This window comes from Crotalus tigris, unplaced genomic scaffold (genome assembly GCF_016545835.1).
Source record: "Crotalus tigris isolate CLP2741 ecotype Arizona unplaced genomic scaffold, ASM1654583v1 scf7180000017568.13789103, whole genome shotgun sequence".
NCBI classification, from domain to species: domain Eukaryota; kingdom Metazoa; phylum Chordata; class Lepidosauria; order Squamata; family Viperidae; genus Crotalus; species Crotalus tigris.
The window spans coordinates 1,434,336-1,506,424 of record NW_024096479.1 but is presented as its reverse complement, the minus strand read 5'-3'; the positions used below and the strand labels follow the sequence as shown (position 1 = coordinate 1,506,424).

Genomic DNA, 72,089 nt, shown 5'->3' with positions numbered 1-72,089 from the left:
TGATGCTTTAGTCCCTTGGACATAGAGATGAAATCATATTGACTCATATGGCATTTATATATGTGCATAATTGCAGATCTCAGTTGTTAATTCATCCTTGTCACGCTTATTTGGATATGATGTCCTTAATTAACGTCATTAAAATATAATAAATCATACCTGTGCAAGAGGTAGTGCAGGATGAAATGGATGAACACTGGTTAACACCTAAAAATAGTAAATCAATGGCACTTGATCATTTTTAAGATTAAAAAACCAATGTACATAAACATTTGAATTGCATAGTAAAAATTAGGAGCATAGTAGTTTAAATAAATTATCAGTCATTGCAAAGTACCCCCCTATAACTTTGCATATCATGAATTCTTTGAACATTATTTATGTTATCAATTCTGTTAATGTTGTGAATGTAAATAATATTTGCGAAGTTTTGACTGCAGCCAAGGATGTGTACATTAAGGTCAGAACTAGAATTAAAACACATTGTGCAGAGAAGCCAAGAAAAGGCATGTAACGTTGCAAGATGCTGCAATGCAAGTACAAAAGAGTGGGTTATGTGTCATGATATTATCATTGTGGCATTGTTGTGGTTAGGAATGCTGCCCTAAGAGCACAGGTGCATGGAAGGCATGTTGCTGGTACAGTAGGATAATTTTAAAAAATGTCTCTGTTTACCTCCAGTATATTCTGCTTGTATAAATTGCGTCCTACAATTTCCCAGCTCTTTTCTATCTCTCTTTTTTTAGGAAGAATAATAGTCTTTTATTATGTAAAGTATACGTGGTAATGTTTTAAAAATCCCCCTTTTAGAATACTTAGTTAACTCAAGTAATTTAGGGTTATCACAACAAACCATGTTGAGAATAGCTAGACTAAGAACTGTTACTTCACATTGCTTCGGAGTTTACAAATTTTTGTTGTTAAAGTTTTATTAGTTTATAATATACAATGCAATGAAAATACAAAAGTAAATAGCTGAAAAGATGGGGAAGGGAAAAGGGAGTAGAGAAGTGAGGTGAGGGAGAAAAAAAAAGAAAAAAAGGCATTGACTTCCAACTTTTTACTTTTACAAAATAATATAAGCTAGCCATTTCAATAACATCAGGAATTGCCTCGCTCCTTTCTCATTGAGAATCCTGTGTACCTGGAGTTATACCCAGCGTGTACTACAGACTTCTGCTACGGAGAAAATCTTGGTGAAAGTAACAAGGCCAAATGAAAGAGGCATGGAAGTGAATGGAGTTATCTCAATTTTCCTCTCAAAGTTTAGGAATGCAAGGAAGTTGGAGGGTAACATGGAGAAAGCAGCAGGCTACAACTCTGTTTCAAATGAGAATAGCTTGACTACAGCAAGATTAGAAATCAATAATTGCTGAAACCGGATATTCTAGCTCCCTACTCAGCTGGTACATGAGTCTTAACTTTTTCATGCTATTTTTCCCCTTATCTATCTCAGCTGTGTTACCTTATCTTTTAACAGATTTGATTAAAAGCAAAATATTGGATCTATTGGAGTCATAATTATAATGCTAAAGCATAAATGAAGGATCAATGGCCTCTTTTATATTTTGTTTTTCCCAAAGAAATCATTGATAGGTCTTGCAAAACCTTAAGCATTGGTTCCAAATCATTATGTATTTTTATAATTATTGCTACTTATAGATATGAATTATGGTGCCTGCCATAGTGAAATGAGACTTGACTTTTCATAGGGGTTTGGACATAATGATATTGTATACATGGAATGACTCACTCTATTCAGCAATTTCCAAGACTGAATAGTTTAAAATATAATTTAAAAAATCTAAAATGCTAATAGTAGTATAGAAATAATATAATAAATAAAGATTTGGCTTATTATTAATTTCCAAGATTTTACAGAAATGAACCTAAACTAACTAACAGAACTATCACAATCCTAAGGCCACTTCTTTAGCCAGCCCACAGGGGTCACTGTCCCATTCTGTGTGAACTGCAACTCCCAGCATTCCAAGAGAGCATATTCAATGAGATTTTGAATTCTATGTAAAATGATCTGGTGATGGTCCTCCACACACATAACTAGAATACTTCAGAATGATCAGTGGGTCAAAAATAGATATAAAGTAATGCAAGCTAACATTATATGATATAAGCACAAGGTTGGAAGCAGAACAGTGAATAGCTTAAAAACCAACCAAACAATATACTAGAAATCTTGTAGTGCACATAGGCCTTTCATAAACAAGGAATTCCAACTGAGAAAAGTTTGTCTCTTGTTAAAATACATCTGACAAAGTTGCCAATCATGTTCTGGGGTTGTTTATAATATAATATCTATAATAAAGTTAAAATGATTGTTATATCTCTGTTAAAGACATTACTATACTATACACTGGTAAACTAAATAACAGCACAAGAAATATCAACAGATAAATTTTAAGTTTGGCCCTATAGCTAGAGAGTGATTCAGTTTTTCACAGGATAAATGTCTATTCTTTACTATTCCTTCAGGATCATTGCATCTAAATATTTCTTATACAGTCTTTAAACTCAATAAAATCACAACCAAAGGAAATTACTGTCAACAGAATCTGCCGTATCACTTACCATGCAAAGCTTCAAAGCAGCAACATAAAAGACAGAAAGTCACAATGCCTATTTTCATATTCACGAACCTAGATGCTGAAATTAATTTTTTGTATTGTCAGGAAACAAAATTTTATCCTGGAGAAAAGACAGTGCTTCTCTCTTTTTTCAGATTCTCAGTAGTAGAAAAGATCACTGTTTTTGTTAAAATTACTCTGTTCCACATACGTATAGAAATACCGATACGTCACCATGAAATGTGTGATCTGTCTGAAGAGTTGGTTTTCCCCGGTTCAGATCTTGTTTATTTCACTGAAATTATAGTCCTTTTCCTGTCTCAGTTTACTTCAGTGAATCAGAATTTGAAACTAGTTCCAGTTTAATCTGAGCCAACAGAAAACCCCATGACAATATTTATTATGCATATTTTTTTTCTTCACAGTGATGCTATAGTTAGAAAATAGAGACTGGGCTGAGAGAGTCCTATTAATTAGAGAGTCCTATTAATTAGAGGTCAGGGGTCGGCAAATTATTCATTCACTTCAACATTTAGTGTTTTCTTTTGCTAAATTTCTTTGGAAATCCATAGAAGGTTTTTTTATAATTTTATACAATATTTAAGATTTGAATTAGAAAGAGCAAAAAAGACGTCAGCACTATGCAACAAAGTGAACTTCCATTACTTGCGTCAGCTTCTGTCCACCTAGCAGTTCGAAAGCATGCAAATGCAAGTAGATAAATATGTACCACTTCATATGGGAAGATAGGTGTTCTGTGCACCTCAGTGTATAGTCATGACCACGGAATCGTCTTCAGACAATATTGGCTCCCTTGGCTAAGAAATGGAAATGGGCACCAACCCCTAGAGTCAGACACAACTGGACTTTTACCTTTAGAAAGAACAGAAAACTATTTCTTCTTCTTTTTGATATACTTCAATAAATTGGAAGTTTCCATGGATTTCTATAAGGAGCCCTGGTTATCTATTCCAGAAAACATTTTAAAATTTGTTTTTCTTGGGGTAAATCAGGAAGTTTCCTATCATGATAGCAATGTTGACCTTTTTTTCCAAGAGTTATCAGGTTTCCTTTATACCAAAGAGAATTGGCTTGCAGTATAATGGAAATAAAGCCTATCAACATCCTAAAGTCAGCAGATGAGTTCCTCATACAAGAAGTTTAGAAGAAAATAAGGTCCAAATACAAACCAGGTCTAGGTATAAATAGTCATAGGGAATGAGGCAAGTTTTCTGACAGTTGATAATCAGAACATACAAAGTCAAGACAATTTTTTAAGTACTGGGTCAGTTCCACAAACCAGTTTAATATCATAGGCTTCAAACTCATTCCTATAAATCAGATGGACTGCATTGATTCAATTAAAACTGATGGTCTACTCTGGAGTCATATGATTTGTGAATCAATCACTTTCCCTCAGCCCTGAACATTTGTGTCCTTCAGCCCTCTTTGGGTTTTGACCCACAATTGCTGTTGGCCTCTGGATTTAGATAGTCAGGAGTCAATTCTAGGCTTGCTATCTGGTCTCATTGTTGCAGTTGGTCTCCAAGGACTCTATGGATAAGGCTTCAGTGGGAGACACGGTATGCCAGAGATGATTCTCCTGACCTTTTTGGGGAAACAAATCCCTTTCTGCAGGAGCAAGAACAACTGAAAAGAGGTTTGGAGGTATGGTTGCTCATCTTCTAAATTTCTCATTGTCAGTTCTGCTTAGGTTCTTTAATGATCCTCTCCTTTGGTTGTAATTTGAAGCCTCCTTGTGAATTAACACAGTTATCACTACCTTCTTCAAATTTTATATATATATAAATACACATGCACACACGCACACCTTGGAAAAAGCACATTATTTGGGCCCATTTCAGCCAGATTTCAAGTCAAGTCATAGCATGGAGATGAATTTATTGCACGTGACTTATGGCAGAGCTGGAGTTGTGGCAGAACTTGGACAGGGTGGTCCAACTGATGGTCTTTGATTTCTCAACAGCTTTTGATACTATTGATTATATTATCCTTCTGGATCAACTACAAAGAGATTGAGATCAAAGACATAGTGTTGTGGTTTTTCTCTTTCTTTCTCCCTGCCTCTTACTTATGGGGCACCATGATGTTCAACATTCTCATCCTTCCTGTTTGATATCTATCTGAATCTGCAGAGACAGGTCTTCCTGTGACACATAATCAGGTATCATTACTATGCAGATGATATTTGCATATCTCAACCCTTGATCAACCAAATGATGCTAATGAAGTCTTATCCTCAGGTCTGAGATCTTTATAGAAAGCAATAAGTTTCATCTCAATTCTTAGAAAATCAAGAAGCTAAGGGTATACAGTTCTTCTGGTGCCAGATATTTCCTGTTTTTATTTCTGAATAGAATTAATTTTTTTCCAGACAAAACTGGCATGAAATTCATAAATCCTCCTAGACTCACTACTGCTACTTGAAGTGTTGGTGGCAGTTATGGCAGACAGAAAGGTTTTTGCACAGATTTGTCTGATGCACCAATTGCCTCATTTTCTGGGCTAGAAGTCTCTTTTCAGAGTTATACACCCACAGTCACCCCACATGTAAAATATTGCAATGTGGTTTTTCGTACAAAGAACAAAGCAGTCTGTTCTTAAAGACCATTTGAAAGCTACAGCTGGTCCAAATGTAGATGTATGAGTAGTTGTGAGTGTGCTTTGGTATGCCCATATAACACTTCTGCCATGCGAGCTGCATTGAATTTTCAGATGTAATTCAAGCTGTTTGTTGCCACCTACTACAAATACTGTAATCCATTTATCTGAGGGATCACCTTTCCCCCATTATTATGTTCATCCCCTAAGATCCAGCACAGTGGGTACATTTCATATCCCATCTATTAAGCAATGGCATCTAATTGGTCGTAGAAAGCAAGCTTTCTCTGTCACTATATCTTCCTGTTACAACAACATCCACCACTAAGACCATCCCACTCCAGAGATTCCCTGCCATTGTTTAAATAATTCAATTAAAACTTCTTGTGTAAAGTCATGTGTCCAACAAATTGGAGAACTTCTGAGGACTCAGAAAACTGGGGTAAATTTGGGACAATTTCCCCAAAAAGGATATTGAGAAACTGCAGCATTTTGGAGACTCTTTCAAGGCTGTTTAGCAGAATTTGGCAGAATCATTAACTGAGGAAAGGGAAAAGAATACCAAAAGGATGCAGATACCCTAATAATATAATGTTCCATTCTCTACAAATTCTTGGAGTGGTTAGGAGAGAGTGTAATACAGTTCTGAGCCAGCCTCAGAACAAATCTAATTCTCTATTCAAATAGCTACTTAAATAGCCAGACACAATAGGGAAGTTGAAACAGTGATGAAATCAAAAGATGCAGAAAGAAGTTGAGCCAGATCCTAGCCTGACTTTCCTTAATTTCAAATAAAAGAAAAAAAGGGGGGGGGAGAAAGTGCTCACAAAGACACAGAGAGATTTTGAGAGGAACCAGCTCAAAAGATAAAGAAAGAATTTCTAATTTAAAGATACAATTTCTTCTGAAAGATGTGGGGATCAAAAGCTATGTTTTAAAAAGACAATGGCTTGATCTAACAGGAAGACATGGAGAGTGGATACTATGGAATCTGTTCCTGCATTTGAAATATAAAACATAAAATAAAATAATTTTTAAAAATAGTCAGTGGCATGGCACAACAGTATGTTTGTTTTTTCTGTTGTCTGCTGGCTAGGATTATATAGCCGTTCAGGCTTCCAAAATAAAACAGGCATCCAACAAGCAAGTGACAAAATGGGTAATGTGACTTTGAATTGCAAACTCTGCCCCTTATATTCTTGCTTGCAATGTTGGGTTGCAAAAGGTTACTGTGACATCATGATGCATCCTTTGTGATTTTATTGTCACAATGGTTAGAGCATTCAGAAGTAGCACTGCAGACCTTGTGTTAACATTCTTTGCTAGTTTACTATTTTCAGCCTTCCCATTAGAATCCTAAACCCTGCTTTAATGATTCCATTCTTTAACGTTAATGCAACTCATTTCCTCAGATTCATAAACAATCCTGAAAAAATCAAGCTATTCTGTAGAATAGCAAAGAGAGGCTGTAATTTCAGGAGGCCTGAAATACCTGTTCCAGACCATTTTTGAAACTACAGGATCTTCTCTATTGCTATGAATAAATAGGATTTTTTTAAACTCATGGCATTGCTTAAAATCCCACGATGGCATCCAGTACTTAAAATTTTGCCACCAAGTTAGTTCTAATAGAACTGATCAATTACAGCTGAAAATGTTGTAATTACAAATTGTCAAATTTTCATAAGTTCAACTTAGGGACTAGTATTTTGATTATTACTATTATTTTTAAATCAGCTCTTAATATTAGGCCCCCATGTTGTTAACACAAACAAGGAAGCAAGGACAATATGGATTTCAGGAAGGTATCTAGATTTACTATCAATCTGAGGTAAAAACAGAGTCTTAGAAATTATAAGAAATTCCTGAACCCTAAATCTCCTGGAAATGTCTTTTTCCATAGCTTTCAGCAGCTGGATTAAGATGTCTTTGTTGAAATATAAATTCAAATGTCTCATCTTTCGCTTCCCCAAAATCTCTCATATCTAGCTGTCTTCTTTCCACCTCATACAGTAGTCCCCCCCCCTTTCTTAATTTATCTTTAAATTGATGCTTTTTACTGACTTTCTTGTCCAGATCGTCTCAAATTTCCCTGGAGAAAAAGCATGACCAGTTGTATTCTTCCCTTTCACAAAAAAGAGACTTGATTTGGAAAACAGAAAAGAAAAAAAAAGAGTCAAGTAGCTCCTTAACTCTGTTGTTCTGCTTAAAACCATACCTTAGCTAGCACTTGGAATTAAAACAAAAGAGTACAGAGAAGAGCAACAAAGATGATTAGGGGACTGGAGGCTAAAACATACAAGGAAGGGTTGCTGGAATTAGGTATGTCTAGTTTAATGAAGAGAAGGATGAGGGGGGGGGGGACATGATAGCAGTGTTCCAATATCTCAGGGGCTGCCACAAAGAAGAGGTTGTCAAGCTATTCTCCAAGACACCTGAAGGCAGGACAAAAAGCAATGGATGGAAACTAATCAAGGAGAGAAGCAATCTAAAACTAAGGAGAAACTTCCTGACAATTAGAACAATTAACCAGTGGAACAACCTACCTCCAGAAGCGGTGAATGCTCCACCACTGGAAGTTTTTAAGAAGAGACTGGACAGCCATTTGTCCGAAATGGTATAGGCCAGGATTACCTGCCTGAGCAGGGAATTGGACTTAATGACCTCCAAGGTCCCTTCCAACTTTATTATTATTATTATTTGGGGGAAAAGTTGGGATGTAATGTTTATTTAGACCCCTACTATAAAATTGGACTTTGGGTATGTTCAATGAAGGTCTTTCTCAACTTGAGCACCATCTGTATGCCTTACTTTTGAATCTTGGACATCTCAGCAGTGGACATTTTTTTTATGTGGGATTTTTAATATGTGTAATTTAGTCTTCAGTTATCTAACTCAGGAAGTGTGTGTGGGGGGGTATTTTCAGCAGTTTCCATCTCAATTTACATATAGGTATGTATGTATGTGAATATGTGTGTGTTCTGGCTCTGTGTGTGTTCTGGCTCTGCTCTGCTCATTATATGTCTGTAGTATTGGCAACCATAAATGGCAAGTAGAAAAACTGGGCAATGCATAGAATTACATTAATGTTTCTAACCTATTTTCAATGTAATATTTATTTGGGAAATGAGTCTTGTAAAATTTGGAGTTGTCATCCATTTCAATCAGTGCTTACTTCTGACTAATTTCCCTTCACATTACTAATTACCTTTGTAGAGCAGGTGCCATTTCTAAAAGCACACTACTACTTTCATTGTTTACCTCAGTCATCGGTTCTCTTTGATGGCTGTTCCATTGGATTTGCTTTTCTTTGCTTGACAATCATCCATGTAAAATTTTAAGCTGATGCTGAAAACAATGCCTGTGCTTTATTTGTTCTCTAGAAAACTGGTCACCCTATATAACACTATTTTATGAGAGGGCCTTTAACATGCACTTAAAATCCTGGGCAGTGTGTCCCTGGGAGGAAGAGAGAAGTAACAAGGTTGAAATGGCAATCAGAATAGTAACCTGCCACTGGAGGAAAAAAGGTATGCCAGGCACCATTGTGGTTTGCAGCTGCTTGAATAGAATGAAATGCTGAAGACCATCTGCTCTGAAAGACATCTTGGGTCAACATAGCAGTTTTGAATCAAAACTTGAAAATCTGGCCATTGGGTGCATTTACAATGGGGGAAGGGAGAGGAGGAGGAGGAGGAGGAGGAGGAGGAGATGATGATGATAATCTGTTCCTGTACTCAGGAACCATGGATTGACCCTTCCTGGCAATGAGCCAAGCAGAAAGGGAGGCTCTGCCCTAAGTAGTTTTTCCCATTATTATGCCACAAGGCCTCTCATGTAAAACTGCAACTATTCCAGAGTGCACAGGGACAGCATTTTTAGATTGGCCATCAAGGGGACTCCAAAGGGTCCAGCAAGTCTGCTGTGGGTCTGTCTCTCTCATCTGGTCACTGGGCTCCATACCTTCAGGGCTATTTCAGCTGTGGCTAAGAGACTAAACATCTCAGTTATGCAGTCAATTTAATTTTGTTGTTGCTGTTTAAAGTTGAGAATATTGATCTCATGTAAGATTGAATGCAAGTCTTCCAGGAGGATCAATATTCCTTCTAGTAAGAGAAAACAAAGCTCTCAGCAATATGAATATTTTGATCGCTGGTACTCTCCTCTCCACAGAGGATGGTGGTTCTTTCTTGGTTTTCCTGATAGTAGGAAACCATAGGTAAGCAGGGGAAGGACAGATGGAACTCACTAAATATTTCCAGTTCCCGAAAGTAACCTGTGTTATATTTTGTGAGAACAGCAACAATGTTGGCCTTTTTACTAAGGTAAAAGGTAGTTTCTGGGTGCTGCATGCTTTATATTGCCATCTTTTCCTCTTGTTTCAAAGATGGGAGAACACCATAGTACTGCTCTTGTGTGGATGAACCTCTAGTGATGTGCAAACCAGCTTACAGTATTAAGCTTAAACAGGATGCAAGAAGATAATTCTGTTATTCATACATTCTTCTGAACCTTGTAATCTTCAACTGCATATTGAATGGTTGGAACTTCCAAGCATCCTCTATAGAAGCATTTTCATAATAAAAGGGGTTGTAATTTCCTCCTTACCTTCCTCCCCCCCCCCACTCCTACCATCTGGATTCCTTGGATCGCCTGATGTGAGGAGTAGTATCATACATTAGAAAAGTGATTCACTTAACAATTGTGGCAAGAAAGGTCATAAAATGGGGGGGGGGATTAACACAATTGTCAAAGTCTGAAATATCTTACCTGTTTCAGTAGTCTCAGCCATTAACTTTCACAGTTTTAATTCTAATTTAACTTCTCCATATTTAAGAGGACCCTAAGGGGGCATGTGTCGGATCTGCCATCTTTGGCTTGGCGCCTTGCTGACATCCTGCTATCAAAGGCTAGGAAGGAGGGGAAAACAAATGGGCAATAAACCTGTCTGGGTATGTGATGAGAAATGGGGGGGGGGAATGACAGCTTGACCAAAAACAGAGAAGCTCAGAACCAGTTTGTGCCAGCATGGCCATGCACCCTGAGGAAGAATGTGGATTGCCCCAAACATCTCAGCACTCGCAAAACACCTAGGCGAAACTTCATTGGCTGAAGATGGACTGTCATGGGGGGAGGGCTGGGATGAGGGGAAACATTTTGCATCTTTTTCAAATGGGAAATTAGCCTGCCTTTGCTGCAGCCAGCAACCTTTAATAAAAGAACCAATTACTTCAACCAAATGGAGTTGAGGGTCTTTCTTTCCTAAGGGACCTACTTGGGGCAGGTCTGACAGCATGCATAAGTGCACTGGTGTGCCCATCATTCCTATCACATTTTTATTTTCTTTTTTTAAAATATATTTTATTGTTTTTTTAACATAAACACCTTAATATTTGTTAAACAGTATGTTGTCTGGGCTTATATTTACAAAGTAATCACTAACAATCCGTTTTTATATTCCAAAGTCCACATAATAGCTTTGCTTGATTTCCTCTTCTTCCAATAATATTCTCTTTGCCAACTTTGAATTAATACAATTCTTATTAATTCAATAGGTAATAATTTAAATATAAAAACTGTTCTGAAATTTCTATCAATAATAATCACATCAACATCATGCTTCTTTTCTGTCTAATCATCTTGGTTGTCTTGTCATGAATCCTGTTTACAATTCTTATTTAAATTTGTTTTCTCTACAATCTTCAAAACATTCTTACTGGCTGAAAATTTCTCAAGGTTAATTACATTTAAGTATTTAAGTCTATTTTCATATTTTAAAAAGTAAATGAAAATAGACACCAAAGAAAAAGAAAAAGAAAGAAAAAGAGAGAGAGAAGAAAAAAGGAAGAAAATAATAAGAAAATAATATACCACTTAAAATACATATCCCTCTTAATCTAGTATACATTTATTTCCATTTATTTCTGTTCTTTTTACCCATAATTAAACCTATATTTAATCTTTAGATGTTCTATTTAATAAATCCAATCATCTAATCTTTTAACTCCATTCAAAACATTTTTAGTTATCTATTAAAATTTTCTTAAGATCAATTACATTTAAATATCTAAAACATTTCCTTTATATTAGCCATCCCAAACATTTTTATATTTCCTCATATCAAAAAAACAAACTAAAAAGAGAGAAAAAGAAAAAGAAAAGAAAAAATACTATCTTACTTGGGGTATTCATCCCTCTTAAACTAAAATCTTTCTATTTCTTCAATCATATTCAAACAAGTGTTTAATTTTTAAGTATTCCCTCTGATGCGCCCCATCATCTAATTCCTCAGTTCTCACTTTAGCCCTCTCCTTTTGCCAAACATCTTTCCCAATCAATGTATTCCATTGAATCAAAGAGTCTTTCCATAATCTTGTAGATGTTGTTGTGAATATAAGAGGCAAATCAAACATCGTGTCTTTGTATAAAGATTTTGCCCCTTCATATTCATTGAAGATTTCTCTCATCATCTCTTGTCTCCTCATTTCTTGCAGTACTCCCAACAGCTCTGCAATCCATCTTGTCAAATCTTTTTTCTTGTCCTCAAATTTATTTTGTGTTTCTTGTAGGTTCTTCTCCACTTGAGTCTCTATCTCTAAATTTCTTTCCACTAGTTTATATTCAGTTGTCTGCTTTGCATGGGCTCTCTCTTTTTTGTTTACTGATCATTTATTTGTTGTGATGTTAAATTAAAGATGCATTCATTTAAATTTTCAAATTCATTTTTAATTTCCTCGTGGTTTGAAATTAGTGTCATTTGTAATTGTTGTAACATAACATACATTTCCTCCTGGGAAGTATTTTTTTTTCTTGGTATGTTCTTTCTGCAGACCTCTGATGCCCCATAATGACCAAAAATCCTTTCTCTGCCAATCGCTTTAAAGTTTAAAAAGTATTTATAGTCCAGGAAGGTCATTTTTTTCTAAGTTTTATAGTTCTCGCTTTGTAGATAGTCCACAGTGTTCTCTTTTTTTATTATTACAGATGTTCTTTGTTTAGTTAAGACTTTGAAGGTCACAATGTCAGGTTTTTTTCTGGGCTGTATATTTAGGGCAGTATTTTCATCCACCACTAGATGTCAGCACCAGTCCATCTTTCAATTTTCAAAACAAGCCTTTTATCTCCATCAATAATCCTTTGCCAGGAAACTCTTAATAAATTCCATTGATTTCACATTTTCCAGGTTTGAATCTTATATTAATTTTATTTCTGTATCTTTATTCCCCATAAATTTAATTCGCCGCTTCCATTTAGAGAGGGGTGGGGCAAAAAAACCCTCTCACTTTCGGAGGATTTTTACTTCTGGGTTTTTTTTTTCTTTTCTTTTCTTTTTCAGGAAATCAGTCAGGTAGAAGAGAGAGAATCAATCACGCTGTTTACGATCACACTTAATTTAATGCTTTTTGGCTTCGGCTACATGTAGCTTGGACTAGACTCACAAATGATGCTAGCCTTTCTTCTGTCAGTTTCTGGAGGGCTTTCTGGATTGACTGCCATCTCCGACGATCGTCGGGGCTTCCCTCCTTCCTTGCCATCTCTCCAGGGTGGCTTTTGTCCCATTTAGGGTCCCCAAACAGAGAGAAATCAGCTGTAGGGTGCGGAGCCTCGCAATCCCTAAGCTGTTGACATAACTGCGCAAAACCGGAAGCCTCCACATTTTTATTTTTATTTTCTTATTTTCTTTGTTTGGATTTGTAATTTTTGTTTGAATAAATAATGATAATAATAAAATAAAATAAAATAAAATAATAAAATAAAATATAAAAAATAAAAAATAAATTAAAATTCACTTAACAACTGTCTTGCTTAGCAATGAAAATTTTGGGCTCAATTGTGGTTGTAAGTTGAGGACTACCTGTAACTGCCCTGCCAGCTAGTTCTTCCTCCCCTGGTCTGGGTAAATAGGTCTTCATATGAAGGCTGCCTTGGGTCAGTGCTGATACTTCTCATTCAACCAGGTTCCCTTCCACATTTACAGAGGTGATTCTACAACATTTTTGAGCTTAATAATAAATACTCCTATTGTGCTTGTGATTTACAAAATGGCTTTCCATCTCCTACTTCCCTTCCTTATTCTACACAACAAAACACCCATGTTATTTGCAATCCAGGCCCTGTTTTCAGTTGAAATGGCATCTCTGCATTCAGACAGTTTGTTTCTAAAGATGGAGCTCACCTATCTCCAGGCTAATGGACACTGTTAGGATTTCACTGAGGTATTGGACCAGATGAAAGGTGTTTCCTAAGAAACAATATGAGATCAGGTATATTCCTTTGGGCAAGTGCTCCTTGCTCTTTCACCAGATACCTGAGAAAATAACTTCCTTGTAAATCAAAAAATAATGTCTTCTATCTGGCTTGCAGACATTCCTCCTAAATATAGAAGACTACAAAAAAACCTGCCCCCTCCCTCAGTGAAAGATATCCTGGGGTTTGTTTAGCTGGCAGCAGCAATTAGGCAGGTGTCCGCAATGGGATATAGTGGCTTCCACAGTGGAGTTTCTCAGGAGAGACTTCAATTCAAATTTTCAGACAGTTCTTTAGATATCTTGGAGTTTATAGCTATCTTTTGTCTGGTCTATTGCACGTTTGTGGTTACTAAATAAACTGAGATGTGGGAAGAATTATAACCACCCTGAGTTCTTTGGAGGAAAAATATGATAAGGTCATAATGGCTAGAGTGATAGATGTGAAATCAAGAAACAGAGTCCCCCTCCCCCAGTTGGAGGACATTTCCCCACCATTGCTGTGCTGTGCACTACCATAGCAACCTGCACCATAGCAACATGAAACCGGGAAAAGGGTCAGTTGCAATTTGCTCACACGTAAGATTTCAATGCTCTTGTTTATATTTGTTACAGTCTCCATTTTCACACATACTTTCTTTTTATTGAAGTCTCTCAGGTTTATTTATTTTGCAATTCACTCAATTTTCCTCTGGAAACTTAGTCTGTGCAATAGGCTGAGGGATTTTTGTTAGCCCGTGACTGATTGTCACAGTGTGGGGTAATACTAGATAACATTCTTTGTACTTTTTTACTGGTCCCCCAGTAAAAGAGAGGAAGGAAGGGAGGGAGGGAATAGGAACTGTTTTATCGAGAGGTAGAAACAATCATAAAATAAAAGCTGCCAGGGATGCCTTAATCAGGGCTACCCTGTTTTAATTGGAACTGTGCAAAAATGTGGAAAAAGAATGAATTATGACTTTAGCTGTTTGCCAGGAGAGTGAGAAGAGCAGTGCCTTTTCTTCAAGCGTGTTAAATTCATAATGCTATGTTACTGTTAATCTAATTTACGAAATGCCAGTTAGTTCCTTTGAAAACATTCAGCTATATGTTGCACAAATATGTTTCTTGCTACCTTTTTTCATACTAGCCGGTTTGGTGTGGTGGTTAAGGCACCAAGCTAAAACAAACCAGGAATTCTGGTCCTGCTTTAGGCACGAAGCTGGGTCAGCTTAGGCCAACCACTCTCTTCTAGCTCTAGAAAGGAGGCAAGGGCAAAGTACTCCTAAAATTGCCAAGAAAACTGCAGAGGCTTTTCCAGGCAGTCACCAGGAGTCAGTCAGTTACTTGAAAGCATGCACGTGCACCCACACATACACCATATAATCCAAAGCTCACTGACTAGTATTGCTATGAGGAAAGTGATACAACAAAGTTTACTTTTTTTGTTATTTCTTCCCTTGTCTACCCAACATCCTGTACACATCTTTGTTTGGAAAGCAAACCTTGGATTCAAAGCCCTGAGAATTTGAGGGGGTGATTAGCTTCATTTCCCAGTTCTAATGTAGTCTTTTTGTCTATGCAGCCCAAGATAATATAGTCAATCAACCTTCTATGCCTAATAGTGTCAGTATATGCTCTTGGGTTAAGTTTCTAGATACAGTCATAAAGCTCCCTTGCTTCATGAACATCTTCCCTTTAGAACCCTTTAAAACAGTGGTCCCCTACCTTTCTGGCACCAGGAACCGGTTTCATGGAAGACATTTTTTCCACAGACGGGGGGGGGGGGATGGTTTCACACACAACCTACAACATGTGCAGATGAAGCTTTGATTGTGTGGCCTGGTTCCTAATAGGCTACGGATCGGTACCAGTCTGGAGCCCAGGGATTGGGGACCCCTGTTTTAGAAACTTGCAGCAAGATTTTTTTTCTCCTTCTTTTCTTTTCTTCTTTTTTTAGTCACCCACTTGCCACAGTTCTATAGTTCTTATATAGCTATAAGAACATACTTGCATAACTCAGTAACACTCAGGCAGGCTTCCAAGGAAAAACCACATATCCCATTATAATCCCACGATACTGTGCTCAGTAGACCAGGAAAATCAAAAAAATGATGAAATTCTGTGATCATCAATGGCACACACTTGTGAGATGCTCAAAACGTTGAAGTGAGAACAAATGTTGAAGTGAAAACATTGAAATTCCATGAATTTCATAAGATATTTGGCCTCCAAAAATAGAATTTGGGGGTGTTAAAAGGACTTCGTTCTCTGCTTTATACCATCCCAGTAATGCTGGCACCTGATTCACTGCTGTAACACCACCAGGTGCCGGAGATGGAGATAAATCTCCCAGCCCTTCCTCTGTTTAGCTGCAGCAAAATGAAAATGTTAATAACAGAGAGGGAGGGGGAGGGGGAGAGGGTTGAAGAAAACCAAGCTACAGAAGAGCTCATGGAGCAGAGGAAAGGAAGACCACAAAACTCTCCTCCTGTTTAAGTTGCTAATTTCATGTTTGGAGAGGAACACAAGAGTCTTTTCTGACAAAAAAACAAAAAACTCTATGTCATATGTGCTTGTTTTGATGCATCACACAAACCATAGCTCTTCCTCTCCTGGCAACATTGCATAAATCTCTGATTCCACTCATAACATTATCATAATTTGGACTTGCTGTGTAAAAGAAGAATACGGAGCTATCACTGTGTGGAGAATCTCTCTTTTCATTACTCTTTTCATCAGGCACAGTACTACCTATGGAGATAGCTTCTGAAAGGAAGATACAGGTGTTCTTTTCAGCAACGGCTGTTGGTATATTGCTTTCTGCTGCCCCCTAGAGGCTCAGAGTTTCTATATTTTATTTTCTCTCTAAAGCAGAACTAGTGATTCTAGCCAGAATTAAACGTGGTGTGCTAAATCCAGAAGTTCACTGACTCTAGGAGGATAAGCTTCAGGAAAGGGACAGTAATTCAGGAAAGGGACATGTAATTCCAGTCCTTCTGATGTTCAGAAGCAAAGAATACTAGCTGAGACTAATTGTGCACCTTTGAATCTGCTTGAATCACTCCTAGGGCTCTTCCTTATAGCCAGGTGATGGGCTCTTCCCCAGTCTGTGAACTATACAGGAACACTAGTCACATAACAATTTTCTGTCACCACAGGCAATCCCTATCCTGCCACAGAAAGGATGCCACCTCATGGTGCTGCCCTTATCTGTGATGCACAAGGCACATTAAAGCAGGGATTGGTGACTTTCCCTGGATGTGCTCCCTTCCCCTTGTGTAAATAGTGGAGCTAGCAAGATGAAAAACAGAGTCTGGGACCTGTGTTATGGAAACACGCTACAGGTGTCATCAACAGCTCAGCCAGAGGAATGGTCTGTAATCAGCCTATACCAGTTAATAAACTCAGGATTCAAACACAGATGCTATTCCTAGAATCTTGGATTCCCTAGAACAGTGGTGGTGAACCTATGGCACGCATGCCAGAGGCAGCACTCAGAGCCCTCTCTGTGGGCACGCCTGCCGTCCCCCCAGCCCCGCCTCCACCCGCAGCCCCCTCCTCACCAGCAGCCCCCCGGAGGAGAGTCGGCTCCGGGTGCCATCCACGCGGAGCAGCGCAGCCAATGACATGGCAGCCCGGCAGCGGGGACAAGACTCCGCCCTCATTCCGCATCACATTTATTTATTTTATTTATTTTTATTTTATGAGACTTATATACCGCTTTAAGTGCAAGCACTCTCTAAGCGGTATATAAGTATATATAAGCAATGTATATATATATTTACATTGCCCCCAACAATCTGGGTCCTCATTTTAAATACCCCGGAAGGATGGAAGGCTGAGTCAACCTTGAGCCGGTGAGATTTGAACTGCTGACCTGCTGACCACAGTCAGCTAAAGTGGCCTGCAGTACTGCACTCTAATGCTGCGCCACATGCAGATAATGCGAGGAGTGGGTGGATGGCATGGCTGCCATGGCACTGCCACGGGCCGTGGAGGCAGTGGGTGGCCCTGCGGGCAGGTGGGAGCAGGGACAGGGGGCAGGGAAGGGCAGGGCAGGCAGAGCAGGTGGACGGGGACAGGTTTTGGGCACTCGGTCTCTAAAAGGTTCACCATCGCTGCCCTAGAAGCTGATTGTTGCCATCACATTGTATGTACTCAAATTATGCTCTTGACTTTCCAGCAACAGCTCTTGAGTCCTAAAGAAAATGGGAAATATTGCAGAATCTACAAGAAATAGAAAAGTATTGTGCTTGTAAAATTTGCATAGTTGCATGTGAACAGGAGTGCTGTAATAGAGCACATAGGCAGAGAAAGTCTAAGTTTTTGCTGAATAGGCATGAGTCAGTTAAATGCCAAATAAGGTATTATGGGGCTTATGGACTAATATAAATGTGATTGGTATTTGAAAGCAGAACCTCTCCTTTCTACCTCTGAATGTAACTAATTAATATTTTCTACACTTCAAGGTGTAATGAATCAGTGTTTTCTCTGTTGTTTATGCTAAAGTATAAATGAGTGTGTTCTTGCCTTGTTTAGGGCTCCTCTTTTGAGAGAGAGGTAACCCCTTCGCTGCTGCCCATCAATAAATGTACTTGTTTGAAGAAGATTTTCTTACATCCTGAGATTTATTTGGTCAGCTGTCCCTGGGCTAAGGACCATTGGTTCAAACAATCCTGACACTTCTTCTCAGATTCCAGATGATAAGAAAACATCTATTAATTACTGCACTAATGCAGGATGGGACTGGGGAGCAAGAGACTGATGTTTTAGCCATCTGATAAAACTTACCCTGATCTGGCACAATTCTTTACATGGGTAAATTCAAAGAAAGCCTGGCAATCAGCTGATAGCTGCTATATCTTCTATTCAGGAAGAGCAGTAAATGTTTGCTTAAAAGCAGGCTCAACATTAGGCAGCCAGAGGTGTATATGAGAGAGAGTGAGTGAGAGAGAGAGAGAGAGAGAGAGAGAGAGAGAGAGAGAGAGAGATCCCTGTCTCTCCTGCTTATTTATTTATTTATGAGACTTATATACCGCTTTTAAGTGCAAGCACTCTCTAAGCGGTGTACACCAGTAAGCAATGTATATATATATATTTACATTGCCCCCAACAATCTGGGTCCTCATTTTACCTACCCCGGAAGGATGGAAGGCTGAGTCAACCTTGAGCCGGTGAGATTTGAACTGCTGACCTGCTGAACACAGTCAGCTAAAGTGGCCTGCAGTACTGCACTCTAACTGCTTCACTGGATGGCTGCCCTCACTGATGCCACTGATCAGCTCTCCTCAGAATGATCTAGTCTTTATACTAGGGATTCCACTGCCCAGAGAAGAATGGTTCTCTAAAGCAGAGATCCCCAACCTTTCGGGCACCAGGGACCAGTTCCATGGAGAGACGTTTTTCCACAGACTGGAGGGTGCATGGTTTTGTGTGCTGCCTGCATCTCGCAGATGGGGTTTTGCTTGTTTGTGCGGACCAGTTGCTGGCATGCCACGGCCCGAACTGGTCCATGGACCAGGGGTTAGGGACTCCTGTTCTAAAGACATCAGAAGGGGATTGGAGGGTAGACAGCATACCCACACTAGCCTAAAGGGATGAGTGGGTTTTTGTATGTTTGTTCATATGCCTTTGACTCAATACCAATTCCTGGTAACTACCTGAACAAGTTGGCTGCAGTTTTCTTGGAAAGATTTCAGAAGTGGCTTGTCACTGCCTCCTTTCCAGGGCTGAGAGGTAAGTATTGGCCAAAAGTCACCCAGCTGTCTTCATGCCTAAGGCAGGACTAGAACTCACAGTCTCCTGGTTTCTAGCCTGATGACTTAGCTATTGCACCAAACTTTCTAAAAGGGGTAATAGGGAACTGCTATCCCCCCCCCCAGGGGTCTCACTTCTGAATCACCAATAGAATGCAAAATCTGTGCTAGGATGAGAGGCAAAGTATTTTATTTTAACATGGATACAACTAAGGATGACTTAAGGCTGCCTCAGGTATGGGACCGGATGAAAGCAAAGTCATGAAGATTCAGCAAAAAAAGAATTGTCAGTGCATGTCTGTGGCCCATTTAATGAGGAAATGGAATGTCATTTTTCCTTGTTTTACTGATGGAGAGTGAACTGTTATATAAAGAAATTGGGGAATGGGGAGATCAAATGTGCAGTAGTGGCCCAAGTTAATTTTCTGAAATATCAGTCAATCCAGATTGATTTCAATTCATCCCTAGCAAGTTATTTCTCTCTCCTTGGTTAATACAGAAAATAATTCTACCAGCTTCCCTGTCCCAGCTTTGCATACTGGGTTTAGAGACTGTTCAACAGGATGGCTCTGTCCAGCCACCCAAATATAATATTGCAAGAGTCAGAGGATCACAGCAAAAAATAAAATATAGCAACATGAAATACATTACTATGAGGTATTTTATTTGTTTGAAAATATTAAAAAGCCTGGGAACCTAGTGAGGTACAATAGCAGCTCTCATAAAATTCTGCAAAGGGTCTGTAGAATCTTCTCCTCATTTGCCATCCATCCAGTTGCTGGAATTTGGTTGTCAATTTTTTGTAAATAGCTTCCAATTATCTAAAAGGGCTAACATTAGGAAATGCAAAAGCTGACAGATGAAAAAATTTCAGGAATGCATATATTTAAGATTTATGGATGTTCAAGGGCTACTAAGTCTTAGTTGCAAAACTCCAGCCAAAAACTATTCATTGACAGCCTTACAATGAAATATATAAAAAAATTCAGCTTCAAAAATACTTTTGAAATCAATCTGTTTATTATTAAAATTGTACCTTTTTAGTCCAATCAAACTTCAGTTTTAAAGAAGAAATATCAGGCAGTAAATGAGAATGATGGTGTTTATTTATTTATGAGACTTATATACCGCTTTAAGTGCAAGCACTCTCTAAGCGGTGTACATCAGTAAGCAATATATATATATATATTTACATTGCCCCCAACAATCTGGGTCCTCATTTTACCTACCCCTGAAGGATGGAAGGCTGAGTCAACCTTGAGCCGGTGAGATTTGAACCTCTGACCTGCTAAACACAGTCAGCTAAAGTGGCCTGCAGTACTGCACTCTAACTGTTGCGCCACCTCGGCTCTCAGTTCTCCTATGTGCCAAGGCCCTTTTAAAGGGGGGGGGAGTCTTTTATTCTGGTCATTGGAATATTTTACTTTTTCTATATTTCTATATTTTTCTATATTTAATTTATGAAATATAAATTTACATCTTCGCTTCTTGTGCCATATACTTCTTGTTCTGCCTCTCCCACTGTTTCATAGGTTCACCACTTTTTCTTTGGTGATATTTACTTTTTGAATAGAACTCTTGGTCTATCACAATAAGACTGAAGGTGACTCTGACCTTAAATAAGAGGTTCTCCCTTGTCTTTGCTGGTACCAGCTGAGCCTACTTATTGACAATGGATCATTCTAATGAGGCCCTATTCTATTGAAGGATTTTATTCAGAACACAGTTAACACCATCTTCAAGAAAAAGAGGCCATGCATTGTATAGCTTGTTATCAGTCATCATTTCTATTACTGATCCTACGCATCAATGGTCTATTACCCAGGACAATATTTCCCAGAAATTGCAAAGAAGAAAGACCAACCCCCTCTCCCCCTCAAATTCATGTTTTCATTATACTGTTTTGGCTAACCTAGATATATAGTCTCTCAAAGGATTTTAGTATTATGGTTCCGGCTAATGAAACATTCCAAAGAACTTCCAGGCATTTATTTTCCTAAAAGTCTTTTATTGTTACAAAATGTCGGCACAGGCACAATGGAGGGATGCTAGGATCTAAGTTATCTTCCTCTGAGCAGTTAAATTATCAGCATGTTCCCTCCCTAAATTAGCCCTCATATCTCACATTATCCAATTAGTGTGAAGGTCAAATGTTTTCTTCCTCTTTCTTTCCCGGCTTTACCCCCAACCCCTCTTCTGCTCTGTATTAACCCCATAATTACCAGACAATTCTGCATATTGTCAAAAGCAAGAATATACAATATTTGCAGCGTTGACATTTAGCTACTCATCCAAGATAATTATTTAAAGATTAAATTAGTCCAATACACCCAAACAAGCAATGTACATTTATGTGTACTTTTTGAATTTTGGCAGATCAACTCATTCTGTTGGCCTGAAATAAGGCAGACAATTGCAGTTCCATATATACAAATATCATGCCCACGTGGCATCATCTCGCTTGTCATTCCTTCTTCATTAGAAAAAAAAAAAAGGTTTCTTCATACAGGACCAGTCATCTACCACACAGGCGTGCTGTCGATCACTTTTTGAGTTGAATCTGGAATGTCTGTCTCAGTTTAAGATTGTAAAAAAAAAAAAAGCATACTCTGTGGGTGTGTTTAATAACAATTTAATAGCTTATTTTATGATAGTAGTTGATGCTCATTTTTGTTGAATGCTCAGAGTGAACTAGAATTATTAAATTATAAAATCGTGGAATTTTTAATGATTAACATGGAATGTCTGAGTGTGTGTGTGTGTGTGTGTGTGTGTGTGTTTGTATGTGTGTGTGCCTTAAATGAAAAGCATGCTTTTTTTTTTCTTGGATGAAAACTGCATTTGGTCTTGCAGCCATGTGCTAGGAACCTCACTGCAAGTCCATAACAAAAAATTACTATGGCCAGGATAAAACCTAAATTTTATTTCATTCAAATTCAATTAAAATGAATTAAGTGCAATTACAATGATTATTCCCATGTATTCAAGAATTTATTACTATCCTTAAAATAACACAGAGAATTTGAGGATAGATTTTGTAGGATTCAAGCTGTTCATTTATGCCTTAGATTGTTCCAAAAGCACTAGTTTATGTTGCCTATTACCCCTATAATGTTATATACTGTAACTTGATCAATTCCTTTATTAGAGAAAATTCAGGTGAAAAAATATGCAAAATATAGATACAGTTCCTTGATGAAATACAAGACCCTCAATTTATCCTTTTCATGGGTGACCAAGCTTTTGGCTTGCCCGGGCCACATTGTATGAAGAGGAATTGTCCGGCCACATTTGCAATATATAATATAGTTAATATATATACAATCACATACTATAGACAAAAGTTTTATGATTTTGTGGAACTGCATTACTACTTGTCCAGGGCCCCATGCAGTCTGTGAGCTGCAGAGTGGACATACCTGTTTAATACATACAGAGATAATTTTGTTTCAGGAATCTCCTAAACAATGATTGATCATCATACATTAAAAAGGTAGTATCTAATTGTTAATAGCAAATCACTTCCCTCCTTAAGTAAACCATACACTTCCTCACTAGTGAAAAATAAAATAAGGAAAAATACTATATATTTACAAAGCTGGAAAGTAATCAGTGCCATACATAAAAATAACAAATGCCAAAATGAGCAGTTTTAACTGATGTGGAAGCACTATGTCTTCAAAAAATAATGTCAAATGATATTGGTACATATTTCTTAGACCTTTAACCATATAATAGTGTGTGTCATAGTTTTGAACAGTAGCTGAGTAGCATTTAAAATAAAAGCTAAATAAAAGGACAGAACTGGGGGGGGGAATAAGGGCAGGAAATTATAATCAGGAATGGACAAAATGGAGTATCCCAGTACTAACACAATTCAAGTATGCTATCCTTGTCTTTCTATGCAGCTCTCTAAAGGTTATGGGCTTTTGTCTTCTCCCATCAATGTAAATTCTTGCCTAAAACCAGCTCAAGCAAATCTCAAACTCAGGCAATCTCAACAAATACACTGGATTTTTAACACAATATACTGTAATTGTTTGTTGGTAAAATACTGGTAATATCCCCATTATATAACTTGCATCTGAATAACCAATCTACCTTCTCCTCTCTTCCATCTTCTTCTTTCCCTCATCTCACCCCAACTGAAATTCTACATCACTCTAGCCGCTTCATGCATCTGATGAAATAAGCTTCAGCTCACAAAAAAATAAATAAATTTATTAAAATAAATTTTAATAAAATGTGTTAGACCAAAAAAATACTCCAGCATTCCTCCAGATTTTTTGCCAACAATTGTCTTCCTTTGGGGTCTCACTTGCTCTCCATTATTTCCCAGGTATTTTAAGATGAAAATGCCTCACACATCAGTTGTTCAAATAGACACCCATAGTCTGGATAGGGGGCAATTTATTGTCCGGCTTGTTTGGTGGAATGGGATGAGAGGAACTTTTTCCCCTCAAAATCATCATGAGATTGAGCTCTGACTAGGTATAGTTTCTTTCCGTTCTCCTTCCTCATGTCCAAGCTGACATTACAAGCAATAAGGAGAATGGCTGGCTGGGCTTGACACACTTTTGAGCGGTTGGGGCAAGGAAATGGTGAAGGGGAGGAAATGCCCTCCAGAGTTTGGAGAAATATCCTTGCAGAAAGGCTGTTAATAAGTTCTGTGAAAATGGCTGGTTTTAACTGGAAGCTTGGAACCTGCTTGAGCTTCCATTCCAAATTCTTCTATTCTTCTTTTAAAGACGGTAGTGTTCATTTTATCAACAATGTCAAAATGAGTTCTTTCTGTGCTACAATTATAACAAGTATAAAACCCAAAAGAATACTTGTAAATTGCCTAAGGAATCTGCAAACAAAGAAAGGACTGCCCTTATAGCACAATGGATCTGTTATTAGGAGGAGCAGGTTGAGGATTTCCAGTGGCTCAGAAATCTTCTCCTCTTATAAATTTCAGAAGCTTTTGATAGTCAGGAGTGTACAGGATGAAGATAAACAGAGGATTGCTGTTTAGTCTGTACAGGTTTAGCAAACACTGTACAAATTTGCAAAATCACTGCCAGAATTGTTATCCGAGCAACTGGATTTTGGGATTTCCAGAGACAACTTGCATTCAAAACTCTTTGCAGCCATAGCCCAGTGGTGGGATTCAGCCAGTTCACACCATTTTGGCAGAACCGGTAGCTAATTTTTTGTTGCCCAGGCCCAGAATGGACATCCGGAAGCAGTAGCCACACAGAGAACCAGTTGTTCACATATTTGAAATCCCACCACTGCCATAGCCCTAATACCACCTAAAGCAGAGGGTTGGGCTAGAAGACCTCCAAGGTCCCTTCCAAGTCTGTTATACTCTTATTCTATAATGAACTGGTTAGGCCCCAAGCTATAGAAATAATGGCCTCAAATAATTCCATTCAGTCAACTTCTGCTTCCACAGAAACATGTCATTCTCATGACAGGTTGATAAAGAATTGCCTTCATCATTGGCCTCTGCCTGTTGAGTGCAGTCATATCAGCACCAAAGACAAAAGTCTAGTAAGTTACGAATGTCAGTAAAAACAAATCAGGTCAATGTTTCCACTGCTTAAACAACCACTTCCCATTTGAGAAACACCGTTTCCAGTAATTGTGAAAAATAGGTAAGGCAAAGACACGCTACCTTACACATACCATGGCCATCATTGACTGACTTTTTACTCTTAACTGTTACTTCTGAATTCAATCTGGACATAAAACCATTTTTCCCAAGTTGAGATCACACCTACCTTGCAGAGATCATTATAATGTGGTTCAGATATAAAGTGGGGCAGAAAAAATGAAGCAAGCTTAGAATCAGTGTCAACTTCACTGCACCAAGTAAATTGCTGGAGACAAATTGTTGGCCTATGCCAAGCCTAATATTGTTTTCCAAATGGCCTCATAGCAACAGTTTTGAAATTTGGATTTTTCACAAGTGAAAACTGAATTTCCTTTGCACAAATTACTCAGTATTTAATTGACAAGAGGTTTTGACCTTTGTCAATTAATTCTGCTCCAGTTTAGTTCTAAAGATCAATCTGAGTAGAGGTTTTATAGAGACTTGGGTAGAAAATGAAATAAAACAAGGGCATTGAAACTAATTTCCCACAGAAAGTTGGTATCCATTTTATCACACAAACGTAAAGGAATATCGTGGTCTCTTATGGGTTGCTTGAGTAAATTACATCTGATAATGTGCTGCTATTTCAATCTGAGAAAATAATTGGATTTTTTTTTTCAAACAATAGGCTATTATCCTCACTACTGGCCCACAACTAGCCCCCAGCTTCCTAAAATGAAGAAGCAGAATGAGTGGCTGAGTTAACGAAGCTTGGAATTTTCTAAAACCTGTTGGACTACAAGAGTTTTTACAGAGATCAGTGATTAGACCAATCTTAAAATGTTACATGGCTGGGAATATACCAGACTGATGTTTTAGGGTTGGAAGCTATTGGTCCCGCTTGGTTTATTACAAGTGATCTGTCAGTTTAGAGAATAGAGTTAGTGCAAAAAGATCAAATTCTATTTTCTACTCAAAAATACCTGTCAGTTTCACTTGGGGCAGAAGGTGCTGGAGAAAAACAATGATCTTTCTTCTTCTTTTTTTAATTCTATCTAATGTATTCCAGCAATTGGGAGTTTTTGTATATTTAACAGAATAGAAGGATGGTTCAGTGATTTAAATGTGCACAAATATGGTTTTCTGAAAAGATTTTATCTAGATTGTATGCATAAATCCTGAATTATAATTTTGCTGGCAATAATTCCTCTTCAAATATGCCAGTCTAATGGGTGCACCAAAAGTCAGGCCCCATAGACCAATCACAATATGTTTTCTTATTATTATTTTTTTAGAGAAAATGTTACATAGTTAGGAAGGTTCAAAGGATGTGCATCAAAGGGTATGTTTAGAAGGAAATGGCAACCAGTTCAAACATTGAATATAATCTATATAACAAATTGTTTATGGGGCCTGACTTTTTCTATGGAGTTTGATTTTTTTTATATACATCTCATATATCTCGGGCAGTTTTGTTGTTCCAATAGTATTTTTAAATGTAGTTTTCTTAGAAAGTGGTATAAAGAGGCTAATGTTGCTGATTCTATTACACTGAAAATGTTCCCATTTCTCAAATTGTGTAAAATATACAATTCTCATTTGAAATAGTTATGGCCACATGGGGCAATAATCACCCCACTGCATAAAACTTTTATTCTGTGAATATTTATCAGAATATCACATACACAGACACAAAACAGGATTATATTTTCCTTTATTTATTTATTTAAATTTATCTGTTCCAATATCTTCAACAATTTGACTCCGGTTGCTGCTATATTCTCTTTCTGGATTAGTTACACAGCAAATTTGTCCAGTTAGCAATTACATAGTAAGCCAGAAGACTCTAAAATTTTGATATTAGCCAAATAAAATGACTTTACAGAGGACACTGTAAATAACTCAGCAAGTTTCCAGAAGGATTGCCAAAGACAATTTCTGGAAAAAGGAAATATTGTCAGAAAGATTCATGAAAAGCAGCATATTATTCTATCAAGAAAGACGACTTTGAGCTCCTAGTACAATTAGCAAAATATTAATGTGACAGATTAGCATATGTATTGTTTTATCAAGAATAAGTAAATATCTCTGTGTGAATAAATGTTCTTATTTTTTAAGAATGATTATCTAGATGGAAATAGTTTACATTATGTATATTATAGTACAGCGGTTCTCAACCTGTGGGTCGCGACCCCATTTGGGGTCGAACGACCATTTCACGGGGGTCGCCAAACAACGCAGTCCGCCAATTTTTCCCCTTTTCCTTAGCTGTGCTACTCCCTTTTATTCTATTGGCTTTTGAAAGCCAATAGAATAGACTCTCTTGAATAGAGTCTAATTCTATTGGCTTTCAAAAGCCAATAGGAATTGTCCAGGCTGTCTCTGCCCTGCTGAGCCCACCAAAAGCCCCAGTTTGCAAACGGTGCTGCAAGTTGTCTGCAGTGAAGGTGAGCTGTCTGGAAGCTTCCACCCCTCCCTGCTGAGCAACTACTAAAAATGTAAGTAAAAGAGGGCCAGGGGTGGGAGGTGGGAGGTCGGCAGGCGCAGGGAGAGTTATTGGTGCACATGGGGCCCTGGTGGTCGCCCTGCGCCGTCGCTGCCCCTTGCCAGCTACGCCTCGGCCAGCGCAGGGGGCGGCACCACGCATGCGCGGCGCTCCCGGGCAGGGAAAGTCCTCGACTTATGACTGGTTGGATAGTCCTCGACTTACGACTGGTTGGGTAGTCCTCGACCTACAACCGGTTGGGGTCGCGGCATTAAAAAGGTTGAGAACCACTGTTATAATAGAACTATATAGTTAAATGTACTTATTTTTCAGAAGCAGCATTATTTTATGTGATGAGCAAGACACTTTTTTTAAAGGGAGTATTATCTCCAGCAATTATCTCCAATATTTTATTGATTGATTTATTGGTATTTCATATTGTTTAACTGCCCATCTTCTTTGGAGATATATACTTGTCTCTTAGAAAGCAAGTTGGGTATTGATCTGAACTGCATTGGATCAACAAACTGAGAGTGTCATACCTGTCAAGGTAATGATGGACCAAGTTTTTTGGTTAACAGAAGAGAATATATATAGTTCAGTGTTGAACTGTGGAGTCCTTGGAGCTCTCTGAGCTTAGTTATTTTCTTGCAGAAATTTCATTATCCAAGTAGGTAACTTCATCAGTGTTAGAAGGGAGTGGGGTTTGCTCTTTGTTTATACACAGCAGCTTGCCTCATTAGTACCATGTTTCCCCCAAAATAAGCCCCGGTTTGTTTGTTTGTTTTTGCCTCCAAAAGAGACACCAGGTCTTATTTTTGGGGGGTGCCTTTTCCACTCACCTCCGGCACTGACAGCCCCAACCAGCCAGCCAGCCCACTTCTTCTGCAGCTGAAGGAAATGCCTCTGCAGCTGAGAATGGAGCTCCAGCCTGCATTTTGCCATGTGAGGCCTTTCCAGAATGCCTCTGCAGCTGAGAACTGAGCTACGGATTGAATCTGTAGCTTGGTTCTCAGCTGTAGAGGCCTTCTGGAAAGGCCTCTGACTGTGAAATGCAATCCTGGGGATACCGCAGAAGAAGTGGGCTGGCAAGAAGAGGCAGGCTGCAATGGTAAGTGGGCGCAGGGTGCGTGGGGCAGCTCCATGCCCCCCATACCCTAACTTGATTTTTAGGCATGCGCCTAGGTCTTATATTAGGCCCACCCCCAAAAAATCAAGCTAGGTCTTATTTTGGGGGTAGGTCTTACTTTCAGGAAAACACGTTATTGGTGCAGGTGTTGTTTTCTCCTTGGAAGTTCCTTAAGTTGTTTACTGCTTGATTATAAGTCTGAGTTGATAATTCATTGATTAGTGTGTTGTTTACTGCTTGCCTCATTGTATATCTGGTATTGCTCCAGGTTTTAATCGTTGTTTATCTGGATGATGATTGCTAGAAGGAGATGTTCTAGTCTTTGTGTTTCCTTTTACTCTTTTTATTGATTCTTTTGAATGATATGTTAATGTTGTTTATCTCTATGTGCCTGTTGATGTTGATTGGTTAAAGTCTACAAACATCCAGATGACTACTAGATAGCAGCAGAGAGCTAGAGGTTTTTTTAAAATCTCTCTGCTGCCACCAGATGGTTGTATAGATTTCTGTACCCAGATTTGGTACTTCTAGTATTCATCCTTTACTTAATAAAATAAGAATGCTCTCAACATAAATATAAAAAATAACCCTGCAATGTAAGCAATTTCTGTATGAGTACTGCAGATTATCATAGTAGTTTCACCCTTCAAAGTTTTATTTTAAAAAGAGAACAAGAGAAATGAATCACCAATTCAATCTATATTGTTAGGGTATATCTAATTATTTTGTAGGATTACACAGATGTGTCATGATTAGAGGATGAAAAAATATGTTTTTTTTTTTCAGCCAATGGCCATCTGGTACTTCCAACATAATACTTGCTATTATGTTAATACATAATGGAAAAGATATGGGGAGAAAAGAGGGGAGGTTTGAAAGGGACTGTTCCTGTTGATCAGTTGCAAAATTTAGCCCCTGATATTTGCAGAAGGTATCTGTGAGTTAATAGCATAAAGATCTTTGTGGCAGTTCTTTATGTGTTAACTTAGATACAGCTCCATTACATGCATAAAAAAATGCCTGTCACTAAATTTTACTACATAAGTGACCAGAGAATTACTTTATATATAACTTGCCTCATTTACAAAGAGAAATGGACATTTAAATTATTAGTTAATTCACACCGTGTTTAGCTAGGCTGGAATAATTCTGCTGAACAACATTCATCTATGCCTATTAATATATATGTACAGCAGCTAAAACTATGTTCTCAGGAGTATCCACTGCAAATTCTGCTTCAGTCATGAATTAATGAAAAAGGCAATCATTCTGAATAGGGGCTGCCTGGATGGAGTCCTGCTTTAACCATTTCTCCAAAGTCTATGGCTGCCAATTAGAGTTGTAAAGAGAAGGAAGCAGCCTCTTTGTGAAATGACCAATCTGAATCAAAAGAAGAAACTGAGGGAAGAGTTCTCAAAATGAAGAAAAGCATTTTATATGTGAAATGCCATAAAACCTGGCCTCTAAAGCTAGGACATCTCTATCTGATGGATTTTTATCATTATGAAAGCATCTCTGGAACTTAAGCTGGACTAAACTCTCAGCATTCATCCCACCTGGGAATTCTGAGAGCCAAATTAGAGAGCATTAGCTTGGGAAAGCCAAGGCTAAACAAGCTTGCTACATGAAATTTATAAGAGGGCACTTAGGCCAGCATAGATTATAGATTTTCCTTTCACAAAGCATTTAGAGACTTTTTTTCCTCCTGTGGCCGTACTGCATCTCAGGCTAGTAGTCATTGCCTTTCAATTCAATGCTAAATTTTTCTACAAAAGGAGAGGGTAATAGAGAATAGAGAATTAATCATTTCTCAGTATTAGTAACTTATACTTTGAAAGTATAGAACTTCCTCCTACTGGCATCACATTTATGCATTGGGAAACTGAGATTATACCTAGGGAAGGGCACTCCCAGGATAATTTAATTGGCAGGATCCAATCTGAATCGGTTACCAGGACCAAAGGTTTTTTTTCTTCCAAGCTTTCAATAGCCCATCCTCAGGGAACTTCTCTCTCTCTAGAATGTGTGCACTGGGCTGTTCTACACAATATATTTATATGATGCCTGGTTGTGTGTGGCCTTTAGTTGTTAATTAGGGTGTTGATGGCCAGCTACTTGTTGTTAGAAGTTGTTTCTTTGTGCTGCTGCACCCTTGACTCCCAAGTACCTGCTAAGCTGATGGTAAATCAGCACTCCTATTGACTGACAAGGGGGGCTGTTTTCCAGGCTTCAATCATGTCTCTGGCTATTTTTGTCCCTGCTCAGTTAACAATCTTAGTACCTGCAAAATTGAATGGATGCCCCTATTCATTGCAATGTGAGACTACCAATGAGTTTGAGTTTCCTCATCTAACTGCTCGCTCTTATTCTTGCAATATGGTGGTTAGTTTCCTCCCCATCTGTCCTACATAGTCATGGGGGCAATCCATACAGGGAATCCAGTAAATTACATTAGAAGTTTCTTCCACCTCCAAAAGATCTTTATAATGTATGATTTGTGTTTGTATGATATTCTCTGGATGGTGGGCAAGGCCCACTTGCAAAAGTTGCATTCCACCATTTCCAACATGTATTTGATATATGGCAGGGTGAGCCATATAGTTGGTCTTCTACTTTTTTCCTTCCTTTTTCTCCCCTGCATATTGCATAGGCATCTTATAATAAACACTTGTGGATATGCATTTTGTCTGTGTATTGTTAACCTGCTCTCCAATTGTTTTGCTTGCTGACTATTACAATATGTTCTCACCCTGCCATACAGTGTTCAGATGCAACTCTTTTTATGTGACAGTGGATGGTTGCTGTTTAATTGACATTCCAGCATCAGATGAACATCTTCGGTATTCAGAAAGTGCATCTCAAACATTTAAGACATTGTCATTGAAAAAGATGAGAATAAATGATAGTATGTTATCTTTTTGTCTCCTCCTACTGCCTGGGTTAATTAAATAGGCAAATGGTCTTATTTGTGACAGGGGAAATAGGACTTTATGAACCTTCTAGCACTGAACTCAGTTCACATAACAAAAATGTTTTTTTTATGACAAATGAGTCCAGGCTTTTTTTTCTGAAGCAAAATTCACCTCAAATAAGAAATTCTTACTCTCAGCTTGCCTTATTGAACAACCCTCTCCTATGGGCTCTTTGAAAGAGTGAGAAAGAAATTGGCACTCCCAACTGGCCCAGTTTGGGGATGTATTGTTCCAACATGGCTTCATGCAACATGACTCAGAAACCTGAAAAGTGATGTTTGTATGGGCAAATCATCTCCCTTATTTCTTGCTTCTGGACGATACCTCACAGAGTAACTTTTTGTGGTTATTCACATTTTCAGGAGATATTCCATATATTGTACTTCTCATTGTCTGTGTTAGAAACTCTTTCTTGGGGTCATGTATTTGTCACTTTGAATCAAGATTTCTATCCAACCTGGGGAGAATTTGGTCATTGGCAACCAGACCATTTGGCCTCAATGTTTAACTAATTTTAAAAAGTAATCACAAGTCAAAAGTCCAGTTCAGACACTATGTTGAAATTATCTATGAAACAGTTTAAGGAGCTGACATCAACAGAGAATAAATCTTCAGCAAAAAAAATCAAAAAAATCTATGAAGTTAGCTCTTTCTGCTGGGAACTGATAAGAATATATTCTCTCAAATCTAAGTCATCAGTTCCGAAGCTGCTAAATATTTCCAGTACTGTTTACAAGAAGAAACTCATACAATTCATAGTTTTGCTTTCCATTTTTTGATATTACATCAAATAACACACCAAAAAAGATTAATTACTCTTAAGATTTTTTTCCATAATACAGAAACATTGACCTAATGATTTCTGGTCTCTTGGATATATTTAGACGTTTTTATTTTAAAAGAATGACATAGGCAACATTTTCTCTTTCTCTCTCTCTCTCTTTGACAGAGATGCAGAAAAGAGAAAAACATCATTTGAAAGAAGCATTTCATAGTAAGCCTCCTCAGTTCTTAGCATCCCTGCCAATAATTTTACTCATAAGATTAGAGTAAGTTCTTTCTGATGGTTTCTGTGCATAAATTAATATGTTGACATAGCACTCTTTGGTCAGAAAATCCTACTGTTCTTTAGGCAACATAGTCAGCAGTCTGGACACACTGTTCTTTTCCATTCCCTAAGTATCCTTTTGATCACTGCAGCAGCAACAACAGCAGCATTGGAAGGTTTCTTCACCACACTACAAATGTTAGCCAAGAAAAATATTTTCTTTTTTCTTCACCTTTTGAACAGTTTGAGCATTATAAGTTGTACTCTAAGTTCACTGTTGTATTTACTGGGGGGGGGGGGAAATAAGGTATTTTGGAGTGATTTTTTTTTCATGACTTGTCATGGCTTCATGAGTTCCATTCCACAAAAGTAAAAGCAGTAGTAGTAACCTGCTTTTGGGCATTCCCTTTGTTTGCTCTGCTCATAAATAATCCATGCTTGGGAAGTTGTCAGTGCTGCGAAAAATTCATCAAATGGTCTCTGTATGAGGATTCGACCCTCTTCCCAGTAGTTCTCTAGGAAAAAGCTCTTGAGCAAGTAATATCCACCTCTTCAGAAATTCTGGATATTCCCTTTGTTCACAAAAAACAAAATTGGGACTTAAAGTATGAGTAATATCAGCACTTGAATTATGGTACTAAAGCTTCCCACAATGGGGTATTGGTTTCCTAATCAAAGCATAGGAATAAAGGAAAGAGACATGTTTAAAAATATTCAGGAAATATATCCTGTTGTACTTGCTTGCCTTCTGCCCAGAGTCTGAGAACTGGGACATTACTGTAAACAAATACTGTAAATAAAATTCCTCCTTCAAATTAGAGGGAGATAGCTCCCGATGAGTCCTACGGAAGTCCCAATTTTGTCTCACAGTCTGTCGATATTAATGTACTTCTTCACAGTAATTACTATGGCAGTATGTCCAAATTCAAAGACAGTTTCTTTCTCCTTCCATAATATTTATTGTGAACAAGAATTCGAGAGGCTATTAGTCATCTCATAGATATCTGGTTGGCAACTCTGAGCCTTAGGATTCTGGACTGGAAGATCTTTTGTCCTGACTCATATTCTAAAAGATAATCTATAAATATGAAGCAGAGGTGAATGCATTGGATACTGTAGTACAAAAGAAGCTAGGGGAAGAAGAATATTTAACTAATCCTATAATTGAGTTTTTTATGACAAATTTCTATGACAAAATTATTATTAATAATAATAATAATAAGCTGAAGAAACAGTGGACCACCTGGTAAGCTGCTGCAAGAAGATCGCACAGACTGACTACAAGCAGTGGTATGACAAAGTAGCAACAATGGTGAATTGGAAGATCTGCAAGAAATATCATTTGCCTGTAAGCAAAAACTGGTGGGATCATAAAATAGAGAAAGTCATAGAAAATGATAAAATTAAACTGCTCTGGGACTTCAGAATTCAAACAGACAAGCATCTGCAACATAACACCCCAGACTTAACAATTGTCGATAAGAAAGACAAAAAAGTCTGGATAGTGGACATGGCAGTGCCTGGAAACAACAGGATAGACAAGAAAGAACTGGAGAAGATAACAAAATACAAAGACATAGAAATAGAAAGACTGTGGCAAAAGCAAGCAAGGGTAGTACCAATAGTAGTAGGTGCCTTGGGTGCAATCCCAAAACAACTGGAGCACCACTTGAATACCATTGGCATTGACAAATTTGCCATTAGTCAATTGCAAAAGGCGGCCTTAGTAGGAACTGCTTCCATCCTGCGACGATATCTGTAATACCATCAAACATCCACATCTGCCTATCCCAGGTCCTGGGTAAGGACTCAATAGGTAGACAAAATGCCAAATCCAGTCTGAACATTTGGCTGACTGTGCGATGATCCATAATAATAATATTTATCCTGTCATTTTAATACTTTGGTCAACTCAAGGTGCAAACATGCTCCTGACTCTTATTTTCCTCATAATAACAACCCTATGAGGTGTGTTGGGCTGAGAGAGAGAGGGATTGACGCAAGGTCACCAGTAGTCTTTCATGCTTAAGGGAGGCTTAGAACCCATAGCCTCCCGGTTTTTAGGCCAGCACTTTCATCACTATACCTAACTGGCTTGAAATTATTTTTTAATTTTGGGAATAATTCCTAAAATGAAGTCTCATATTCTGTATTTTTGTTAAAATTTTGCAGAGTCCATTCAGAAAAAGGGCTAGTACAGAGGTGTCCAAACTTGACAACTGTAAGACTTGTGGACTTCAGCTCCCCAGCCAGCATGGGGTCTTTAAGAGCTGTCAAGGTTGGACAACTCTGGGCTAGATGAACCATATATAATTTATTTTGTATTTTTTTTTTAATAAATTCTGTGGAAGATAACAAGCCTTCCATCTCTGGCAAGGATAAGTGCTTGTGGCTAGATCAGTAGAGTTCCCTAATGTGATCCTTTGTAAAACCTACATTTCCAGCAGAGTTTGATCTCTGTCTGGCAGCTGCCTAACAGAACTCCTGTAGGGCAATCTTTCTTTCCCGCAGGCCTGTCGCTCAGATGCCCACCACTGCCTGACATTACAAATAAAGGAACTACGACCAAGCTCTAAAAAATAGCAATTTCTTCAAATACTGTATAACATACATCCAGATCCAATTGTTTCAAAAGTGAGGGAGCTCCCAATTCTCAAGAATCAAGATGAGAAGATAGCATCATGGTCCTCTTGGATATTATTATTAACTGTTACCGTGATTTATTGCACCTACCAGGTGATAAAAATAGAAAAATGGGATGCAAATTTTGCACTGAATGTATCTGTCACTTTCCTAAGTGATGAAAAGGTTCAGTATTTTTCTGGATTTGATTTTCTTTGGTTAACAAAAATCATAGGAGACTTTAAATCATTTGTAGCCTCTGAGTTGCTGACAAACACCCAAGTAGTACATATGTAACTATGTGTGTGTCTCTCTGTGTGTGTAGGTATGTTTGTGTGTGTATACACACACACACACACACACACACATCTATAGGAAAGGAAGAAATCTGTTCCTTAGATATATATAATAGAGCCCTAGCAGGAGGATGCCCAGGATTATAAATTAGCAGCTATTTCTTCAAAAGGAACAGATGAAATTAGTTATTGTTTGCACCATCTTCTGCATCCCTGATGTGCTTCAATAGCTTAATCATACTTCTGCCTTTCTCTGATGTCCAGATCTATGATAAAATTACAGGTTTTTTTACCTACACTGACATAATAGCAGCTACATCAACCAATAGTACTTGCCTTCGTAAATCTGGCAGCTTTTTCTGAATCTTTTGGAGAAATCTTAAATTAGTCTCACTAGCCACTGAGAATAATGTGATTAATAATGTGTAAGATCAAAATGCACTTTCCTGGGAATGAATGCATAGCAGGCTGGTAAGGAACACAGGAGAAATTTGGACAAGGACTTACAGTAGCTTTGCTACATGCAAGTCTCCAATGGAAGCCTAGAAAGAAGCTGATAAGTTGGTCTTGAAAAGGAAAGAAAATCCCCACATTCAGAAAAGCTTTAGATTGTTTTATTGGGCTTCCTACAGATGAAGTCCCTTTGGCCCAAGTTGTTCCTTACTTTTATAAAGGCATTCCACACCTATTGATTGCCTCTCTTTCATCTAAATTTCTTGGTGTTCTGGTAACTTACACTGTTGCTTAGATGATTGAAATACTGTAATTTTACCTCCTTAAAAATAAAAAGATTTTGTTAAGTGTAAATTTCACTGATAAATGGTCAATAATAGACATTGATGTAGAAACTGATGTTTTTTTTATTTTATACAGTTTGTTATACTTATTGCTATAATTCGCTTATTTAGTATTGCAGTCATTAGAACAATAAAGACAATTGAATATACATTTTTACTATTGTTATTTTAGGTTTTCATCTTTAAACTCCCCACCATCCTTTTCTTTGCTTTATCTAAATATACCCTAGTTTTATAGTCATGCTATTGATATTCAGTTTTAGAATACCTATACATTTTTATGATTTAGCCATTTGTACTTAATTATTTTTAATATTATAATTATAATCTGAATATGATTGATACTATGTTTTAATATTTGGGTTTTAGTTATTTTTACAGTATGTAGATTAAACTATTGACACAATGGAATGCCTTTAATTACACTCCTGCATGTAAACATTTTTGGTCAATTACTGAAATATATGATGAAGCAAGCAGAAACCACCGAAGTGGGATTAATTATCTTGACATTTCACAACTCAAGTGTTACCAAGTACTTTCTGCAGTAATCAAAACTGTGTGTTAGAGGTACACATAGAGTTTCTTATTCAATTTCTACATTCAGCTGAATTATCTGATATTCCCTGGCAGTCTCCTTATCCACTCATCTGGCCAATAAGCAAAATCAGCCAAGGTTTTTCATGTGCAGAAAAACTGCCCAGCTGTGAGTTTTTGCAGAATGACATGGTACAAGTACTACAGGGTCTTATGAGAAAGTATTGATATCTCTAATTAATAATCCCCTCTCTCTCATTTGTCTTTCTTTCCATTTTATTTATGAATGAAAGAGGCCAATGAATCCAATCTCCTGCTCGATTGCAAGGGCTAGAGCTAATAGAAGCAGACATAACTGCTACGAAAACACTATGTCCCCAATTCAAGGTTTAAAAGGGGCTTCTTTTTGCCTATAATAAAGCCACCTTTATCTACCCAGTTCACATCTAATTTGTTATTCAATATGGGGTCAAGGGATGAGTTTCAGGAGAGTCAAGATTTATTGCTACGTCCTTTTGAACATTGTACATGAATGTGCATGAATCCAAATTCACTTTACTAGTTCACCAGGATTTCTGAAAATTACATAATTATTAAGTTAGTTATATAATTTATATCCAGTCTGATTGACCATCAGATAGTTTTATCAGTTCCCTAGACTGCAATTCATCTGGTCCAGGAGACTGAAACTCATTCAAATAACAGAATAATTCCATAATCAGATATTATTGATCTCAAGTTTTAGTCATGCCTGTTTATCCTACTCTTTGTCATTTTCTGGTGGAACCCATATTTTCCAGTTGGAGAAGCTTGCATTGTGGTAACACTTCAGTAGCTCTAATTATCCTTTTATTAACCATTCACATTTTGTTTTTATCACTGACCAGCTAGAATACTGATTCTGTTCTTTTCCTTTTAGAAGCTTCCTTAAGCAAGCTTTTCTTGTTATTCTTAGATTCCTTGATTAATCACTATTCATTCTGGATCCTTGGTTTCCTAACACCACCACTATATTTCCAGGCTATCTACATATAGCTGCACTGGCACTTTTCTCTGTCCTCTGTTTTTTCTCCCCCACCCCACTAGAATAGTTTGCAATTGTGTTTTTAACAGCACTGTCTTTAATAATTCCCATACTTCTTAATTCCTTTTCTATTAACCTCTCCTGCCCTTGGAATCTACTTATCATATTCTCACTTAGGTCCACTTGTGCAGTGCAGAATATTGGATAATTATTGCTCTCCAATGATTTTAATCAATTCTGGTTGAACTGCATCTTCAACAGCAGTGAAAAAAATCGTGGGATCAGTTTTTGGTCTCCAGCCTTTCTCCATTGGCATCCAGGTTTAGGATTGACAGTGGTAAAGTTCCTACTCATCATAGCTGAGTTTATTAATATCATTTTTTTAAAGTCCAGGGTATATGTTTGACTATGTTCAGGTTTAACTTTCCTTAAAAATCTAGCATTCTATGATCACTTTCTGCCAATGTTCCTGCTATCTCCACTTTAAGAAATGTAATCTTATTACTATCATGGGGAGATAATCCTCTTGTGTTTTTCTTCCTCTAGAGGAGGAGAAAGACAAAGCAGAAGTTTTCTGGAAGAATCAAGCTTGGCAGACTTTTTCTCCCAATAAATGTGAGGATAATAAAAGGTTTCCATCACTACAATGGCTTTACATTTTAATGTTTGGAAGCATTGCCAAGATTATCTATCTGAAGTTCTGAGCAGGAAAAAATAATTGTAAAGGGTTAGAATACCATGCTATTCATTCTCTCAGTTGCTTCTGTTTCTTTCAAAAAAATTATATTCTTCGGTTGCTAGAGTTGCAGTTATTGGAATCGTCTTACCAAGTCTCTGTTTTACCTATGGTATTAAATATTTGTACTTTATTAGTAAGAACCGAGGTTCAGCATATTAATTTCCCATAGTCTGAGCATAAATGAATGGATTATGAGGACCATTAATTTTGAATCAAGGTTCTAATTACTTTTTTTAGCAGTTTAAGATATTCAGTTTCAGCAACACCCCCACATTCTACAGTGCACAAGTCTATAACTGAGATCCTTTCTTTACAATTTTCATTTGCCCCTACTTACGGTTTTCATTCCATTCTTTTCCTTTCCCTTGCATTCAGTTTAAAACCATCTTAATCCAGATCAACAGATCATATTTTTATCATTATTTGTCAGTTATAATTCATTTTGTGCCAGTCATTCATCACATACATATGTTAATTCCTTGCATGTTTTCTCTGTCCTCATGTGTTTATATATATTTATATCCTGCCTATTCCACAGAAACACACACACACGTGTGTGTGTGTGTGTGTGTGTGTGTGTATTTGGTATACACACATGTGTGTGTGTGTGTGTCTGTATATGTGTGTGTGTGTATACCAAATAAATATCTGGATGAAGTTCTAGTAAACATTTCATTGTACTTTTTTTAAAGAACCACCACCCCCTCTTTTGTATCCCAGCCACACACTTCATTACCAATACTCCCTAAAAGCTTTTGAAGAGTCTTCTTAGAAACAATAAAAAATGTACTTCTGTTAGAACAACACAAGTACATGGGATGCACAAGCTAATTAAGAGTGGTTTTCAAGTACATCAAGAATTATCTTGAATTCTTGAGACAAAATATATTGCATTTTGCTTTCCATATATATCTTTAAGGTTACATGTGATCTAATGAATGGGATTAAACAATGACTTAGTAGGAGTAGAAGCAATTTGGTGTAGAGGTTATGGCAAAAGGCTAGAAACCGGGAAACTGAGCGGAGGTGGCGCAGCAGTTAGAGTGCAGTACTGCAGGCCACTTTAGCTGACTGTGTTCAGCAGGTCAGCGATTCAAATCTCACCAGCTCAAGGTTGACTCAGCCTTCCATCCTTCCGGGGTAGGTAAAATGAGGACCCAGATTGTTGGGGGCAATGTAAATATATATATACATTGCTTACTGGTGTACACCGCTTAGAGAGTGCTTGCACTTAAAGCGGTATATAAGTCTCATAAATAAATAAATAAATAAATAAACTGTGCGTTTTAGTCCCTCATTAGGCACGAAGCTTGCTTCCTGACCTTGGACCAGTCATTGTCTCTCAGCCCTTAGAAGGAGGCAAGGTCAACCCACTTCCAAAATCTTGCCAAAAAGACTGCAGGGACTTGTCCAGATAATTGCCAAAGACAAAAAAAAAAATTCCTTCTTATGGAGTGTGTGTATGTGTATAAAACAAAAGAATGCTATAAAAAACACCTCCCACTGCTATAGAAAATACATTGATATACTGTATACTCCTTAGAGTCTCTCTTTCCCTCAAAATTCCTCAAATATATGTTTCATTAGCTTCAGTAATATTTGCATAATTATAAACATTTATATATTATGTAGACTTTTTCCTTCTTTTTTGAAATCTCTAATATGCCAGAATCTTTAGTTAGCTTAATATTTTTCTGTGGTTCATCTCACATCCAGTTAGTTATACTTCCTTGCAAAACAGACAATCTCTGAAATACTTTTGACACTTACACTTTTATTTTCCAAACATTCCTTAAATAGAATGGCAAAAGGAGATTGAAGCAAAGTTGGGGATGAGGTATAAAAGCTCAGAATAGATGGTAAGAATGAAAGTGTTTTAAGAGAAAGAAAAGGCTGGCATATATCTGAGCATACACAAACACACACACATACACACACACACACACCAAGCTCGGGTAACAGTGAGAAGCTCTTTCAGGAAAGAAAGAAAATGTCTTACTTCTTGTATTAGAATGTAAAGCTTGGTCTGTGGTGGTGAGGCAACAAAGACTTTAAAAACATTTGGTAGTGATAAATGCATACACATTTAGCAGTTAAGGCAGGGGTCTTCAAACTTGGCCCTTTTATGACTTGTGGACTTCAACGCTAGCTGAGGAATTCTGGCAGTTGAAGTCCACAAGTCATAAAAGGGCCAAGTTTGAAGACCCCTGAGTTAAGGGGATACAAGTGAGGAGAATTTGGGGCTAAGGGCAGATGGAGGTTTGTTATTCTGATTCCTAAGTTTATCCCATAGTCAGAACTAAATGTTATCATCAGGAAGCATCTTTGGAGTATAGGCTTCCTGGCCTTACTCTGATTTGGTTTTGTTGCTATAATTTTATCTAATTGGTTATGTTAAGGACTGATCTTGTCTGCTTCCTCTGCGATCTGCCTTGGTTTGCTTCTAGAAGAAATCCAAATGTTACAAAAAGATAAGACCAAAATCAAGTGCATTTGGCCAATGGAAAAGTCGAGCTCAGAAACCAATCCAGCTAAACTGGAATGGAGCACTCCACGAAATACTTTATCCACTAATAAGACTGAATATAACATGAGACTATTACTATTATAAAGAAATTTGTGGCAATTTTTCACAAGGAAAATTGACCTTGCTCTAGGGAAAGGTATCGATGCATCCAAATTAATTCAATGATTCAATAGATTTGTTATTTAATTTCAGCATTTACATGTTAATACATTGCCTTGCCTCTCATTCTCCAAATTGGAAATTATAATTATATTCCTAGTTATTAGGAAATTCATTATTTTCATTGACACTTCATAGAAGTCATTTTTTTTCCTTTTTCCATTGAAGTCCTTTTCTTTTTGATTACATTGGTATCATTTTCTCATAAGCCCCTGGAGAAAAATAACGTTTTTTTCTGATCTGTAAAATAAAAGAAATATTATCTGAAACTGCAAGTAAGAAAGGTTTTAAATGCTATTATAAATTGATATATCTATAATCCACCAATATCGGTTAGTAATGATTACTCTAAATTCACAATTGGTTATTGTAAAATGCCAGTTATGACAATATCAGGATTGTAGTTTGAAACAAGATGGGTAGATTTGACATGGAAGTGAATACATAAATATTATCATTTGTTGTTGGAAGCAAATATAGTAAAAATGTCTTGAGACAAAAAGTGTGCGTAGAATCGCTTTGTTTCCTTGTGAGCTGTCTTTTAAAAATAACAATATCAATAAAATAAAATAAAGCAATAGCAATTATGATTATTTTTAACACCAGGATGTTGGTTTTGCACAGTAAGATTTAAGCAAATCAGCTGATTCAATCACATTCATTGAACCAAAACAAAATATAGTTAGTTATCATTTAAGACACCATATAATAATGAATTTGCTACTGTATCTGTGTGACACCAAAAAGGGTGACAATTAAATGACTCCTATTGATTATACATAGAGTCACTTGGATTAAGAATACTTTACCATTATTTAATAACATTTGAGTGATTAAAAAAACAGATGGAAGTTGAAATCTCACTTGAATCATGCCACATTTTTAATGCCATCCAATAGAATTCAGGAGAGTCTATTTTCTGGTATTTACTGCAGGCGGGAGAAGGTGAAGACTGATAACTAGTTCAGTTTTCTAAGCTATATTCAGGGACTAGTGCAATTCACCTAATATATTTCTGATATGTTTTTCTGTTCCCAGCAAGGGTATCACAGTTTTATATACCTCCCTTTCCCTTTACAGATGGTGGAGTTCTGCCACTGAAGTCTCATTATGGTGGTAAAAACTCATGCTATCATCAACTCTGAAGTCAGGAGGCAACTGATGGAAGTTTTCATAACTTTAAAGAACCTCAAATCCTTTTGTGCACTTGGCAGAGCACCAAAATCATAAACTGGCCATGGCAGTCCCAAAATGTATAGCTAGCAGGATCTAAGGTAGTTCTTTGTTAGTCACAAGAACTTCCAACCCAAAATCCAGAGGATTTCTTTGTTTTACATAGCTTAAAATATGCATAGTGTGTGAAAAATTCTCATAACTCTAAGGGTGTATGTTCATTAGAGTAATAAATCTTCTTGATTTGCTTCCCATGTGGAGTGTTGTATTATAATACTTACCATGTCCACCATAATGAAGATTGCGATTAAAATGCTGTATCCAAGCAATCCAGAAGCTAGTGGTACTAAGATCCAAAGATAGAGATGTTTATCTGGGCACGAATCTACATCTGAAATTGTATATATAAAAAAATAATCATTCCAAAGATTCTACAACAAAAATAAGACTAATCAATATTGCACTAAATCAGAACAACATAAATTATATTTTAACACACTGAAGAAAAAAATATAGTTACTTATTTACAATGTCTTTGTCTAGGTTCCTCTTGAAACCTTCAAAAGATTATGGAGATTTTAGATTTAATCAAAAATGCCTTCCTAGATATGCATTGCTAGGCTACAAACTTCATGGAGTGGGAATGTGTCAAAACTATTCTTTTTACATTTCCATGTAGATAAATAAAGTGATGCAACAACAACAGTGAGATTTGCTACATTTCATAAAGCATCAAAATAGCTTTATAGTATTTTGATGCTTCTGTGCAGATAAAGAACTATTCACTCAACCTGAAAGACTTTTTAGGCCACACAAGTTTGGTTTGGGAAAAATCCTCAGTTCTAGGAAGAGGATCACATCCCAGAAAGAAAAAGTGAGCCCCTTCTTTTCCTTGTATTGTGAACCTGGCATGAAGCTCCTAGAAGTAATCTAACATGATTTACAAATACTCATAATTAGTTGACTCAGAGGATTTGGCTAATATGGTTGATTGGGAATAGTGCTATTAATGAACTCAGAACTCAATATGCTAAAAAAAAATTAAAGCAATTAATTTCTTTAGCAATCCTAACTCAACTCAGTTATATGATGGGATATGCTGGCTGGGGAATTCTCAGAGTTAAAGTCCATATATCTTCAGATTGCCTAAGTTGAGAGACATTGCTATATGGCCTTTGATAAGCACACATAAAGGAACCTTATGCAAGGCGTGTGGTTGGGGTTATTAACTACTGTATTAGTCAATTTCAAACAATCAGCTACATTCATGAATTCCTTTTCTCAGCAATTTTTTAAAGCACCTTTAGGTTTTCTCTACTTACCAATGACAAGGAGCTGGGTCCCCTTTCCTTCGACTGGGTAGTAGGGTGGAGGGGATATCCGTTCAATCTGGCAAATATACAAACCAGCATCACTTGACTGTACACCCAAAAGTGTTACATTTACCCAGTCAGGACCAGGATAAACTTGGCATCTGTGATTTTCCTTCTTGCTGCCTAATGTGATCCCAGTCCTAGTAAAGGCTGAGGCACAGATCTCAGTTGACTCATTGTCTTCTGCTTTAAGTAAAGTTACTTTTAGATCTTCAGCATTGCCAATGTTCTTGATTTTACACTCAAAGTGGGCGTCCTCTGGTCTCTTTACCACCATGAATGCTGGCTGGGTCACTTCCATGACTAATACAAAAACAAAAACAGAACAGAGTTTTGCATTTAAAAAAAATCATCTTTGTAAGAAAAAATCCTAGCCACAAAAAGGGATGACACTGATTTTTCAGTCATTTATGTGTTTTAATCCATGAGTTTAGGTATACTTTCAACATTGATTTAGTAAATCTTTCAAACCAATTTATCTTGGTTTAGGATACCTTATTTACTATTACTTTCTTATTAGTTGCTTGACTGTCTTTATAAAAACGGAGTAAAAGAGAACTAATTTCCCAAGACTATGCAGAAATTATATCTGTAGTCAGTGATGGGATTCAAATATGTGAATAACCGGTTCTCTGTGTGGATGCCGCTTCTGGAAGTTTATTCTGGGCCTGGGCAACAAAAAATTAGCTACCGGTTCTGCTGAACTGGTGCAAACTGGCTGAATCCCATCATTGTCTATAGTTTAACTGGAATGTGCATTAGAGTATCTACATAATTATATATAAAAGTTACCAGACAATATAAAGAATGTATTTCACTGTCTTTTCTTCTTAATATTTTCTCCCTTATATATTATAGTTTGCCAGCCCATCTACCCATCATATCTGGGCTCCAGCTGAGCACCTACCTTTTCTCCTACCAATTGCTACTCTATTAGACAGAGAATAAGCACCTGATGAATGGGTTGAATTTTGTAACTAAGAATTTAGTAATTGAAGATGTTTCTTCTCCTCCATAATCCCTTTTCCTTTATTGCCATGTTTTTCATATTATAAACCTGCTAGTATGTGGCAGTTAATTTCCTAAATTATATTTCTTGATTGAACAACAGAGTAAAAGTAATATGGAAAAAATAACAACAATATACAATTTGTGAAAGTTTTTGGGCAATAACATGTTTTCTTATTCTTTGCAAGGTACAAATAACAATCCCCATCACATCAATAGCCCAGTTGCCATGAATTATTCATATCTCTTCTTGACCATTCTTCAACCCTGAAAAAATTTGACCACTTTGATCTACCCACCTTTTGTGAAGCCAGAAGCTATGTTGTAAACCACAAGGGTTAGCAGAAACGAAATCATCTCTCAGTCAGATGTTCAATCCAGGTCAATTCAAGCTGGAACAATTCAAGTCTTTATCTAGAATGCCAGGTTACTAGGAAGATACTTTCTCAGAATTACAAGATTTTGTTTTGACAAAAATAGGAGAATTCACACTGTTGCTGTATGAGAAAATAAGAAATAGATGCACACACACAGAGAAAAATACCTGAAAAGGTAATCAAAGTTTTGTTTTGGCTTTTTGAAAAGGAAGTTGTGGGTTGGCTCAAGGCGTGCACAACTAACCTCAAACAGCAATGAGCAAAGCAAGAATTCATCAAAGAGCAAAACCAGTTAATTTGAAAAGTCTTGACCTGAAAACATTTAAGATGTGCGATTATCCAATAATTCTGGTGTTAATTCATTTCTTTCAATCCCCTATGTAGTTTTCATTCAAGAAAACAAAATGTATTTTATGTATAAGTTATTACAATCAAATAATGTCCACAATATGTATCACTTCAATTCAGTTAAAACTTCAGTCCTCATCATCATCCTTTTCTGAGTCCTGGAATCTGGCAACATGAAGCTTGCTCCAGTGAGCCCTACAGACCAAGACTATATTGTTAGGTATTTACATTCTAAATGATGTCAGAATGTTGGTTAGTCAATAATATAGAGTTGCTATATGAGATGAGCAGCTATATAAATATAATAAATAAGTACTACAGATATTTTTCATGTTGTCCATTAACATATTGACACAGAATGCATGTGAATTCAGAAAAAAATATAGTAATTACAGTCTGTGTCAAATGAAATATATTTTAGCACATCTTTGAATTTTGATTCTGGGTTCCTTCGGAAGCTTGTGATTAATTTCTTAATGGTCATTTGGATTTGAACATTTTGTTCTAAGGTCTACTGAGTTTCCAATAGAAGGGATGATGGATTTACCCTACTTAAAGAACTTAGTAATCATGATAAACAGAGTTCAGCCAATATTCTTTTTTTATTATTTGACCATCTCCTCAAAGAAATCAAATATGTTGAACTTCTTCTGAAATACTATCCCTCTGGCATAATCAAGGAATGATACTTCAAGGATTACCATCAATGTACTGTGAAAAACTTACAAATAAACTAAATATATCTATGAAAGTAAAAGACAATATATTCTCTTAAATAATAAGGCTGTGTGAATCTCAACTGCAAGAAAGAAAATGCCCCATTGCTTTCTACAGCAGAAAGGAAAAGCAGCTTGCAATGAACAGAACTATTTAACCATTTCCTTCTACGTTACTGATCAATATTCTGATTAGTAATTGTTTTTCCAGCTATCAATGCTGGGGATTGATCTTGGAATCTAGTAAATACCAACTCTGTCCTCTGTAACTGAGTTGGCGCCATCACATCTCATCTCAATCCATCTTGGAAAATCCTTCTTAGGAACATGCCAAATCAGCTTAAAGTCTAGACTAATTAGAATTCATTATTACAGATATCTAATCCAACACTGCCTCTTATTGTACACCTATGGTGAAGGCAAGGCAAGGGCTTTCAACAATTGAATATAGTGCAGCAGAACTTTTTTTCTATCATAGGTTTCAATAATTCACTGTTGATTACTTCTAATTACATGTTTTTTACAAATAGAGAACTACCTTTTTTGCTTCTATATGTTAAGTACAAAATCTGGGTTGTTTTTGTCTTTTAACATTACTTCCATTTTCATTTTGATTTCCATTATTGATAATCAATGTCTTGTCATTTACTTCAGAAACATCCAGTCATAAATATAGTGGCCATACTTTGTTTTCATGTCATAATGAAACTCGTAAATGTATTCACATCCCGTGTGTTACTGCCATTGCCACCACATCTTATCTTTCAATTCTTTCAGCATAAAAAAAGTGTTAAACAAGCAAGTTTTCTCTGTTATTTGCTGAGGCCAAGTCACAAAGAAATCTCAAGCTATGGCAGTTAATTGAATTAATGAATGAATTAATAAATGGATTTCTCCATTTTAATTGACCAGAATTTTCAGATGTGCACAAAATATTTTGGAAAGAACCTTGAGGGGAAAAGAAATGTAGCAGTATTGCAATGTAGATGGAAAACTCCAAGAATAGTGAAATGCTGTTGGGCAGAAAAGAAAAGAGGAGAGAGAGAGAGAAAAAATGGCATGTAAATGGGCATTGGAGTCTGGTCAGGAGGAAACTCATATTCTTATTGTGGCTCTCAATTGTTTCCTTTGGAGTGAAATGTGTGGCTTCCCTGTTTAGAATAATACCACTGTGGGCTTTGCACAATCTTCTGGAGATTTTTTTAAGACAGAGTCAATTAATACCATTCATTTTTTCATCTATAATTGTCCATCAGTGTAGGTGCTTATCTAAAAATCTTGTTCCTGATATACCAATAACTGAATAGGAAAGAGAGATTACTGTTTCCCATGCCTATAAAACATATATGGGGCACATGTGGAAATTCTGATCAATACAAATAGAGAAATCCATTTATTAATTCAATTAATTGCCATAGCTAGAGATTTTTTGGGGGGGGGATTCAATCTCAGTATTCTGCAAGTAACAGAGGAAAGTTGCTTGTTTAATGCTTTTTTGTGCTGAAAGAATAGATTCCATCCATATGGATAGAAATTACTATAGTAATTTATCCTTACTATAGAACAGACATGTCAAACACAAGGCCCGGGGGCCGGATGCAGCCCGCGAAGTGGTTTCATGTAGCCCTCGAAGCCATCCTGGAAACAGTGAGGGAATGGCCCCTGCTGCCTTGGCCCTAGGCCAACCAGGAGCCAATGTACAATTTTGTGGTGGCCATCTTGCACTTGCCCCAGTGGACCATGCCTTGGCATTTGCCCTGGTCCCACCCCCTTCTGCCAGAGACCCTCAGATCTGTCCCACTCCTGCCCAGGCCCCCCATAGGCACCCTTGAGGCGAATGATGTAGAACTGGCCACGCCCACCCAGTAGGCCACACCCACTCCATCCACACCCATCCAGTAGGCTGCACCCACTCTGGCCACACACACCCAGCCGCCCCCAGGGCAACCGCAATGCTGATGCGGCCCTCAGTGAAACTGAGTTTGACACCCCTGCTATAGAAGGATAAATTTATTTCTATTCTGCAAAGCATGATTCTGCAAGTGAATGAGCAGCTACATCCAGATCGCAGAACTTGCATCTAGCAGTTGTCTAAATTTCTGAAACTCTGAGATCTCTGTATTATCAGGCAATCATTCTTTCTCCTGACATGACATTTTTGTGAAAAGTGTGATTTTTCAGGACTTTACAACCCATTGACCAGCTGCAATACAGGTAATCCACGGCTTACAACCACAATTGAGCCCCAAATTTTTGTTGCTAAGCAAGACAGTTGTAAAGTGAATTTTGCCCCATTTTATGACTGTTCTTGTCACAGTATGTTCAGTGAATCTGGCTTCCCCATAGACTTTGCTTGTCAGAAGGTTGCAAAAGGGGATCACAGGACCCCGGGACAGTGTAACTGTCATAAATGTTGCCAAGTGTCTAAATTTTGATCAGATGACCACAAGGATGGTGCAACAGTCGTAAGTGTGAAAAATGATCACGGGTCACTCTTTTCAATCCCACTGTAACTTTGAATGGCCACTAAATGAACTGTTGTAAGCTGAGGACTACCTGTATAGATCATTAGAATTACTCTGCATCCCCTCTTTGCCTTTCCCTTTTCTTGCTCTTTTCTAGGACACCATCGATGCTGTAAAATTACTGGGGGTAACCAGGCAATCCCTATATTCAGATCAGAGCAAAGGCACATAACACTCAGTCCAGCCAGCAAACTATATACCTTGATGTTTCTATATTAAACCTTAGCAAAGCATCAGCACAACAGTTAACAGGCAAACTGACATTATCTTATCTGTACCAAAAAGTACAGAGGGTTTCAGAGTCCCTGGCAAGCATTGTGAGTAATTGGCCTGGAGAGTTATTGGTTATTTCATCACTAACTCTTTTATGTCCATAAAAAGATGGCGATGGCATTTTGGGAGCCCAGTGATCCCTCCTCCGTTCTGCATCTTTAAGAAAACACTTTGGTTGGTGTGAATGATGTTACCGCCCCCTCCCCAATCAGTCTTAGGCTCTTCTGCCTTTTGCCCAGAGACTCTCAAGATTCTTGCTGGATGCTATGCTTTATCTATCCCTTTCATGCACAGGTAGTCCTCATCTTGCAACAGTTCATTTAGTAACCGTTCAAAGTTACAACTACACTGAAAAAGTGACTTATGACCATTTTTCGCATTTACAACCATTGCAACATCCCCATGCTCACATGATCAAAATTTGAACGCTGGGCAACTGACTCATATTTATGACTGTTGCTGTGTCCCAGGGCCATGTTACCACCTTTTGCGACCTTCTGACAAGTGAAGTCAATGGGGAAGCCAGATTCACTTAACAACCAGGTTACTAACTTAACTGCAGTGATTCACTTAACAACTGTGGCAAGAATGGTCATAAAATGGGGCAAAATTCACTTAACAACTGTCTCGCTTAGCAACAGAAGTGAGTGAGGAAGAGACAGAGAGAGTCTAATTCACTAGTTATGTAATCTAGCCCATTTTTGAACAGATTATCTTAATGAACTTGGATGTATGCAAAGGCAGACTAAAATAATTAATAGCTGTAATTAACATTCATTATTAATGATAATATTTGATAATTAATTTCACAAGAGTAGAAAACTTCAGTGCAAAGAATACTTGAGTTGCATTAGCAGTTGGTTCAGCTTCTCCTCTAAGGTCAAATAAAGATGCTATTGAGCTGTAAATCACTAGGTTTTATATAGTAACAAATTAGTATGTCTGTGTCTTGAAATTCCATTAAAATATCTAGCATGCTTAAATAGTTTAAAACCCATCAGATATGTATGATTACCGATAAAGGCTTAATCAACTGACTCTGTTAAGGCCCACTTAGGACTGGGAAAGGATAATGGCTATTAAGGTAGGTCACAATATATGACTGAGGGGACCGTGTTAAATTTAGAATTACAAGTTGAGTGATTATAGTTATAGAAACTACCGGAAAACTTAAGTACAGTGCATCCTTTGGATGGTGTGACACTTAAGGCTTTATGAATTACAAACTGAGTATAACTCTTTAGAAGATGGAAATTTGATTTTAATCTCTTTTCTCAAGCTATGTAATTGAAATATTTCTTGCCATTAGGGTAAGCTAATGATTTTAAAGCCACCAAGGCCACACAGCCATATACTACGCTGCTATTGTTACATTTGGGCAGCAAATATTTGTTACAGATATGGAAATGAAAACTTCTCTGCCTGTCTTGTTCTTCTCTTTACTCCTATGGAAGCACGGAAATTCCGAATGCAGCAGTAACTTCACAATGCAAGGGTGAGAATTGGGTTTTAGCCCTTGTTGTGATTGCCATTTTATACAATGGACTGTATTCCTCTTCCTTTTTGCTGAGAATGCTTATCATCATATCTGTCTAAACTAATGCACAGGCGAGTATCAATAAGAGTGTGAGAACCATAGGTACGTAATGGCACAGAAAAGTTGTGGTCTAAGCATGTGAAGAAAGCAGAAGGAGCAGAGGAGAAAGAGAAGCCATCCTTCTATTAAAAAACAAACTTCTCCAAACTGATACCCTCCAGATGTGATGGACAAAGGTGCTAAATGCTCAGTGGACACTGGGGCAATATTAATGAGGAAATAACTGAAACAGATAAGCAAGAAAAATTGAATTAATTTTATCAGTGGCAACTGCTGGCATGTATTGAGATGAAAAATGTCTAGCTGAAGCGTGAACAAATTGCTCCCTGTTTGTCCAGCAAGGTGAATTTGTGTCAACCTGTCAGTCCAGAGAATAGAAGAAAAGAAGCAGTCATGAAAACTGCCCTTCAGATATGACATGAGCCCTCATACTTCTACTTAAAATCATCTTCCCACGCAAGTTGAGTTTTCAGATCATTAGCTGTTGATTTCTGTCTGGTTTAAATCCAAAATACATTCAGAGGGGTGCTGCTGAGGAGTCAACGTGGTTTAACACTTCCTTATTGGTTTCAGTTTTTCATCTCTCATAATTCCATTTCTAAGAATTAAGGCTACACTATGAGGCAGCATCCATTGGTCTTATTTTGTGGTTTCCCATGGAATTGAAAAGGAAAAAAGAGGGCAACAGCTCAGACTGTTCTTCCACTGCTTTTCCCTAACTAATATTGTAAGAGGTGATGATGAGGAGAAAAAGGCCGCAATCCACTGAAACTGGGCATTGCAGTACCTCTTCTTATTTTTTAAAGAAAAGCTATAATTAAAAGTGTATGGTCTGATTGATGCTCAATATATTATTTAATTTTTAAAATATATTGATTTTTCCATTGTGGTGTGCTAAACATCTTGGCAGCACCAGCAAATCAATTGCATTCTTTTAGTCATGAAGGCACCATGTTTTAAATTAGATGAATGCATGAATAAATGTATTGAATTAGTCAGTAAACCAGATGGAACTGATACCAAAAGACAAAACTCCAGCTATTCATTTTTAAAAATGGGCTGATCTTTACTCTAACATATTAGGAATATGAAAGCAATTATAAAGCATGGTCTGAAGTTGGGAGCTGTGTTATTGGGGGAAAAAGAAAGTTATATGCTTCAGAACTACTTTTTTAAATTTTAGATTGCTGTGCAAATAACATTTTACAAATGCAAATCAATATATCATTAAGATCATAGAAAGCAAAAATATTGTTGATACAAATTACAGATAATATCATATAAGTGATTTGCTAAAGTTTAGAATGTTTATAAAATCATATAATATAGAATAACAAATAATTATTAGGTAACTTGTGGTGTATTGGGTCAGAGATATTTCCTTATCAGGTTCCGTAATGCCTGAAATAATTACAGAGCTTTTAATATACTGCCTTTACTGAAAAAAAATCTTTAACATTTAGGAAAATGTTCAGAGATGTATCCACTTGAAAATAACGGTCTGAACTGCATAACACAGCCAAATATCAGCAGATAACCACAGGAAATGCTTTATGAATTTTGTATTATGTCATAAAATGCTTTAATATAATTCTAAAGTCATAAAATATTTTATAATATTTACCAATTTTTAATTATATAGGAGTCATGGGTCCTGGTTTTAGACATATTCTGTAAGTTACTATTTCACCCAAAGATTACAAACAGAAGAGTTTTAGTAGAATATAGATATCTTTTATTTTCTTCAACTGATTCCAACCTATTTGATTTTTTTAACCCATTGGCCATACTTATGCTAATCTTTCCTAGGTGCCCCTTCTAACAAAAAATATTAGTCTATACCTAATCACCTTTTTTTTCTCTAATGTATTGGGATGAATCACTGCCTCCATCAGTGAGAACCAATTTGGAATTTTCCCATAGTGTCTTTTTTTTTATTTTTTCCCATATCCTGATCAATGCTCCTCTTATCTGATGTTGCTGGAAATATGTTGATATTTTCTTCTGTTTCCCCCATAGAAATGCATGCCAACCCGCCTGTAAATCATGTCCTTCTATCATTAGTATCCTTTCATTATCCAAGTTTATCCAGTCTTTAATCCATAATAATCCTGTCACATAATAATAAATTTCCCATTTAGGGAGTCCAAGACCACCTCTACTCTTACTGTCTTGTAATGTTTTGATATTTATCCTAGCTTTTTTGCCCGCCCAAATAAATTTATTTATTATTTTATCCAATTCTTTAAAAAAAGTTTTCTCTAATTTTATTGGAATTGTTTGAAATAAATACAATAATCTTGGTAGAATATTAATTTTAGTCAATGCAATTCTGCCTAATAATGATAATTGGAGATTTCCCCAAGTCTCAAGATCTTATTTCATTTTTAATATCAATTTTGTATAATTGTCTTCTTTTATTGAGGAACACCGTGAAGTTATTCAAATTCCTAAATATTTAATCTTTTTCTTTACTTGTAATCCCAAATTCTCTTCCAATTTCCTTTTTTGTTTATCAGTTAAATTTTTTGCTAACATTTTAGTCTTTTCTCTATTAATTTTTAATCCTGCCACTATTCCAAATTTTTCTATTTCACCCATAAGAATATTTCCTGTCTCTATAGGCTCTTCAATAAAGAAAACCAGGTCATCAGTGAATGCTTGTAACTTATATTCCTCTGCTTTGACCTGTACCCCCTTTATTTCTTTATTTGCTCTAATTTGAACTAATAATACTTCAAGCATCAAAATAAAAAGTAAAGGTGAAATTGGGCATCCCTGTCTTGCTGGATAACTGAGGAAATCTCAAGTCAAGAGAAGAGTTGGAGGAACAAAGAATACCCATAGATTGGTGGCCGTATTTACAAATTCAATCTAGATATAATAGGGATAGGCAAGAACATGGAATTAGTCAAACCCCACATCAACTTGATAAAATTTTAATAAGTAAGGAAGGAAAACTATTATCAAAAATTTATAAATATCTATTAGAGATAGAGTTAAAGGAAGAAATAGTGAAGGGGTCAATGATAGCGTGGGCACGAAATGTGGGGCGAAATATAAATTTAGAGGAATGGGAAAGATTATGGAACATAAATTGCAAATTGACGCTATCAACTGCATACAGAGAGAATCAATATAAAATGATTTACAGATGGCATTTAACACCGGCAAGATTGGCTAAAATGTATAAAAATATAGACCCGAATTGTTGGAAATATAAAATCAGAGAAGGAACATTTTATCACATGTGCTGGCTGTGCCCCAAAGCAAAAAATTATTGGGAACGAATAAGAGATTGGATACAGGAGATAACGGAGATACAAATGGATTTTAAACCAGAATTATTTCTTTTGGGCATAATAAATTTAAAGATGGAAAAACAACTCCAACATATTGACTGCAGCTCGTATAGGATATGCCCAATGTTGGAAGAGTGAAAATATTCCCACAAATGATATGATTATGTACAAAATCTTGGAATGCGCAGAAATGAATAAACTTACGTTAGAATTAAAAGACAAGGAAGTGACAGAATTTTATGAAATTTGGAATAAATGTTATAATTGGCTAGAACAGAGAAAGGAAAAGACATAATTATTGATGTACATAAAATGTAAATAAGATGTAAAGAATGTATAGTACTGTTCTGTTAAAAGAAAAGATTTATGTTTATGTATTTTAAGTTTGTTTGGGTGTATGGTGTATGGTGAAAAATAATTTTTTAAAAAATAAAAAAAATAACAAAAAATATTTGTCTATTATTTATCCAGCAGCCATTAATTGAAAATGCTTTACTTTTCAAATGTGTATTCCTATCAGTAAATATTGACAAAGGCCTCAGTAGAACATTTTCTCTGCTCTTTTATTAATAATAAATACAACTTCCTGAAATACTGAACCCCAAATGTTACTAAAGTGTCCTTTGTCCTTGCAATCCTTTCAATGTTGATATGCTTGTTTTTATTATAACTGGGGGAATATATCAATGATGGAAAATTTTTAAATGTGTATCCCACAGAATTGTTGATGACGCATGGAGGAACAGTTTTTAAGTGAATCTGGTAATCCAACTGGGAGTTCCCATGAGGTCATTATGACCAAAGCCTGACAGTATCAAGCTGTATCATCACCAGCTCCATACAGTAGCTGACTTCCCATGTTAACTCTGTTATTAATCTCTAAAGCCATCAAGACTCCTACTTGTGCAAAGTTCTCCAATCATATGGAAAATTTTACATTGCATTCAGCAACCAGCTCTTTTCATGCTTTCCTATGGAATGCAGTAAAGTCAAGAGTTGAACAAAGCAAGATCTTAGTCCCTACATACTTACAATCTACAGTATGCACACAGGACCTACATCTTCGAAGACACCATACTACACAGATGCTCATAAAGTTCATTTGAGAACTAAAGTGGGGAAGAAGACAGAAATGCTCTGGCCTATGCTCAAACATGGAAGCCCTCTTTAAACTGTCTTCTGAAAGGAAAGTTGTAGACCAAACAGATAGACAGAAAATTGTGGGTATGTTCTTGTCTTCTCCTTGATACTACCTGTCATTTTAAGCTAGTGTTAAGTCCTCAGTAATGACAAATGATGAAGACACATCTTTGCAAGGAACACTCTTTATTATGTTTCAGCCAAAACTCCAACAACGAGCAAAGGCACGCAGGCCTCCTTTTATACGCCCAGATCCCCGGACACAAAGGCAACATAGTCAGGCACTTTTTGCACCTTGCGCATGGGCGCAAAGCCGGCGTCACTGGTCCCGGGCAGCTTCTGCAAGGCCCAGGACCATTGCAACGTCCCGAGCCTGCATTTGCAGGCTCAGGACACAACAGCTAGGATACAAGGATTGGATCAAGATTAATGCTGCAAGAGAATGACTTGGAAACTGATTTATTGTCTCCTGTGAAATAGTTAATATTTCAGGTTTTTTTGAAGGGAATGGATCCCTCTAGCAACTGGATGCTGTGCTCCAGTATCTGTGCTTAGATTACCCAACTTGAAGCCATCATCTTGGTAGTGTGCATGAGAGAGAGATTTATGATACACTCCAAATTAAAAAAAAAACAATTAAAATTTGTTATCTTAAAGGCTAACGCATCTTGATAGGACCATGGGGATTCTTACTGGTTGCTGACATAACAGATGAATACCTCCTTTTTCTGATGTTGTAAAGAAAATCATTTATTCTTTTCACAGATTATACTATCAAGTTAGTTAAAAACTCTTTTATTTAAAAAGCCTGATGAAATTTTTCTTAACCTGGATTCTATCCTAGCTCCATAATCTGGGAACTTCAACCTGAAAAGATCTAGAGATCACCCTGTTGAGAATTATCCAAAAGGCTCATTGAACAATGCCTTTTTTCTTTTCTTTTTGTTTAGATTTGCTGCAGGTTAAACTATTCTGAGCATTGGTGCAGTAGTTTGTGTGGTTTTCTCAGGCACGTAATATAAGAGTAGACATTTGAAGAGAAAAACATGAATTTGCACAAACTGTACTAGCATCATAATTAAACCAATGGAATCATTTGGGGTTTTTTTTCTATAGATTTATATGGCTGGACAGTTGAATATTAATAAGCCTTGATCTCCAGAGTATTAGATCTAAGGAAGAGGAGCATATTAATTTCCATAGAGGAGAGGTTAGACAAGGCCAGTTTGTGAAGTAATAAATATTTCTTTTCCTTTGAATCTGGAAACAATTTCTTTAGGCTGGTCAGTGACTCAAATAAAATATGGGATATTTCTCTGAATGGGTATTCTGTTGTGATTGATTTTACAGACACCGCATCAGCTATTCTTTGAACCTAAAAAATTTATCAATAGATATAAATTGATTAATTTTAAGAATTATTAGCATCAAAATATATAAATATTTATAGTTGCATTTAGAGCATATATTTTCCTCAGTTTTAATTGTATTGGCTTTTAAATCTAATCATTTATTATCTAAATAATGATGTATTATTTGATTAATGAGTTACTTGTTCATAGTTTTTTCTTAAATATTTCTTCTGGTTTGCTTATCATAAGCATTGACTTGGTTTATATCGAGCAGTTCAGATCTCTAGATTTCACTTAGGAATTAAAAAACAGGAAATGTTAAATATTAATACAATTGTATACCATTGAATTTGTAATTGTAAGAACTACAGTCCTACTTGTAACTTTCTAAGGAGTAGGTCCTTTAAGATGAGTGATATTATTACATAAATATCTAGAGTGGAATATTCCTAGAATTAGCTACCTCTAAGAAGCTGCTCGATCTGGTTGATTATTGGCTGTCTAGTTGAGAATAACTTGCTCTCCAGTTATGGCTAAGAACTTCAGATTTCCTAAGTAAAGATCTATGCATCAATACTTCTTCACCAGTGTGATGTCTTTCACATACCAGAGCATGGATGGTTGCTTTTGAACTGTCTTTTAAAGTTATATATTGGTGATCCTGGTCAGTTACAGTAGGCATCATTGTATGCTTGGCATTATATGCCAAGCTTTCATTCAGTAACTTGGACTTGAAGAAAGATCAGGAGGGGAATGTAACTCTAAGATAAGCTATTGCAGAACATGTGAAAAATTGAATTTGGGTATAATAAAAATTGTATCGCTCCCAGTCTTCCTTTTTATTGTTACAGCAACCCTAAGATATTACATTCACCTGAGAAAAGAGAAAGTAATTGGTTCAAGTACAGCTTATTTCATGCCCAAAGTGGAATTCAGAACTGCATCTCTTTAAACAATGTTCCAGTTGTCCCATACTTTCTATTTGCCTCATTTTCAATTAGCTCTTATTATTTTCTGTATTCAGGAATCATTGATAGTCACTCCCAGTTACTGAAAGTTCAATAACAATATTCAATGTCTACATTAACCATGAATGGGGCAACATGGCATAAAATAAAAAAGACAAGACTTTGTTCCTCAGAGAGATCACAAAGAAATGAATTAGAAACTTAAAGGACAGTGCATTTGATTGGAAGAAGCGTTGTAATCGAAAGGACCTAACAAAAATTGATTGACTAAAGAACACGGCCCTCCTGTTGCTGCACATGCTTCTCAATTTCACGAGGCAATATCATTTATATCAAGCATTACCATTCTTTTACACAAAATATAGACTTTCCCTCTCTTTGGGATATAGGCTCTTCCCCATATCTTGTCATAGCACATCTAGTCTCAAAGATCCCCTCACTTTGCCTTTGATGCTAGTGGAGAATATCCCTTGCCAATTCTTTGGGCAGCAAAGAGTTTTGCCCCTCATCTGCTTCCCAGAGAATGAGGAAAGCAAGCAATATGGCAGTGGCACTCTTGGTGTTCCTACTGAATCCCTGAAGTTGGCTTGCCTCCTCTTTCAGAAGCTGGCTTGCTGTTCTCATGCATCACAGACAACGCTGTTCCACTACCAACGTTTACTTTCCAGTGTGTGTGAAAAAGCAAGATAACAGAAACAAAAAAAATAACCATCATTTACTGTATGACTACAATATGAACCTTTATGATTTCTGCTACTAAGGAAAGAGACATGGAAGGGTGCAATAAAATGTGTGAGTAAAAGCAAGTGAAAAAAAAAACATTTGGGTAACTGGTTGAAACATAAATCCATCAGTTGAGGGTCAAGGGAAGTAACAATCTCACAGAGATGAGTAATGATAAGAAATGTTTTTCAAAACATGTGTCTTTAAATTTTAAGTATCACAAACCAGTGGATGCCTGATGAATCCAGAATAAAACCTAAACCTTTATTTTGATAGGTGAGACAAAAAGTGCCAGAGATGGGGGGAAACGTTAAGAACGTTTGAAATGCAAGGCACACTTGTCACCAGTAGATGGCAAAAAGTGGCTGCATAATACATGTACTCATTGGCAATGAGAAAGTAGCAAAACAGAATCAGTCTAAATTATTTGTCAAAGTACTGAATAAAAAACCTCCTTTTCTTCAGAGGTAAGGAATTTGCTACATTTCATGGATTTTTCCACACAGACAGCTCCAATGCTCCCAATCCAAAGTTGTTATATAACTATCACATTCTTCACATAGTGGCAAACAGAGAGAACCTCCCCATCAGCCCCATTTTCTGCCATGTCCCATTGCTTCATCTCACCCTAGTTCGTGAATAATACAGGCTGAAACCATCCTTAACTGATGGTTAAAGTTGCATTTCTCCCCTTATTTGGACACAGTTCTAAGGCACGATCGAGGAGTGTAAAATTGATTAGGCTTTGTCACTCCTTAACCTGGAGGGAAGTCAGGTGACTGGCAGTGGCTACAAAGGCCATAGGAATAAGACAGGGATTGGCAAAGATAAAAGCAGATGTCAAGGTTTTCTGCAGGAAAAAGCCCATCTCAGCAGCAGGGAAAGGCTCACAAGAGGGTCTTGCAGATATTGCAGTGTTATAGTCAAGAAGCACCTCTGAAAGCAGCCTTGGAAGCAAGACCCAGGAAATAGTTCGGATTTTAATATGCATAGAATCTGGCTGTGAGCAATATCTAAGAATTAATTAATACATAAGTGAGACAGTGATCACCAGAATAGGTGGAAGAGGAAAAGCCACAGCTGACAGGAGGGATGGGGGGGAGAATGTCTGAAAAATTCCAATCTTTTTAATGAGAGCCCGTTTGATGTAGTGATGAAGGCACCAGGCTAGAAACTGGAAGATTGTGAGTTCTAGTACTGCTTTAGGCACAAGGCCAGACGGGTGGGAGAGAGCGACCGGTCTAGCCACCAAGCTAGCTTTCATGCCTGTTGGACAAGAACTCCTGAACTCCCAGTTTCTAGGGCAGTGGTTCTCAACCTATGGGTCGGGACCCCATTTGGGGTCGAACGACCATTTCACGGGGGTCGCCAAACAATGCAGTCTGCCATTTTTTCCCCCTTTTCCTTAGCTGTGCTACTCCCTTTTATTCTATTGGCTTTTAAAAGCCAATAGAATAGACTCTCTTGAATAGAGTCTACCGTATATGCCGGCGTATTAGGCGACCCGACGTATAAGACGACCCCCGTCTTTATCGCTGAGCCGCATTCCTAGAATGTCGTCTTATACGCTGGAAACTACCAGTATTTCCAGCGTATAAGACGACTCGGCATATAAGACGACCCCCATCTTTGGCGCCGAGTTTAGCGCTTCCAGAAGTCGTCTTATACACCGGCATATACGGTAATTCTATTGGCTTTCAAAAGCCAATAGGAATTGTCCAGGCTGTCTCTGCCCTGCTGAGCCCGCCAAAAGTCCCATTCTGCAAACGGTGCTGCACCAGTTGAGTAGTCCTCAACTTAAAACCAGTTGAGTAGTCCTCGACTTACGACCGGTTGGGGGGTCGCGGCATTAAAAAGGTTGGGAACCACTGTTCTAGGGCAACATCTTCACCGCTACACCAAACTGGCTCAACTTTCCAATTTGGCCAGTTTTGCTGGAAATTGTGATATATTTAATACTATGGTCTTTACTGAAGTCTTTTTAATGATGGAATAAAGAATTTCTTTATTTCTCAATGGACATTTTTAACAGAATTGTTAAGGATTTTAACTGAAACCTATTTTGGAATTTGTATTGGTGACAACTGCAACAAATTTGTGCTATTAATTCTTCATGACTTCAGTTCTACCAAGGAACACTGTCATTTTAAGGTATCCTGGAATTCTGATTGTATTTCTACCAGCTAGGGCTAGCTCAGCTTTTTCAATCTAATAAACAATATGAATCAACAGACTATCTACTAAGATGGCCCTAAAATGCTAAAGGCTATAGCAGTATAGACTTTCAGAACACTTAGAATTTCTTGGCTATGTTTAGTGGGGTAGTGTGCCATTGTTTTTAATTCTTAATTTGAATAGACTTTATTATTGGCTGTATCCCAGATTAATTAAACAGGGGTCCCTAACCAGTGGGCCACAGTCCACTAGTGAGCTGTGAGTGGTTTGCAGCCTAGCCATGGAAACAGCCAGTAATCATACACACATGTGCATGTGCATCCTCACTTGCACATCCTCTTTCTCCCCCCTCCCCCCCCACTGGTCTGCAAAGCTGGAAATGTTGGGGTACTCTGAATTAAAACAAATAAAGTTTATATGTCATCCACAAGGTTCCACAGATGAGAGTGCTGGATTTCCAAAAACTGAAATTAAAAGTTTGTCAGGTGGCACAGAAAATGTTCAAGAGCAAGCATAGCTTGCAAAGGATATTGCCAAGCAGGCCAAAACTTTCAACTCAGGTGAAAATGTTTTTCGTATTTTTAACAGTAATGTATTTTTATAATCATGAACTGCCCATAGTCATTGATTGAGATGGGTGGTATAGAAATTGAATGAATGAATGAATGAATGAATGAATGAATGAACGAACAAGTCTATCCAGGCATTCAAATTTGAAGAAGGAAGGAAGGAAGGAAGGAAGGAAGGAAGGAAGGAAGGAAGGAAGGAAGGAAGGAAGGAAGGAAGGAAGGAAGGTTCCCCATGATCCTAGAATATAGTCTTTATTTCCTTCCTTGTTTCTATTTGATAGTTATATCCAATGTGTTTTATAACAGTACCAAATGTGTACGAATTGCTGGCAATTTTAAAGATTATAAAATCTATGGAATACTGTTATAAGAAAACTGTATTGTCCCCAAAGCATCCATATATTGTTTGAAGCATTGCTAAGTGATTCTTCCTCTGCAAATGAAAGAGTTATTGGACAGGACAGAGGTTTTTTCTAATTACTTTCAAGTCTTGTTAATTTTCATTTTCCATTCATGATACACCCATGTAGTTGTAACATCTTAATATTTTGGACACAGGTAAACCCAGTTAACTCCTCTCACCAGGATGAATCTGGCCCCAAATATTCTGAACCAAAGCCAGCTTTCTTCCAAAGACCTTGACCAACTAGCATAACAGAGAAAGACCCTTAAGAAATGCACGTTTGCTCTTGGATTAAGTAAGTATCATGGCAACCATAATTGACTTCTCCACACATATATCTGTCCACTCGAATGGCAAGAATTAAACTGAACTCAGTGTTTTACTTGGGAGCATTCCCCATTAAAATTACATGTAATATGTAGTGTAATCACATTATTTGAAAAAAAGGGGGGGTTGTCCTTTCTCCTTTCCCTACTATGTCTCTATAAGCTCTTTTCTCAATAGGCTCAAACTTAATCTATTTCTTTTGTTAAACCACAGTACAAATAGTAGATTGTTCTGTATGCTTGGTAATTTTTCCTAAATGTCTTTGGTTTTATGCAGATGCAAGAAGAAAAAAATAAATATCACATCTTGCGATCTTATTTATTTATTGTTTGTTTTGCTGCCCATCTTGCCATAAGACAACTCTGGGTGACTTCCATCATTACTGTATACTCTTCCAAAATATGGCAAAGCAGTTCAAGATCCCAAACCTTCACTCCAAACTCTTGCACTTAAGCATAATAATAATTTTCCCAAAGGCATATAAATAAGTCTGTTTCAGAGGAAGAGGAGGAGCGGGGGAGTTGTTTTTTAACTTCAACTGAAGAAAAAAAATGTCTTGGAGATGACTTGGTAGATAGAGGTATGTGGTTATGGTTTTTTTCCAAAACCCATGCAGGAAGAGAGTAAGAAGTATTACACCAAAGTCTTCTTTTATGCTCAGTAAGAACTTAAGGACTGAAACCAATTTATAAGCAATTTTGAAGTCATGCAGAAAAGCACAATTCTATGCCAGCTGGGCTGCTACAGGGCTCAGGGGAAGCCCTTTATGCTGACAGAAGACCAGCTATATCACTGCCAAGGCAGCGAGAATAAAGAACAAAGAACCATCGTCTGCTGGCTGATTAATGTCAGCAGAACAGTTGAAATAGAATTGGCAACCCTGGACAGCCCAGTGGAATCGCAGACTGATTGTTCTAAACCTCTTCAGTCTGTGCTTACAGCCCATCAGCTGTGCAACCTGACCATGGTTCCAAACTGGGTATAAAGCACCACTTTGGGGAAAGAGGAAAAATAAAACAAGACTCCTGCTCCCTTGCCTATCCTTTTGCCACAATAAAATAGATGTTATAATGTAACATGGTGCTTAACCCTACAACACTACCAGTTTACATGCTGTATAAAAGAAAATCACCATTAAATGACAAGGCATGATTGCCTCCATCTAATGATAGGGAACCATAGCTGGGCTCAAATATCTCCAGTTTTCTAAGAATGTTTGCCTCATACCAAATCCGCAGGATGTTTGGTGATTATTCTGCATCTTTTAACACAAGTTGCTAGAAGAAACTTGTCAAGCCCCATGGGCTCGACATTCAAGGGGGGGTGGGAAACAGCACGATGCCGAAAGCAGAGACAACCAATTTAATTTAAAAAATTAAAAACAAATATAACCAACTTGGCCCTGTGTCTGGGACCCAATGTGAAATGTTCCTGTGGCATATTCTGTCCAAGGATATGATTGGCAGCTCATGGTGAAAACCTGGGAAAACGTTTTGAAGAACAAATCCACTGTAACACTTTAAGAAGGTGGGCAGTGAAAGTTGTGTGAACAAGCATTTGATTGATGGATGGTTCCAAAAACGACTGTTTGCCTATATAAGTTGGGTACTTTGAGAACGTATTTTCCCATTCTGGAATTTATAGAGAAGAAAAACTAAACATAGCTGCTTTTTTGCAGACATAGCATCATCCTTCTGTAGTGCTTTGAAATAGTGAACAAGCATTTAATATGTTGTAATGATTTCTGTCTCTCCAACTGAGGTCAGATATGATCATCACTACACAAGTGCAGCAGTGCAGAACATCTAGGGTCTAGTCTGACATGAGTGTCGGATTCTACTGTTAAATTCTTAGGAACAACAAACAGGAAAACCTGCATGAAACTGAATTTTCAGAATTTGACCCATGTCGAATGTTTTATGTTTAATATACCATTTTTTTCCATGTCCAAGAATATGCAGACCCTCATATATTGCTGTGTTTGACTGGCACTGACACATTCAGATTCTTTGACCCTCCCATAAACATGTCTGGCAAATAAAAAAAAAATTATTCCAATAAACGATTCCAGCTGGTGGGGTCCAGGAAAGGGGCCTTTTCTGCTGTTGTTCCTGCCTCCTGGAACATCTTACTCCCCAATGTGAGGTTGGCCCCAACTCTCCTATCTTTTCGTTAAGGGCCTAAAGACATGGCTTTGCCAATTGGCTTCGGGCCCCAATGGAGGAACAATGCAGTGGAGGTGGTTGATCGAGTAACAACAGATCCCACCTCCCCCCCCCCACACTGCCTGCACCCTCCCCAGGTGTCTTTGGTTTTAAGGCTTGATTTTAACTTTTTATGTTTTAACTTAGATGTAACTGTAAGCTGCCCAGAGTTACCCTATGGTAAAATGGGTGGTCAATAAATTTTATAAATACATACATACATACATACATACATACATACATACATACATACATATTATTAGTTTGGGAGATTCATTCTGAATATTCTGAGAATACTGGGAATAAATAGAGAATAAACCAAAATCAACTAAAATAAAAAGGTAGAATATGTTTAACAGCCATCAAATGCTGAGCAAATGAAGGATTTATACAGATATGTCACTAATAACATGTACAAGATCCAGTTTACAGATGATGGAGGAAACAATTGTGATTAGCATCAGTAAAAATGCAGAACAAATCCAAAATAATACTGAATTATACCTGCAAGAATGACTACACATAAATAATCAATCAGAGTTAGTAAATGTCAGAACCAGACAATTTGGAATACAATTTTGCCAAAAAAAAGCCATATAAAGAACATTTATGAGAAGGTCACATGGACTTCAACTTTAGTCTTAAAAGAAATACTAACAGCTTGACATATTCCATTTGTCTGAGAGAAAAGAAAGAACAATAAAATGCCATGAAAACTAAACCATTAATTAATTAATTAATTAAGTTGATAGAATACATTCCAAAACACTTTGGGGAAAAGAATCCTTTTTAAAAAACAAAATGAAACAAAGCACTATATTAGCTCTTCAATCACCAACATAATTACTTCCATATTAAACATTAAACAATAACCCTGAACAAAACAGGGCCTTTGCTTAGAAAACAGCTTGAAGCAAAATAGTGACAAACCATTGTGACAGTATTGCTGAAAAACAACATGGATATGTCACCAGGATCTCTCCTTTCCTCAGCAATTTAACAAGATTTCAAACCTTCTTATCATTGCCTATTCTAAATAAGGCATTATTTCCCCATCTTCCAACAAGCTAAATATACATAGTTGTAATATTCATTTGTTGCAGGGATATCTATTTCCTACTCTGTTTAACAATCATTACAAACTTCAGTATTTTGTTCTCAAAAGTATTCTAATACTGACTTTATGGCAGTTTGTGTTGCTACAATCTGGTTGATGTTGTTGGCATTATTAGATGATGTTCACGTGATAGTACTTCCTTCCCATGAGTTCACTATTTCAAGAACTATTTCTATTTTAAAATAAAGTAAAAAAAAATCCAAGTAATGAAAAGGAAGAATACCTTAGTGCAATATAAATATTCATTCTTTAGAAATCAGGTTTGCACATAATGAGTCTCCCCTATATTCATATTTCTTGTCCCATGTGCCTTTAGTTTTCCTAAAATGCATTTACAAAAAAGAATTTTGTAGAGAAAATATATTTAGAGAGATGTGTGCAGATTTGTACTTATACGTAAGGATTTTTTTAAAAAGCAAGAATGCAAGTAATTGTATGGAATGGACTTGTGCAACTAACACAAAATGGCAACAGATTGACTGATCTATTCTTAGTAATAATGTAATAATAATAATTTATTAAGTTTATATGCCCCCTACATCCAGCAACTCTGGATGATATTTAATTCTTAATTCATATATTGGGGCTTTCCTCCACGGTTTTATGATAAGATGCCTACCAGCCTCCCTCAGTTTTTGGTCCATCATTTCTAGGATCACTTGTCAACAATGCTAATATCCATGCTGGGATGATGTGCATTCAAATGCAAAGCATTTGGGGAAGGCCAAGTTACCAATTATTTATTGAAATCAAAATTTGGTCAACAGACCTTTCAAGTTTGAAACTTGTAAGCTGTTTGACCAAACTGCCCTAATATCAACATTGTTCATCTAAACATAACAGCTTCACTAAACTAGTGACTCTGCTAGGTTAAATTACTTTCTTGGGCTGAAAACAGTGTAACAAAAAAAATACAGTTTTACATTCCTTCGGCTCCCTTAAGCTCATTTTTAGAGAAGGGCAAACAGAAACGTTCTTGAGCAGAGTATAGAAAACTGATAAATGATGTAAACAGGTGTAGCAGGAAAACATTGGTTAGCTATAAACAGTACAAATTCTATTGTTTTCCTACTGTTGTGGCTTTACGTAGTGCTGATGATTTCTGCAGATTATAGGAAGCAACACAAACCTCTGAAGAGATCACTCCTGATATCAACTTTAGTAGTGAAAGGAAATGTGGGTGTTATTTTCAACAATGTAATAATGTTGAAGTAAGAAAAACCAACCCTAAAGCACCATCTATTCTGTAGGGTGGAAAAAAGTAGTCTTAATTGATAGCAGCTGATAAGCCTTGAGTCTCTTAAACTGTGCTGGATTCTGCAGCCCCTAAGAATGAGAGAAAATAGGCAGGAAAATAAAGGAAATAAGTCACTTTTCTTTCCTAGCAAAGGAACATAATCCTTATTTTATTTTATTATTTTACTTTTTTTTTACTTTTTTATTTTTATAGCCGCCCACATTATAACCAAATCTGGGCAGCTCCCAACCCTTCCTGTGCAGTCACACCTTGAGGAATGAATATTGTCCACCAGCCCTTGACCTTAAAATATTTGGCCTCACATGCATCACTTTACTCTTGCCAATTCTTAATGCCATGGATGCCACCTGTTACTTCACAAGGCAGATGTCTGAATATTTAAAAATGTTGACAGAGTTAGAAGATACCTGGGAGGTCTTCTAGTCCAACTCCTTGCTCAGGCAAGAATCCCTGTATCATTTCAGACAAATGGTTGTCCAATCTCTTCTTAAAAACCTCCAGTGTTGGAGCACCCAAGAAACTGATCTTTGAAAACCTTTTGATCACTAAGTGAAAGCAGAGTACCGGCGTTGAATCATTAGAATGATAGGATATCAGTGCAAATTCGAGCAAAAAATATAATAAAGGTGTGTGTGATAGTTAAAAGGGGGGAGTCCTGTGTGCATGCATATAAATGAATGTCCCTGAGCTAAAATCCTGATTTTTGTGTAGCCCCTATGTTGTCCATCCAGGTATTAGAATCTGATGTGCCTTTACTTGATTGGACACAAAATCTTGAGATGACGGTTATTTGGCTAAGGCTTTTAAATGAGTAAGCAAAAAACAAAACCAAAAATGCAAAAAACACAAATGTGCCTTTCAGTGAGATATTGTGATCGCCTGGTATAAGTCTCACTACATTCAATAGGATTGCTGTAAATTCGTTATTCATGTGGAGAAAAAAGAAGACAAAGTAATTTAGAAATAGCAAGGGTTTTAAAATATTTATGCCCCATTTCCTAGTTGATGGTCTTTTTCTTTCCCACTTGAAAACTTCTGATCATAGCTGCTGAAACCTCAGTGTGCCTCCCCACCACTATCACTTCTCCTTCATTTCTGAAACCTGCTTAAACCGACAGGTATTTTGGAAGAGTGCATAAGCAGGTAGCTACTATCGTGGTTCACCCCAGAAACCACATGTGAATTGTTCAGAAATCCATTGGTACCTGAGTGAGCTTTTCAGAGGTTTTGAACCTCTTTGGGAGGCAGATGGCATTTGGGCTGGACTCTTGGGCAGATCAAAACAGTTGCAGCATCATTTCAGGAAGGAAAGGATCAATTGATGCCCTTAGGCTAATGTTAACCACATTTTTTGCAAAAAAGGCTTCTTCATTTTAAAACCGTTTTCTGGTTCTCTTGTGAGAAATGTGCACATCCACCAAACTGAAGCTCACGCCCAGACACAATCACCACCTCTCTGGGTTTAATGTGGGAAATCTGTATTTAAGCCCCATCTATCTGAACTGCAAAGTGAACCAGCACATTACTTGTTGATACCATGTCTGATTCAGTTCATCATTTTAAGAGTGCAATGTAGCTAACGTAGGCAAAGGTATAAGTGATTCCCCATTTTTCTCTCTCCAGTAAACCAAAACAGAGGAAGGATCGCACTGGATAAAACACAAATTACGAAACAACATGACCCTCTCTCCCTCCTGGTGAACCCTTACCATTTTTCTTTCCCCTCTTTTACATCCATTACTTTTGCTCTTCTTGCTTCACTTTCTGGCTACCTCTAGTGACATGGAATAGTCAACTGTGTATATAATATGTGTGTAAAAGTAATGGGATAAAACTCCTATTGCCTCTATATGTTGAGAAGAATGGAGCTTCCCAGATGCGGGCAAAAAGACAATGCAGTGTGGGCACATTTGGCCTGTCTGCCACGAGATCAGCCAAAGTTTCACCCAAGCATGCTCACACTATTCTCTACGAGCTGGGATCTCTAATCTTAAGACTGCTTTATAAGCCAACATCTTCTTGCCAGATCCCATCAGTTAGGAGATATAGGCAGTGTACTGACATACACTCAGGTTGCATATAAAGAAATACTTGGAACTATAACCCTTATTTGATATAATTGTTAGTGTGGGACTACTTTCTCTTGAATCATGTTCTTTGATATGAACTTTAGAGCAGCTGCTGGCAATTCTTGGGAGGAACAGCTTTACTGTATTAAAGTGCAATAATGCCATAAGCTTAACGATCGGTTGTAGTTTTGTGCAAACTTCAGGACAGCTTTCCCTAACATTGAATGGAATGAAGCTGCCATTTTGGAGATGGGCTGGAACTGAAGAATGAGCAGAAGTCACAATAGAAGTCTACTATTTGCTTTCCTGATCTGATCCCTGGAGCAGGCTCTTCATTTGATTGAAGACCTATAGCTCCAGAGGAGAGCAGTGGGGTGGCTGCCACAATTTGCCACTCTGAGAGTGTCCTGAAATTGCTTATTTGGGGCAGACATGAAATTGACCAGTAAGCAGCATGGTTGTTACCAAGAGACATGGAAGAGAGTACATGGCTAGAAAGGTGGGTCCACCTTGTATTGTATGTTACCATAAAGCAGATACTCCTAATTCAAAGGAGTATGTCTAAGGCCATTTTCAGAAGACACTTAGGATTGCACTTCTTTTCTTACAGAGACAAGTCTAAAGAGCAAATATTAAAGCCTGTGCTCAGGAAGAGGAGATTATTCAAAATCTCTCATAAGTAGAATTCTTGAACAGGGTTAAGGCATCTTTGCCTTTATTTCAGGCAATGGTGCAGAGGCTTAATGATGCTGGATCTGTTGGCCAGAAATGATCAGCACTCCACCAGTTTGAGCCCAGCACCACAGGATGGAGTGAGCTCTCATCACTCATCCCTAGCTCCTATCCACCTAGTAGTTCGAGAGCATACCATCTGCAAGTAGATAAACAGGTACCACTATCTTGGTGGTGGGAAATGCTAGCTGGATTCTGCACAGGGAGCAGGAGCTGACGCTGGATCTGCTGATCTGTTCGGATATGATCAGTGGAAGACTGGCAGAGGAAAGCTCGGATGAACCGACTTCTCTAGAGTGCTGCTGGCCAGTTGGTGAGGAGCTAGTTTGCCCACCTCTGGAGCACCAGTGCAAGAAAGGACTAGGGATTAACGGCTGCTAGAACTTCTACTGTGTGTAAAGATTGCAGACTCGCTGGCCTTGTATACGCTACAAATAAATAAATAAATAAATAAATAAATAAATAAATGGATGGATGGATGGATGGATGGATGGATGGATGGATGGATGGATGCTCAGTAAAGAACATGGGCTTTATATGCCACCTTGAACCAACAACTTTAATTAAAAGAGCTAATAAGAACTAGAGAGTATCTGTTGCCAAACTCTGGAGGGAAACTGAGAAACTTGTTCCCATGGTTCCCATTTATTATATAAATAAATCAGTTTGAGGTATCCCAAATAAACTTGATTTTCATATGCATGCAAATATGTATTTTTAGAAAAATAACCACAATGTGTGTACATCAGGGTAAGATGTTATTCAAGTGTGTTAGCAATGTTCAAAGGTTCAGGATTTAATGGGAAAAAAAACTTGATAAATGTGCAGAAGAATAATACCTAAGTGGAGTGTACAATGGAAGAAAATATACATGGACAAATATTTATATATACTTCTTTTATTATTTGCACATAATGCAGTTGAATAAATTGGTAATTTGTACCTGCCAATTCCTATGGAATTGTCCACAGGAAACTGTAATGTGTTTTAAAGTTTTTTTTATTGCATGCTTTTAAGTGTTTATTATAAAGTTGTAATGTTATTATTTTGTACCATTCCAGGCTTTTTAAAAGAGAAAATAAAATAAATGATTAATAAATTAAGTAGTAGTAATCTATAGTATCGGCTTTATGGTAACAAACAATCAGGTAAGTAGGCCATCTGTCCAATTTTGTATTAGAATATGTTTATATATCTACATATGTATTAAAAAAGATGGAAGACTGTTAGTTTTCAGAAATAGAGATTGCAAAAACATCAATTTAAAAAAAATCTGCAGTAATGTTTTGTATGCAATTTTCTGTTTAGTATATTTTAGTATAATGGTTGTTAATATATTTTAGTGTAATGGTTGTTAATATCTTCTAGTTTAAAATGTGTGCAGAATATAACTATCTCAGGGTTTTCCGCTGTTTCCTAAGATGGCAATTAGTTTAGACTGAAAAATTTACCTAGAATGACTGATCCAAGCTCACCAAGATGGCTTTTGGTTTAAGGTGGGAGTAGAACCCATAATCTCCCAATTTCTAGGCTGATGCCTTCACTTCTACACCAAATTGACTCTCTGGTAAATAAAACAACAATATTCTGTAACGGTCTGTCCAGTTTGCTTTCTTTCCAATGAATGTCATAGTTACATTATTCATACAGCAATGATCACTCACCTGTGTACACAAAGGAAAGGGGGAAAATCCACTAAGGTACCAATATAACATATGTAATGATAGCAACATTTTGAAGTGTATAAAATAGAGGGCTTGTTTTAACGTTCAACAAATAATTGGTTTTTTATCAAAAAGAAAAGAAAAACTTTTTTTTTTAGTGAAGAAACACTACACTATTACACTGCAGTAAAACTTTCCTTCAGGGCTAGTTCAGCTCATGGTAAATATAGTTTTCTTGGCAATAATATGGAAGAAATATATTATTGTCTTGTTCCAGGAAATTTTTTGACTTTCCAGTCCAGTTTTAAAGATCATCCAAGTCTGAATAGAGGCTGCCACTTAGCTGAGCAAATGCAATAACCTTTCTCTACTTTACTGATATTACCAAAAGCACATAACAGAACTGCAGGCAGCTCGGAAGAGGAATTGCTGCCCATGATATCTACATTCATACCATTAATGTCCAACGTGAACAGGTTTGACCAGTACTTGTAGTTCCAAAGTCCTATTTAATCAGAGACAGCATGGATTAGAAACAGAAGTGTGTCAACATGGGAACACTAACTCCTCAAGCCCTTTCTTTACCTTTCAAACTCAGTTGCCTCTGCCAAATCAGAAATGTTTGATAAAAAGCATGACTGAGTAAGTGTTTAAAGTCAAAAAAAGAATTTGGCTCTGAATGAAGAATTTCATCTCTGAATGAAACCACACGGTTCCTCCGTGTGACTCCTATGAAGCATCTTGAGAAAACCTGGAATGAAAGCAGTGCTGAAAGAGCTCTGATATCTTGCTCCTTATAGAGCAAAAGAGGGGATCGTAATGAATGTGCCATTTATTTTATTAAAGATATTTATAACCTACTTGTCCTCCAGAGCTGTAGATCATTCACATTAGTGCCAACCCAGAAATATAATGCAAAAAAGCAGCAAAGAAACACCACTATACCAATAGAACATTTAAAATATTACTGTAAATCAATGCCCCATAAATATGGCCACATGATTATTCATTGAAAGCGTTTTGTTTTTTTTAAAGCAGCATCTTGATCCACTTCTAGAGGGCTTGTAACGAGGAACGGGGATAGACTGTTTTTAGATGTGAGTTCCAAAATCAAGGTGCAGCCACCAAAAGGTCTTGTCTGAAGAAATTCTTTCGAGAGCTGTTAAGACATCAAAGAGGCAGCCAAGAGTGACCTCAAGAGACAGCAGGTTCATTGGGGAAACAGCTGTTCTGAGAAAGAACTTTTACATTATAAACACTCAGGCCGATATACATGAGAAGCATATGAGAATGTAAATGAAGCAAGTATTTGAGAAAATATGTTGTTCAAATGATAAGTATGAAAAAAGATCATGTAAAGTGAAAAATTGGGAAATGCATATAGCATCTAAAAATGAAAGATAGCGGGAACACAATTGCCATTAAAAGCTGCTGCTTTCCCCCAAAGTGTACTGAAAAATATTGCATTCTCTCACTTTTTTTTTTTTTTTTTTTTGCAAAAGAAATTGCCTTGTAGTGCACATAGTAAAATGTGCAGTCAAGTCGGGCAGCAGGGAGGTGGCAGTGGCCATGGCCTTCACATTTTCATA

General features: G+C 37.2%; 2 protein-coding genes across 2 annotated transcripts in view; both read right to left on the bottom strand.

Annotated features, from left to right (window-relative positions):
* LOC120312885 overlaps window positions 1-2,826 on the bottom strand; it is a 7,723-nt gene extending 4,897 nt beyond the window's left edge. The window contains exons 1-2 of the mRNA XM_039354191.1: window positions 2,590-2,826; window positions 160-207 (exon numbers count right to left, since the gene is read on the bottom strand). Of these exons, the coding sequence (XP_039210125.1) occupies window positions 160-207; window positions 2,590-2,647 (106 nt within the window). The 5' untranslated portion in view covers window positions 2,648-2,826. The remainder of the gene's footprint in view (window positions 1-159; window positions 208-2,589) is intronic.
* Window positions 2,827-41,113: 38,287 nt separating this feature from the next.
* Window positions 41,114-45,527, bottom strand: CTLA4 (cytotoxic T-lymphocyte associated protein 4). The gene is made up of 4 exons (XM_039354178.1): window positions 44,961-45,527; window positions 43,603-43,956; window positions 42,562-42,671; window positions 41,114-41,347 (listed from the first exon to the last, which is right to left on the bottom strand). Exons 1-4 carry the CDS (start codon window positions 45,016-45,018, stop codon window positions 41,291-41,293), a joined length of 579 nt encoding a protein of 192 aa, XP_039210112.1. The 5' UTR covers window positions 45,019-45,527; the 3' UTR covers window positions 41,114-41,290.
* Window positions 45,528-72,089: the final 26,562 nt, after the last annotated feature.

What these genes read in the sequence shown, in the direction of transcription:
- CTLA4 (XM_039354178.1), bottom strand. Translation starts at nt 45,018, where the DNA reads ATGATTTCGTTTCTGCTAACCCTTGTGGTTTACAACATAGCTTCTGGC. An exon ending in AGCTTCTGGCTTCACAAAAG is followed by an intron (nt 43,957 to 44,960) that starts GTGGGTAGATCA and finishes TTTTTGTATTAG; the next exon opens with TCATGGAAGTGACCCAGCCA. An exon ending in GACCCAGCTCCTTGTCATTG is followed by an intron (nt 42,672 to 43,602) that starts GTAAGTAGAGAA and finishes ATACAATTTCAG; the next exon opens with ATGTAGATTCGTGCCCAGAT.